The sequence below is a fragment of the Bubalus kerabau genome, chromosome 14, assembly GCF_029407905.1.
Source record: "Bubalus kerabau isolate K-KA32 ecotype Philippines breed swamp buffalo chromosome 14, PCC_UOA_SB_1v2, whole genome shotgun sequence".
Classification (NCBI taxonomy): Eukaryota; Metazoa; Chordata; class Mammalia; order Artiodactyla; family Bovidae; genus Bubalus; species Bubalus kerabau.
The window spans coordinates 25506690-25578778 of record NC_073637.1 but is presented as its reverse complement, the minus strand read 5'-3'; the positions used below and the strand labels follow the sequence as shown (position 1 = coordinate 25578778).

Below are 72089 nucleotides of genomic sequence, written 5' to 3'. Positions count from 1 at the left end.
AAATGTAACACGTCTTTGTGTTTCTAACTGAAACCACCTGCAGCTAAATTCCTGTCCACTGAGTCATTTTCCCAGGACCCTCACTCATCCATTCCTTTGAGTTCTTCCCCCCAAGATCAGAGCTTAGCCACAGAAGAGGAGCCTCTGCTCTGCAGCGCAGTGCTGTGCAAGACCGCAGGCTCCAATCCAGTGGGGCCGTCGCGCTCTGCATCCAGCCCCACTGGCTTCCCAGGACATTCCCACAGCCATGCACTATCCTCCCAGCCAGTGCAAAGGGTCACAGGTCCCTGCCACTCACCGAGCGCCCCCACCCCTGCCCACTATCTATCTCCCTCATCCTTGACAAACTAACTTCTTCCAGGCCAGCACCCGCCTCCTTCTGAGCTAGAGATGCAGATAATGTAAGTGTGTGAAGCAGACTGGGAAGGAGCTGATAAACAGCAGCAGGCCCCTGGAAATCCATGCCTGGACCAGTCAGACATGACGGGGCCAAAGCACATCAGAGATCCTGGGTCTCTATTCAGCCTGAGTCAATTTCTTCCCTGGGAACCGCCAGCCAGTATTGCCAGACTTTTCCAAAGAAATCTGAAACCTCCATCTTCACGACAACATCTCAAGTTTTTCATTTCAGCCATTGATTCCATTTAAACCCGTGTGGCCCAAATAAAACCCACCTGTAGGTCAGATTTGAGAGACATGGGGCTAGTCCTTTGAGAAATAAAGAAGTCATTTAATTCTCTCCCAGGAAGTAAGGATTGCCAAATCTGAGAAACAGAAATCCGGCCTACACCCAAGGATAAGAGTAGCATGCCTCTTCCCTTCCTGATAATAACCTAATTATTATGTTACAATAAAGCAATATGTGTACATAGGTATCTCACCCAAGATGTTTGAGAAAATGTAATCAAATGGATAGACTTTTTTCAAACCAGCCACCATTCTTTATGAGGAGCCCTTTTATTTCTGCTTGGGGTAGCTGTGTAGTCAGAGCTCAAACATTCAAAGTGGTTAACAAACCAATGCCTGGCCTCTGCTTCACCATTTAGTGTCTCTGCCAAGGGCCCAGTAATAGTGTAGCCAGCTCTTGTATTTGCTCACCCCTTACACCTTTTGGTGAATTGAGGACCTAGAGGGCACGCCACAAACATTTAGCGGGGAAGGAACTGAGGCAAGAGAAGAGAAAGGAAAGATCATGGGACGAGATGACTCCTTCCCTTTAGGTGAACATGGGGCCACCAGCTCCTCTCAGAACATCACAGAAAGCAAGAAACCCACCCAGGCTGACCTTAACCAGTGAACAAGGGCGACTATACACAAAATGGGACTCATGTGCCCCGGGGGCTCCTATGTCCCCAGATACCCCTGTGCTGTCCTACCAGGCTGAGCTTCTGTCATCAGAATTTTGCAGCTTTATCTCTTAAAAGTTTGAATTTTCAAGACTCCTATTTAAATGTGCTGGGGTGCTTGCCTGAGACCCCTGGGATGCTCTTTTAAAACAAATCACTGTGTCCTGGCCATGGCACTCAGCACAGGTGCTCTAGGTCCCGTAACCTCAACCTAGGGTGAGGACAAGCCCAGACAAGGACTTAGGGTTGATGGGCTAGAGTCCAGGGCAAGATGAGCTCAAACTCGCGGCTCACTGAGAGTCTCTGGGAAAACTCTGTGCCTCTGAGAATGACCCCCACGTACTGCAGAGGGTGCTGCTGCTCCACCCCGTCCCTGTCCTGGCCCTGTTTTCCCCCTTTACCTCCCTTCCCTTCCCCAGTTCCACCTCCAAGCCTGAGTCCTGATCTGGGTTCCTCCTGGGTTTCCCAAGTGGCCCAGGTGGTAAAGAATCCACCTGCCAATGCAGGAGACACGAGAGAGGCAGGTTCAATCCCTGGGTCGGGAAGATCCCCTGGAGAAGGGAATGGAAACCCATTCCAGTATTCTTGCCTGGAGAATTCCATGGACAGAGGAGCCTGGTGGGCTACATACAGTCCAAGGGGTCACAGAGAGTCGGACACAACTGAGTGACTAAGCATGCACGCCACTGGGTTCCTCCTAGGAGGTGATAAACTGTGACTTCTGGGGCCAGGCTGCCTGCGTAGAAATCCCAGCTAGCGGTGTGATGGGAAGCTCTCCTGCCACACTATCCTCGTCCGAGCCTCATTAAGTGGTGGGAACAGGTTAACATAAGATGTTTCAGCCTCGCCAGCACAGAGGCAGCCCAGACAGGATCAGCTACTGCCTTCTAAACCCCCTCAGCTCTTACTAGTGGGTCTTGGGCTTTTCTCTACCTCTCTCTGCCTCACTTAGTCCTCTCAGGGACAAGGTATGCCTCACCTCATCCTCTCAGGAACCAGGTATCCCTCACATGGGCCTCTCAGGGACTTAGACTGCAAACATCACATCAGTAAAGGGAGCGATGCAATAGCTTAGACATACCATGCCATGTGGGCTTCCCAGGTGGCACTAGTGGTAAAGAAACTGCCTGCCAATGCAGGAGACTAAGATGTAGGTTCAATCCCTGGATGGGGAAGATCCCCTGGAGGAGGGCACGACAACTCATTCCCGCATTCTTGCCTGGAGAATCCCATGGACTGAGGAGCCTGGCGGGCTACAGTCTATGGGGTGGAAGAATCAGACATGACTGAACAAGCATGCTCACCTCTGCTCCCCAAGGATAGACACTCTCCTGACTTGTATAACCACAGATTAATCTGCATACTTTTAAACTTTCCATCTATGTGGCTAGAGTTATATTTATGGAATTCAGTCGTCCTGTTGCATAGAGCCATTGTTGGTACATTATTTTATTGCCATATGGTATTCCATTGCCTGAAAATACCACCAGACCCATTGTATTATTAAGGGGGGTTCATTTTGGTTCCAGTTTGGGGTTATTGTAAATACTGCTGTGACTGTGTTGCTCATCACAGTGAGATAGCTCTCTTGGGAATATAATCAAGACTGGATTTGCCAGATATTAGGATGTGCATATGTTCAAAGGTAGCTTGTCACACCAGTTTTTAAAGAGTTTGTATAATTTGGAATCCTAACTCCAGTACTCTTGCCTGGAAAATCCCATGGATGGAGGAGCCTGGTGGGCTGCAGTCCATGGAGTCGCTAAGAGTCAAGACATGACTGAGCGACTTCACTTTCACTTTTCGCTTTCATGCATTGGAGAAGGAAATGGCAACCCACTCCAGTGTTCTTGCCTGGACAGTCCCAGGGACAGGGGAGCCTGGTGGGCTGTCGTCTATGGGGTCGCACGGAGTCGGACACGACTGAAGTGACTTAGAAGCAACAGCAGTGTAAGTGAAAGTGAAGTCACTCAGTCATGTCCGACTCTTTGTGATCCCATGGATTGTAGTCTACAGGCTTCTCTGTCCATGGGATTTTCCAGGCAAGAGTACTGGAGTGGGTTGCCATTTCCTTCTCCAACTGCAGTGTATGTCCCACCAATTCTTCATATTATCTTTTTGTAAATTTTGTTTTAATTTACATTTTCCTAATTCCTAATGAGATCAAACATCATTTTATGTGCCTATTGACCACTCGGGTATTCTAAGTTACACTTTTGCTTTTCAAATGTATTTATTTTTCAAGTGAAGCATCCTAACTATTTTCTGCTCTGTGGTGAGTGGCCTTACACCACGAAATAAATGCAGGAATTTTTTTAAAACTATAAAATGCTTTTAGGAGACTTCCCTGGTGGTCCAGTGGCTTCCAATGCAGGGGGCTTGAGTTCGATCCCTGGTCTGGGAACTGGATCCCACATGTCACAATTAAGACCAGGAACAGCCAAATAAATAAATAAATTTTTTTAACATAAAGGACTCCTCAGGGGACAGTTTTTATCTCCCTGTTTCAATCTCCACTGTATGCCCATAACCCCGCCTGTAGACAGACTCCAGGGCATCACTGGCAGTTTACGTGATGTCTCAAGCTGTACCCGATGTGTTCTTCCCCGTTTGGAACACAAGGTGGAGTGTCTGCTACAGCAGTGCCCTCCCCACTGGGTGCCTGTCGGTCTCTGCTGTTTCCCCACAGGCTCCCTGCCATTAGTAGAAGGTCCTCAGCCAGATGAGGAGGACAGACCACTTTGTAGGGGACTCAGCGGTTTTGATGGGAGAGCTGTTTCAAGGAGCCCCTTCACTGAAGGGACAGGCACACCCTCTTCCAACAACACAAGAGAGGGCTCTATACACGGACATCACCCAATAGTCAGTCAGTACCAAAATGAGATTGGTTTTATTCTCTGCAGCTGAACATGGAGAAACTCTATGTAGTCAGCAAAAACTAGACTGGGAGCTGACTGTGGCTCAGCTTATGGACCTCCTTATTGCAAGATTCAGACTTAAATGGAAGAAAGTAGGGAAAACCACTAGGCAATTCAGGTATGGCCTAAATCAAATCTCTTATGATTATACAGTAGAGGTGACCGATTACAGAGACATCCTCTCCCATTGTCACTGGGTGCTTGCCTCGCACCCAGGCTGAGTGACAGGAGACTCCACTGCTGTCTTCCCTGGAGAACCCCAGACAATTCAAGGGTCTCTGTCTCCCCATGTCGGGGGACTGATCTACAAAAGAAATCGGAACGGGGGGTTGAGGACAGGAACCAAAGAGCCAACCTTCTGCAAATCCCCTTTCAATTTCTCATTCTTGTAAAATGCTAGATCTTCTATGGACAGAAAAAGTGCTAAGACTAGGGGAGAGGCCATGAAGAGATTCACACTTTGAAATCAGCATTAAAGGACTTACTCAGTGGTCCACTAGTTAGGACTGCATGCAGGGGACATAGGTTCGATACTTGGTTGAGGAAGTAGGGTCCCACATACCTGTGTGGACACAGCCAAAAAAAAAAAAAAAGAAGAAGAAAAAAATCAGCATTAAGATGATAGAGATTCAACTCTGGCTAAAGAATTGCTGGATGGCAGGAGCTTAGGTGAATTTGGGTGGGAAATAGAGAATTTACCCAGCAAGACATTTCTTTTTTTTCCTTTTCATTGCTCAAGTTATTCATTCATCAAGCATTTATGGAGCATATTCTACAGTGTATACAGTATTCTAGGCCCAGGAGCTATAGAAAGTAAGAAGTCATCTACTTCTCTGCTTTCTCAAAACTTATATTTTAATGTGGAGAGTGAGACAATCAACCACAAAAAAAGAAGAGGGGAAATTTCAGGTAGTTCTAAGTGTGACTCGTCCTTTGTAAGAAAATTCAAGCAAATGCAGAACTGTACAATATTAAAAGTGAAATTTTTCTTTCACCTCCTATAACTTGCATAACTTTTAACTATTATTAAAAGTCCTATGTTTACCCTAAGTTAACATTTTTTTCATTAATGAGTATACACACACACATGCATGGACATACACAGTTGTGGTTTTTTTTTAACTGTTAGTATTAACAAAATAATTCTTTATGTATTCCACCACCTTTTCTTCACTTACTATATTTGGCAGTATTTCTACATCAACATGTAAATCTTTCTTTACTATATAATATTATATAACATGTACATTTTGCTCTCTTTTAACAATTCTACTAAAAATTTAATTTTTCACATTGGAAAAAATGCTTCAGTTAACACTCTTATATTCATGCACTGTCTGTTCTATACTATATAAAAAAACATGTATACATGTGTGCATGTAGTAGTAACTGTCTAATATAGCACTCTACTGCTCCAGGGCAAGGTTTGAAACTTCTGCCTGCTCTGTCTTGAATCCACCTGCAGTGCAAGAGACATGGGTTCGACCCCTATGTTGTTTCATTTTATAACTATATGTTAATTTGTGTGGTTGATTTTTGTCTCAACAAGTAGACAGTTATCCAGGCAAGAATACTGGAGTGGGTTGCTGTGCTCTCCTGCAGGAGATCTTCCCGACCTAGGGATCAAACCCATGTCTCTTGTCTCCTGGGTTGGCAGGTGAGTTTTTTACCATTAGCGCCACCCAGGAAGCCCAAATTCATTGCAAAGATATGTAAATCATTTTAATTTAAATACATAATTATGCTCAGAAAATTATGAGCCTGTATGTAACTTAGAACCATATTAGAGACACTGCATGAAGTGGGAGCTGCAAACTGAGCTCCCAGGCTCTGAGTCTGGAGTCTAGTGGAGGCAGCCTCCTCTTTATCTCATGATAACTGGGGCTAGGAGGGGAGTGTGAGAGCCGGGTCCATTGCAAGGACCCCAATAGGGGCAGGTCTCGCCCATCTATTGAAGATGGCCAAAAAAAAAAAAAAAAAGCCAAGACTGCTGAGCAGGACTGCTGGATAGTTGAGGTGGGAAGAGCAAGTAGATGCAATGGAAGAACCAGTATCTGGGCAAAGCCACCTATTTATTGAAATAAGATTGACTTTATGGTGGAGAAGTGGTTCAAACCTCCAATGTAAATTCTCTTTCTGAACCAAAACTGGTAAACAAATAAGAATAAGGAAAGAGAGTGAAACAAATACTTTGGTTTGACATGAGTAGCACTACAAAATTCTACAATATATAAAGAAAATAACATTAAGAAAGCCAACATGCAATACCAAGAGCTGATTCATGTTGGTATATAGCAGAAACCAACACAATATTGTAAAGCAATTATCCTCCAATTAAAAATAAATATTTTTAAAAAAGAAAAAGAAAGCCAACAAATGCAATTACTATCACTTCACTCTCAAGCAAATATTAAGACCACCTAAAAAGGAATTTTACAAGCATTTCAAGATTTTCGAGGAGATAAAGACAGGAAGGTCTTCCATAAAAAAAGAGGAAGAAATTTTGAAATTAAAATATGTTAGCAATAAATGAGGCATATTGTTATTAGGAAAAAACTAATTAAACAGGATAGATACTAGACCAGATACAATTAAAAATTGCTTTATGTAACAGAAAGTTAACAATAAGGAATTCATCTGCAACAAAACACAGAAATTTTTTTTAAAAAATTGAAAATGAAATTAACTGACAAGAATCAAATAAATGCATATAGCTGATTCACTTTATTATACAGTAGAAACCAACACAACATTGTAAAGTAACTATACTCCAAAAAAATTAATTTAAAAATAAAGATGATACTGCAAAGAATGACAGAGAAGAAATAGTAGTCTTTCATTCTCACTGGAATGGCTATAATAATTTTTTTTATAATAATTAAAAAAAAAAAAGATGATCAATAACAAGTGTTCTTAAGGATAAGGAAAAGTTGGAACCCTCACACATTGATGGAAAGCAGTTGGGAAATTCCTCAAAAAGTGAAACATAGAATTACCATCAACTCAGTTCAGTTCAGTCGCTCAGTCATGTCTGACTCTTTGTGACCCCATGAACTGCAGCACGCCAGGCCTCGCTCTCCATCACCAACTCCTAGAGTCCACCCAAACCCATGTCCACTGAGTCGGAGATGCCATCCAACCATCTCATCCTATGTCATCCCCTTCTCCTCTTGCCCTCAATCTTTCCCAGAATCAGGGACTTTTTCACATCAGGAGGCCAAAGTATTGGAGTTTCAGCTTCAACATCAGTCCTACCAATGAACACCCAGGACTGATCTCCTTTAGGATGGACTGGTTGGATCTCCTTGCAGTCCAAAGGACTCTCAAGAGTCTTCTCCAACATCACAGCCCAAAAGCATCAATTCTTCTGTGCTCAGCTTTCTTTATAGTCCAACTCTCACATCCATACATGACCACTGGAAAAACCATAGCCTTGACTAGATGGACCTTTGTTGACAAAGTAATGTCTCTGCTTTTCAATATGATGTCTAGCATAACTTTCCTTCCAAGGTCATAACTTTCCTTCCAAGGAGTAAGTGTCTTTTAATTTCATGGCTGCAATCACCATCTGCAGTGATTTTGAAGCCCCAAAAATAAAGTCAGCCACTGTTTCCACTGTTTCCCCATCTATTTGCCATGAAGTGATAGGACTGTTGTAGCCACACGTTCTGGAAAACAAACTCACTCAGAAGGACAATGCAGATAGTGGAGTGCAGTTTTTTTCACTGGTGGGCCCAAGGCAGAGTCTCCTCTTAGCCAAGGACCCCGACCAGTTTTTGTGAAAACCTTATATACCCTAAGTGTACACGCCCAAACCCACCTCTCCAAATTCCGTGAAACTAGTCTGAACAAAGGAAAAGAAAGATATGGTCAAAGATAACCCGTGATTCATATGTCTTAGGCCTAAGACAATTATCAATAGGCCTGTGGTCATACCCCAATAAGCATAATAGAATTTACAATTCTATTTGGTTACACAGATAATTAGGGTATTCTTTTAGGAGTCTAGGTATGAGCCTTGGGGCTCTTCCATCCGGGGGTCTGGTTTTCCAGTTGGTATGTCATTTCCATAGATACTGGGCATATAAAGTCCATAGTCCAGCCCAAGATGGAGTCCTGCTTTCAAGACGGAGCCTGTTCTGTCTGTTTCCTCCTTCAGGATCGGATGCCATGATCTTAGTTTTCTGAATGCTGAGCTTTAAGCCAACTTTTTCACTCTCCTCTTTCACTTTCATCAAGAGGCTCTTTAGTTCCTCTTCACTTTCTTCCATAAGGGTGGTGTCATCTGCATATCTGAGGTTAATGATATTTCTCCCGGCAATCTTGATTCCAGCTTGTGCTTCATCCAGCCCAGCATTTCTCATGATGTACTCTGCATATAAATTAAATAAGCAGGGTGACAATATACAGCCTTGACATACTCCTTTTCCTATTTGGAACCAGTCTGTTGTTCCATGTCCAGTTCTAACTGTTGCTTCCTAACCTGCATACAGGTTTTTCTCAAGAGGCAGGTCAAGTGGTCTGGTATTCCCATCTCTTGAAGAATTTTCCACAGTTTATTGTGATCCACACAGTCAAAGGCTTTGGCATAGTCAATAAAGCAGAAACAGATGTTTTTCCTGGAACTCTCTTGCTTTTTTGATGATCCAAAGGATGTTGGCAATTTGATCTCTGGTTCCTCTGCTTTTTCTAAAACCAGCTTGAACATTTAGAAGTTCATGGTTCATGTACTGTTGAAGCCTGGCTTGGAGAATTTTAAGCATTACTTTACTAACATGTGAGATGAGTGCAATTGTGCGGTAGTTTGAGCATTCTTTGGCATTGCCTTTCTTTGGGATTAAAATGAAAATTGACCTTTTCCAGTCCTGTGGCCACTGCTGAGTATTCCAAATTTGCTGGCATATTGATGATCCAACATTTCATCTCATAGGTACATGCACAAGAGAACTGAAAACATATGACTGCACAAAAAACAGGAACACAAATGTTTATACCAACATAATCCATAATATCAAAAAAAATGAAAACAACCCAAATACCATCAGCTGATGAATAGATTAAATAAAATGTGGTCTCTATACAATGGAATATTATTCAGCCCTAAAAATTAATGACACACAGATGCATACTACAACATGGCTGAAGCTTGAAAACATTAGGTGAAGTGACAGAAGCAGAACACAAAAGGTCCCATACCAGGGTCCAGCCCCGGCAGGATCCAGGGAATCCCTCAGGATGACTGCATCTGCGATAAGGAAAGTAAAAGGGGAGAGAAAGAGGCTTGATCTTCCTTGGTTTACACAGAAAGCCAATAAAGCTCCTGACACAGAACTTGCTCTGTTCATGGAGGCCGCAGGTGCCCTCTCGGTGGGGTGAGGACGCAGGATGCCCTCTCCCCTGTGAAGATGCAGGGCGCCTTCCCGATCGGGTCTTAGAAGCCCAGGCAAAAAAGTGAACTCAGAGAGCCCCTGTGCCCCAAGGAATCATCCTGAAAGAAGAAGAGAGAGAGAAAGAAAGAAAAGGAAAGAAAGAAAGAATGACATGGGGAGACCAAGCTCTGATGAAGCCGGGTCTGCAGCTTTATTTTTGAAAGGAGCTTTTATACCCTGAGTTACACATTTCCAGAAGTGAAAGATACAGAGTCATGCAGAGTCAGCTCAACATTACATCAGTTTGACCTTCATCGGGACCAGGATGTTTTTTCTGCATACCTTTCCATTTACAAGGGTCTTTGTGTTATGCACATTATCTTCTGGCCCAGAGGCCTATTGACATTTTATGACCTTTTTCTGATAAAGGTTGGTCAACCAGAAAACTTGTTTTCCCTTAAAGTGTTTCTTCTTTATTTTTTCAATCTGTGTCTCCCTCAGAAAGTATTAAATAAAGTTACATTCTTATGGAGCAAAGGTGCAGTGGGTTATAACAAAGAAAGAACTTATTAACTCAAGGGTTTTATGTTGCTAATGTCAAGGCTACTGCTTGTTTTTCTTGCATACCAACTATACTAGCTAATGCACCCCCAGGCCCACATTGGGTAAGGGATAAGGAAACTTGGTAGCAAACATTGGCTCAACAATGCTATATTATTCTAATAAAGCTTTTTTATCACTCGAAGGTTATACTTGGGGTGTTGTGAACAATCATGTGCGTTAGTTGCAAGAGGACAGATAAACCTGCCAAGCAAGCTAAAATGCTAACAGAGGGGTTAGAACTGAAATACTCCTTTCAAGCCCAGGAGAGTTATTAATTAGAGCCCTACGTTGATTTTCTTCAGAGGAAGGTGATCGGGGACAGCCCCCTGTTAATGTCAGAAGAGTTGGTAAAAGGCATAATATAGTAAACAGTAGACAGACAGACTTTGGTTTCGGGGTCAATGTTCGAGCAGGTCCAGGGAGTCCCTCGAGTCCTGATCTGCCTTGCCTGTCAGGTCTCTTCTGCATGACCTTGTCATGGGTGGGATCTCCTGTGCTCGCTCCCAGCAGTCCCATATTGTATAATTCCATTTGTATTAAATATCCAGAAGAGATGAGTTTGCTAAGGTCTGAGGTTCATTTTCCAGTTGATGAAAGTGTCCCAGAATTAAATAGTAAGGTGGCTGCACAACTTGGTGACATACAGAAAATGACTGAACTATACACATAAAAAATGAATTTTAGGGCTTGTCAATTATATCTCAATAAAGATGTTATTTAAAAATACAATGGCTGCAGATTTCATGGGATTGAAGAAAGATTTTAATCCAAAAATAGAAAGCATGAAGGTGGTGCCAACAAGGTTACATAAAAGTAAATCCATATCTAACTACACCATGGTGAAACATATGACACCATCAGTAAAAAGAAATCTTAAAAAACTACCACAGGAAAAGGAAAATTATCTACAAAGGAATAACAGGCAGATTGAAGGTTCTATATAAGACATAATGTATGTTAGGAGACATCAGAAAATAACTTTTAAAAACTACCGGCAGTGTTGGGGAAGGATTGAAGAAATTCAAACCAACAGCCTATATTTAATTAAATTAATATTAAGCGTATGAAGCGGAGACATTTTGACTAACAGAAATATTAATAAAAATAGTGAAAGCTTTTTTGGCATATAATTGATAACAATAAACTGAACACATTTAAGGAGTTTTAAAGATATCACTTCACAGTGCTCAGGACACATGTTATTACAGGAAAGATGCTGCTGCTGCTGCTCAGTCATGTCCGATCTGGGATGAGGACTGAGAGTGGTACCAGGGAAGGTTTGGAGCCCGTAGATGATGCTATTAGCATTGAAAATGAAAGTGTTAGTTGCTCAGTTGTGGCTGGCTCTGTGACCCCATGGACTGTAGCCTACCAGGCTCCTCTGTCCATGGATTTCTCCAGGCAAGAATACTGGAGTGAGTTGCCATTCCCTTCCCCAAGATATCTTTCCCACCCATGGATCCAACCCAGGATTCAAACCCTGTTCTCCTGCATTGTAGGTGGATTCTTTACCATCTGAGCCACCAGAGAAGCCAAGACACTGTGTAATGTTTCAGGAAGAACAGGACAGAGGCTTGGAAAGCATGCTTATGCATTATGGTCACACTTCCCTTCCAAGGTATGTTGGAAGAGAAACATATCCAAGGCAAAGAAGAGAAGCAGGGAGCAGCTGATTTCCACATCTATACTAGATGTGGTCTGTGTTCTATTTTGCTATGAATAAAAGAAATCACAAGCCTTGGAAGTGGACCACCTAGGTTAGAGTGATCATATTCCAATGACTAAATCTGTGTCATCTTGACAAGTTACCTACCATTAAGTGCTGTAAAAGGGGTGATAATATTGCCTAACTTGAATGCCTGTTATGAGAGAAAGCAAAATAATATAGGTTCAGTGCCTAACAGAGATAAAATCCCGAAAAAAACCCAGTGAACTATGGGACAACTTCAAGAGGACAGATGTATGTTTGTTTGGAGTTTCCAAAGGAAGATGGGTGGCAGGGGTAGGGGGCAGTCATAATAAAATATTTGAAGATACATTGGCCAAAAATGATCCTGCTCTGGTGAAAACTATAAACCCATAGTGTCACTGAATGCAACAAATGCCAATCACAAGAAAAATGAAGAAAAACACTAAAATACATGGAGGTCATATGAAAGGCAGGCAGAGGAAAAAAGACATATTCAGAAGAAAGATAAGAGTGCCAGCATACTTACTGTATGGAGGAAGAAATGGCAACCCACTGCAGTATCCTTGCCTGGAGTATCCTGTGGACAGAGGAGCCTGGTGGGCCACCAGGAAGAGCTGAAAGAAGAGCAGAAGTGTGGCTCAGCCCATGACCTCCCCACCACCAAGTCAACTCTAGACTTTTCCTCCAGTTCATTACCATGAACAAACTAAATCCTGTATCAGAAAATGTGAGGATTCCGTGTTACAATCCATATCTGCCTCCTTCTTTCTTAAGACATATTTCGATATTTGTCCCACTTTAAAAGTTCAGAAAGGAGATTCTGTCTGGAACAAGAAAGTATGTATGAAAAAAAGGCCTCAAAATGTACAGGAAAAAGTTCAATATCAGCCGCAGCAGCATCTTCCATACCAAGATATTAACATAATTGCTGCACTGAAAATGGGCTTCCAAAAGTGGGAATCTGGGGAAGTAGGCAAAAAATCTTAAAAGAATAGAGAAAAAAAAAAAAAGAGTAGAAAAGCCAATGTTTCTAGGACTTTGGTCTTCTCAAGTGCATCCTGCCCAGAGTGATCACTTGCCACCCAATCAAGATAGGGACAGAATAAAAACATAGAACCCAAAGAAAGCAGCAAGGACCATCAACAACGAAGGAAGAAACTGAGTTACAAGAACCAAGAGTGCTGATCTTAGTTACAGGCTGAGCAGAGAATTAGTCAAAACAAGACTAAGCTGATTATGCCCACTCATTTCTTTAACAAATGCTTATTAGGTACTCTTCTAAGTTGTGCCTACTTGGAGAGGAATTCAAAGCAATAGCACAAGGGTGCAAAATTAAAACTATGCTTGCTCAACAGATATGGGGGTGGTAGGGCAAAGGCAGATTCAGAAGCTGGAACCAAGGCAGAGCAAAGTGTCTCAGAGTTCAGAAGCCATTCTGTTGAAACATCAACCTTTGCCCAATCTGATGGCCACAACTTGCATCTCTTCAAATTGCCAGGTTTTGCTGCGGGTATGTGGCTGACTGTGTTACTAAGTCACTGAACGAGAGATGAGGCATTGAGGCAAGGAATACGACTGTATTCAGGGAGCCTGCACATCAAGAAGATGGAAGACTAACATCTCAAAACAGCCATCTTCTGGGGTCTGGTTGCCTGGTTCTTTTAGTGATCAGAGATGCGGTGCGGGGTGGAGGGGGGTGGTTGGTGAGGAAACAAAGTAAAAAGGCCATTTAATCTTGCAAGTGTCTCCTAGAATGGCAAGCCTCAGGCAGGGGGATGTGTTAATTTCTTCTTTCCTGCCATATACAGGTGGACAGGGTTCTGAACAATGGCACTTTAGTTCAACAGTCAGAGTTCTCTGAAATAGGCCATTATATGTAATTATAATAACAAAACCAACAGAAAGCAAGTCAAAGGAACAGTTCCAGCAGAGTCAGAATTGACTTCTCCCTGCAACAACTGTCTGATAAACATCCTCCATGCTAGCTATTTCCCCTTCCCCTCCACCTTCTCCACTCTGGAGGCCAGCTGAATGGATTCCTTCCTTCCCTCGGAGGCATTGCTCCCTGGCTTCCTGCTGGGCTTCACCAGCAGAAGCACCTGGTGATGAGAGTAAGAGGTGGATGATTCACACCTCCAGCTTCCTCCCTTCCTCAGGCTAAAGGTCTCAGATGGCAAAACTCAGCCCTCTCCCAGGGTCTCTGCCTCCTACCCTGGTAACCTCCCTCCCTTGCTCCTTCAGATCTCAGGGTACAAAGTGCCTGCTGCTTGCAACCACTGAACTCTGCACTCTGCCACATGGTTTTCTCAAACCCTGCCCATATCTCTGTAAACAGGCTTTTTATTCAACTCCCCTTGAAGTATCCTAATTTTGAGCATTTCCTGGTGGGACTTTAACCATGCAGATGCTGGTACCCAGGCTGCAAGGGTGTGAAAATAGAAAGCCCTGATATACAAAAATAAATGTGACAAAAAAGAAAAATGAAGTAATTTTTTTTTTTTTAAAGAAGGAAGAAGTGGGGAAAGGAAAGACTGGAGGATGTGGGGGAGGGAAGGGGAGGAAGGAAGAAATCCAGAGACTGCAGAGAAAAGACAACACAGAAGCAGCTCTCATGACAGGGCTGGCACTGCAGTAAAAACAAAGCAATCTATATGACTCTATGGTTCTCCATCTCCATAACTGTGCTAATCAGGAACTTGGGGAAAACGTGACTGTGAGATGACTGTGGGGTCAGAGGAGATTTTAAATTCATCTGACACTCAGATCTGGTGGCTCAGCAGTAAAGAATCCACCTGCCAATGTAGGAGACAAGGGTTCAATCCCTGGGTGGAAAAGATTCCCGGAAGAAGGAAATGGTAACCCACTCCAGTATTCTTGCCTGGGAAATTCCATGGGCAGAGAAGCCTGGTAGGCTTTAGTCCATGGGGCTGCAAAGAGTCGGACATGACTGAGTGACTCAGAAACCCACTCTGAGTCGGTTCTCAGGTTCTTAGAAGGCATCAAAATAAACAACAGGGAGGAAAACTCAACTCCAGGAAAAAGATCCTATTTTCTGAATAAAAACACACATGTGGTCATTTTAGTAGATTATTTTAATGAAACAACTCTCGAATGCCCTAAAGCTCCAGGTTTCTTATGGCCCATTAGGGATGGATGGCAGCAGTCAGACTCATTTTGAACATTCTTACACTAACGTCTTCATTTTAGTTCCACTCACTCCTCCTCGTATTCTGCATAAAATGGGATTCTGTGTAAATGCAAAACCTAGTATTCTGGTAAGGGAGGATTCCTTTGTAAATTGTTTAAAGTGGATTAGATGTATATTTCTATTGTCAGCTAAAAAATGCTTCTTGAAAATGAGTTGATGAAACTGTCAGTTTAACTTGAGAAAAATACATTTGTTATAACTAACTTTGGACCTATTAGTCGTAAGAATTTCAGAAATGACTTGTGCAGTCATGAAAATACACAGCTTCCTCAAATGCTGAGTGTTCTGCCAAGACTTCTATGTTCTTCTTCGTGTGACTATTGAACTTTATCTGACTTATCTTTTCTTATCTGACTATTGAACTTTAACCTGATTTTTCAAATTTGTGGAAAAAATTCAGATTATCTTCAAAAGACCAATCTCTGTCCTATAATTCCAGTTAGAATCACAGGACATATTTCAGTAAATTCCTGAAGGCAAAAGCAAATCACACACCCATATATACTAAACTTTCAAGTATAAGAAATTCTCAAAGTGTTTATCTTCAAATCTATCATCATTTTTTTCACTATTTATCAACCAGAATTAGGTTTTCCATGCTTTATGGATGATACAAACTCTGATTCACTCATTAATCAATTTATAAACAGCTATTAATACTATCATGTGAAAGATGCTACAGAATAGCAAAGTATATAAATATTACCAGGGAAGATCTGTTTTAGAGTTTCTGAATACCATGCCTCTTTCCTCTGTTGCATTTAATTATTTTTGCTCAATTCACATTGTTTTCTGTTTGACTTCCACTCAACTGCCAAGAAAATACAATGCTTGGTGCTTTGATATAACTGTATCTGAGAGCCTAAACACAGGTCTCAAACAAACAGGTGTTTGAAAATACTTGTTGAATAAATGAGTGACTTACAAATTAGTTGGGAGGATGTTGACCACTTATATTTAGAGTTAATTATCAATACAAAGGGGGAAATGATGGGCTCAGACAACAATTCAGAAAAAGAGGCATCACCCATGGGCTGAATGAGGGAGATGGAACCTGAGTTGTGATTGGACAGAGGACCTACCCATCCTGGGATGTGGGTTGGGGGGCTGGCAGAGTGGGTGCTGGTGAGAGAATCTGGCCTGGATCTCATGTAACTAAGTCTTAAGTATTTTCAGTCATAGAGGTCCATCCTAACTTCTGGAAGTAGATTATGCTTATTACAGGACACATCACCCAAACAGCACCAAGAATTGGTATTTTTTTTAATAAGTTCAGTATTTGTGTCATTATCAAAACTGTACTTCAGTGTGTCTTCTGGGTTATAAAGATGACCCTTTAAGTGCAATTTTGAAGCCACAGCTTGCGTTTAAGTGTGGGATGGCACATAGATGTCAGCCCAGGCGTCAAGTGTGACTAATATCTAATGAGGGTTGGGACCTCACCTTCCAGTACAGGGGCTGTGGATTTGATCCTTGGTCAAGGAACTATAATATGATCCCACAAAAGCCTCTCATCAAAAAACCAAAGCATATTGTAACAAACTCAATAAAGACTTTTTTTTTAAAAATGGTCTACATCAAAAAAAAAAAAAAGCAACTAGTAAGCGTTGAAAAGATCTAGGCCATACCAGGGTTCAGTAGCTGCTGGATAGTGATACATGTCACGCGTGTGGGTTGGGGGAATGGCTACCAGGCACCCCTTATTTATTTATTTCAAATCTCAGATTTCTTTTATTTATTTTTTAGTTGTGGCATGTGGGATCTAGTTCCTGAACAGAGATTGAACCTGAGCCCCCTGCATTGGGAGTATGGAATCTTAGGCAATGGACCCCCAGGAGGTCCTAGGACCCCTAATTTAGATCAGAGACAAGCTTGCACAGGTGAGGGATGTTGGCAAATCACCCAGTGGATGGGAAGGCACAGACAGCAAGAACAAGACAAGAATGCCCACTAGTGCCACCACCATTTACCATTGTCCTGGCGGCGGCAGTCAGTGCATTTGACAAGAGAAATCACAAGTGTGAGGACTGAAAAGAAAGAGATGAAACTACGCCTATCTACAGATGATAGAAATGCAAGGGACTTTCCTGGTGGTCCAGTGGTTGGAAATTCACCTTGCAATGCAAGGGACACGGGTCTGATCCCTGATCAGGGAACTAATATCCCACATTCATTGGGTTAACTAAGAGAGAAGCTCATGTGCCTCCATGAAGATCCTGCGTGTCAAAATCAAGACCTGACATAGCTAAATAAATATTTAAAAAAAGAAAAAGAAAAGCACGAACGTCAACTGAAAAGCGACAGGAAAAACACTAAGAAAAAAGGATATAAGGTTAATGTAGAGAAATTTATACTATAATATAAAATCTGTTAGAAGATATCACTAAGAGAATACAGGCCTCACACAGGAAAACTAGACATCCCAGCTGTTCCACGGGGTAGGCAAGGCCAGGGGACTAATTCTAGTGCATGACTAATTCCGTGCATGACTTTTTTGATGGTACACCATTGCAAAGAATCAGCCTGGCCTGCTGAGTTGCCTGACCCACCTACGTCTTTGCAAGAGTGATAGACAGGTCTTGACTCTATTTTTGTGACTAAGCTGTAGGGCTTACTTTTTTTCATAGTACAGCCTAACATTTTATATTTGCGGTAAGTTCAGTTCAGTCACTCAGTCATGTCTGACTCTTTGCGATCCTGTGGACTACGTACAGCACACCGGGCTTCCCTGTCCATCACCAACTCCTAGAGCTTGCTCAAACTCATGTCCGTTGAGTTGGTGATGCTATCCAACCATCTCATCCTCTGTTGCTCCCTTCTCCTCCCGCCCTCAATCTTCCCTAGCATCAGGGTCTTTTCAAAAGAGTTGTTCTTTGCATCAGGTAGCCAAGGTATTGGAGCTTCAGGTTCAGCATCAGTCTTTCCAGTGAATATTTAGGGTTTCAATCAATATTCAGGATTTCAACTGAATATTCAATCATTCATTCAGGATTTCCTTTAGGATTGACTGGTTTGATCTCCTGAAGTCCAAGGGACTTTCAAGAGTCTTCTCTAACACCACAGTTCAAAAGCATCAATTCTTCAGTGCTCAGCTATCTTTATGATTCAACTCTCACATCCATACAGGACTACTGGGGAAACCATAGCTTTGACTAGATGGACCTTTGTTGGCAAAGTAATATCTCTGCTTTTTAATATGCTGTCTAGGTTGGTCATAACTTTTTTTTCCAAGGAGCAAGCATCTTTTAATTTCATGGCTGCAGTCACCATCTGCAGTGATTTGGGAGGCCCCCGCCCCCCACCAAATAAAGTCTGTCACTGTTTCCATTGTTTTCCCATCTATTTGCCATGAAGTGATGGGACCGGATACCATAATCTTCATTCTTTGAATGTTGAGTTTTAAGCCAGCTTTTTCACTCTCCTCTTTCACTTTCATCAAGAGGCTCTTTGGTTCTTCTTCACTTTCTGCCATAAGGGTGGTGTCATCTACGTATCTGAGGTTATTGATATTTCTCCCACTAATCTTGATTACAACTTGTGTTTCATCCAGCCCGGCATTTCACATGATGTACTTTGCATAGAATTTAAATAAATAGGGTGACAATATACAGCCTTGACATACACTTTCCCAATTTGGAACTAGTCTGTTGTTTCATGCCTGGTTCTAACTGTTGCTTCTTGACCTTCATACAGATTTCTCAGGAGGCAGGTAAGGTGGTCTGGTATTCCCATCTCTTGAAGAATTTTCCAGTTTGTTGTGATCCACACAGTCAAAGGCTTTGGCATAGTCAATAAAGCAGTATATGTTTTTCTGGAATTCTCTTGCTTTTTCTATGATCCAACGGATTTTGGCAATTTGATCTCTGGTTCCTCTGCCTTTTCTAAATCCAGCTTGAACATCTGAAAGTCCTCGATTCACACAATGTTGAAGCTTTATTTGGAGAATTTTGAGCATTACTTTTTTAGTGTGTGAAATTAGCTCAATTGTGTGGTAGTTTGAACATTCTTAGGCATTGCCTTTCTTAAGAATTGGAACAAAAACAGACCTTTTCCAGTCCTGTGGCCACTGCTTAGTTTTCCAAATTTGCTAGCATGTTGAGTGCAACACTTTAACAGCATCATATTTTAGGATTTGAAATGGCTCGACTGGAATTCCATCACTTCCACTATCTGTTTGTAGTGATGCTTCCTAAGGCCCACTTGACTTTACATTCCAGGATGTCTGGCTCTAGGTGAGTGATCACAGCATCATGGTTATCTGGATCATTAAGATCTTTTTTGTATAGTTCTTCTGTGTATTCTAGGCACCTCTTCTTAATATCTTCTGCTTCAGTTAGGTCCATACCATTTCTGTCCTTTATTGTGCTCATCTTTGCATGAAATATTCCCTTGGGATCTCTAATTTTCTTGAAGAGATCGCTAGTCTTTCCCATGCTATTGTTTTCCTATATTTGTTTGCACTAATCACTGAGGAAGGTTTTCTTATCTTTCCTTGCTATTCTTTGAACTCCGCATTCAAATGGGTATATCTTTCTTTTTCTCCTTTGCCTTTTGCTTCTCTTCTTTTCTCAGCTGTTTGTAAGGCCTCCTCAGACAACCATTTTGTTTTTCTTTTTATTGGGGATGGTTTTGATCATGGTCTTCTGTACAATGTCACAAACCTCCATCCATAATTCTTCAGGCACTCTGTCGATCAGATCTAATCCCTTGAATCTACTTGTCACTTCCACTGTAAAATCATAAGGGATTTGATTTAAGTCATACTTGAATGGTCTAGTGATTTTTCCCTACTTTCTTCAATTTAAAGTCTGAATTTTGCAATAAGGAATTCATGATCTGAGCCACAGTCAGCTTCTGGTCTTGTTTTTGCTGACTGCATAGAGCTTCTCCATCTTTGGAGACATCCTTCAGAAGGACATATGCCAGCACTGTTGTCTTCTTGGAGGGCACAAACAAATCCTTGTGCACACCAGGACCCAGGAGAAAGGAACAGTGACCCCACAAGAAGAGACTGAGCCAGACTTGCCTGTTCCAACAGTCTAGGAGTGTCTAGGAGTTGTTGGTGGAGATGTGGGGCGACAGTGGCCTGCAGTGGGGTCAGGGGCACTGAATAAAACAGTGCTGGCATAAAGCAAGTATACTCTTATAAAAAAAAAAAAAAAAAGGAAAAAATAGTGACGGAGAGGTGTGCCCACCATGTAAGGTATAGTTCGGGCCGAGGCAGAAAAAGGAAAGACGACCTCAACAGAAGTAGGTTACCTTTATTCAGGCAAGGAGGGGCTACAGTCGGCCTAACGACCAGGCTGAGCTCGGAGAGGGATCAGGGAGACTCCATACTTATAGGGAGGTTTGTGGAAGCGATAAGGGAAATGTTAAGCAGGTGGGATGTTTTGTGTATTCTTTAGTTGAGATGGCATTTGTAGTTGGGCAGGGGGTGATAAGTCTTCTGGACAGGTGTAGGGGGTGGAAGGTTTCTGGACAGGGGGTGATAAGTCTCAGATAGATGCAACTGGTCTGGAGCATCAAGGTGGGACCTAAAGTTCTGTTTTGTTTTCTCCGAAGTTAGATGATTCAGCAAGGGCCTTTGAGACTGTTGTTTTCTTTCCCAGGCCCAAAAGACTCCTTCACTCCAGACACTGAAATCATAAAAAATGGGGAAAAGAGTGCCGTATCTCTCTGGCTATTTCCTGCTGGATGGGGCGACGGTTTTGGGTCTGGAATGGAGGATAATCCTAGGGCCCAGGGTCTCCTTTTTCTGAGCTTGGGATGAGGCTCTCGAGAAGAAGAATGGTCTTGACCTAATCTCGAGAGATGGCCTGAATCCGTTCTTGGAGAAACCTTTGAAAGAGATTGAAGAGACAGTGTCCAAATAAGAGGAACAGAATGATAAGTACCAATGGTCCCAGGAAAGGCAGCAACCAAGGGAGGGCCTGCTGGAACAGGTTTGGGGGACTGTAAAGGTTTTGTAACTCTTTTCAGCGGCATTCAATTCTGTCTCTAAGTTCTTTGACTCTGCCCTGGACTATGCCCATTTCATTAACAAAATAGCAGCAGTCCTCTCCTAGGAAAAGGCAGGTCCCTCCCTTTTCTGTGGTGAAAAGGTCCAGGGCTCGCCTATTTTGTAGGGCCACAGAAGCTAATGAGTTAATTTGTCTTTGGATTGAAACGAAGGACTCCACTACCTGCTCCATGTCTTCATTAGGTTCTTGGGACAGCTTGTAGTAGAAATGGGCAGAGGTCGAGACGCCTCCAATCCCAGTGCCTAGGGCTACTGCTATGCCAGTCCCAATCAGGAGGGGGGCTATGACAGCGCGTCTTTTCCTGTGGGAAAGTTCCCCTTGGGGGTAGACTATTTGTTCTACCTCTTCTTCTTTGAGGAATGTTAGGCCCGGGGTCACGAAGACCAAGATGCAAGGTCCAGGGGGATCCAAGGGGAGACATGAATATGCATAGGTCCCGCAGAGAATGAAGATTCCCGGATTGGTGCAATTATTTGTGCTGTTCCAGAGAACCCAAGTGGAACAGAAGGAGGAAGCGGAGTTTGTAAGACCAGTGTAGTTGGGACTAGAGTAGTTGATACAGGTTAGGTTTGAAGAGGCTGAGAGTAGGACATTGTCAGAGACTGGCCCAATGAGTTGTGCAGTTTTTTGTTGGGAAGGGGAGGTATAGTTGCCCTGTGACAGCCAGGTTGAAGGTAAAGGAGTTGCTGTTTGTGGTGAGGGAGACAGTGACATGCATGTCCAACACTGGGATGTGTGTTGTGTGCACTGGAAAAATTGGAAGGAAGAGTTGAGAAGGCGGGTAAGGTGTTGGTTGCCAGAGGGAGGTTTTAGGAGAGGCTGTAATTGGGAAAGGAGGTCTAGGCGTTTATAAGGCTCAGGGGTCGCCTATAACTGGGAAATTATGTTCTTTATGACTTGTTCTTGTTTCTTTTCCCGATTTTGATCTAGTACCCCACCCCATCTGGGTACCCCCAGTAGGTAATGGGATAGAAATATATGTTTCTTCCATTTGGCTTATGGCAGGTACTCATGAAACTCCCTCTCTTTTGTACTTTAACAGTGTGTAGGGATTTGGACTTCCTGCCCCCGAGGTTCATGGTGCATGGTTTTGGAGCTGTATTATAACATGAGGAATGTACATAGGAATAAATGTCTGAGCGGGGGCAGGGAGTAGCCAGAAGGCTGGGGAGTGCAGCAAGGATGAGGAACAGGGGAGTCATGGGCTGTTAGTTAGGCAGTGCAGAGGAAATAGCACCCTAGGAGTAGAATACAGCTAGCAACGTAGGCGATACCCATGGAAAGACAAAGGATAGGTGGCCAGTCCTGAGGGGAGACAGTTACTAGGCCTGTAGCAAGGATTAAGATTAAGATTGCTGTTATAGTTAGAGAGACAGGGAGAGGCCAGTCAGAGCGAGGGGCAAAAGGCCCCAAGTTGGTGGTTGTTTGAATCTGAGGAGGAACAGTGTTCATTAGGATGTAGAATGATGTAGAGAATGAGAGTAAAGAAATCAATTTTGTCTGCAGTCAGGTTGTAGAAGGTTCCCTGGAGCCACAGTTGAGACACCAGCGTAGTCAGATTTTGAAGGAGGTTCCTGTCGGGGCGCTGGTCCAGAGGTCTGGTAGTAGTTCAGTCGGGAACAGTTGTAGGTTAAGGAGTGTCCAGATAATTCAGTGTCCTCCTGGATGGCTGACAGAGGTTGTCACTGGGTGAATTTTAAGGAGGTAGGTCCTGTGAGGGAGACCTGTCATTTATGAAGGGCAGCACAGGATTGGAGGTGACCCGTTTTAGACAAGAGAGGTGTACCCAGGAGGTGACCTTCTTGAGTTTAGCTGCAGTTAGGGTAAGGAGGATGATTTTGAATGGTCCCTGCCACTTTGGGGTTAGGTCACCCTGGGGATTATCAGACAGATAGACCATGTCCCCAATTTGTAAAGGGGGCAGGGAGGCTTGGGGGTCAGGGGCAGGCAAGTTGTGGTTGATGTATTTCCAGAGGACATTGTGGAGTTCCACCAGCAGAGGGGAGCATAGGAAGCTTGGTATGGGAGGAGGTTTGGGGGGGAGTCCAGGAGGGAGCATGGGCCTTCCATACATCACCTCAAAGGGGCTCAGCCCCAGGGGCTTTCTGGGCAAAACCCATATTCTGAGGAGAACAATTGGCAAAAGTTTAGTCCAATCCAGATGTACTTCGAGGGTTAGTTTGGTAAGGGTTTCTTTGATTATTCTGTTCATCCTTTCTACCTTTCCTGAGGACTGGGGACGGTATGGAATGTGAAATTTCCAGGGTATCTGTAAGAATTGGAAAAGTTGGGTGACCTTGGACGTAAATTCCAGGCCATTATCAGACTGTAGGGATGAAGGCAGGCCAAACCTGGGGATAATTTCTGTGAGGAGGATTTGGGCCACAGTGTGGGCTTTTTTGTTTGTAGTAAGAAATGCTTCTACCCATCCCAAAAAGGTGTCCACAAGGACCACGAGGTATCTGAATCTCCAGATCGGGGGCATATGAGTAAAGTCTATCTAAAGCCAGTCCTGTGCTGGGAAGCTGCCTCACATTTGATGGGTTGGAAAGGATGTCAGTTTAAAGTTGGAACTGGGGTTAGTACATTGACATGTTTGACAGGGGCGAGTACGGTTATCTAAATATTGTTGGTCAGCATCGGATATGGGGAAGTGGTTACGGAGGAACTGTTGGAGTGTCTTGGACGAGGGATGAAAAAGTGAGTGTAGATAAGAGAAAATTTCTCTGGTGGTGGGAGGGTCGAGTGGAGTCAGAGCTAAGATGACAGGGAACTGGAGGGAAGGATGGGACAGTGCTATCTCCTTTGCCTTCTGGTCTGCAGCATTGTTGTAGGCTGATATGAGACTTCCGTTTTGATGTCCCCTACAGTGGAGGATGGCAGCTTTGTTTGGTAAGAGTGCTGCCTCTAGAAGTTTGTGGATCAGGTCTGAATTAATAATGGGGGATCCTTTTTGGGTTAGGAAACCTCTTTCTCTCCATATTAGGATGTTTGAGTGAAGTATGTTATAGGCATATTTGGAGTCTGTGTGGATGTTAACCCTTAGATTGTTAGCCAGTGTTAAAGCTCTGGTGAGAGCTATTAGTTCTGCCTGTTGGGAGGTGGTGTGAGGTGGCAGAGGTGAACCTTCAGTTGTCTGGGTTCCGTGATTGTGACGAAGGTCCCCTGGATGATGGCATATCCTGCTGCAAAGGGTGGGGATTTTTGAGAGCTGCCATCAACGAACCAGTGTGGGGTGTCTGGGTCTAGGATGGGCTGATCTGTTAAATGTTGGAAGGGGTTTTGGGTAAGATCTACTGTTAGGCTGCAGCTATATAGGAGGGAGTCTGTTGTAGAGGACATGGGTAATAAGCTGGCAGGGTTAAGGGGAGAGCAGAGGGAGAATGAGAGCTGAGGGTCAAGGAGAAAGGCATGTAGGACCTATACCCTGGAAGAGGGAAGGGAGAGGAAAGCCTGATGTGATAGTAAGTCTTGGAAGGTGTGTGGAGAACAGACTGTTCAAGGGGCTTCCTAGAGAGTTTATTTGCTTCGGGTACGAGGGCTGCGATAGCAGCCATGGCCTGTATGCAGGGAGGCCACCCCTTGGTCACCATGTCAAGCTGTTTTGATAGCTAGGCTATGGGAGCCCAGGTGTCTCCAGCCCACTGACATAGAAGTCCCAGGGCCTGTCCTTGGTTGGAATGTGCAAAGAGAAAGAATGGTCTGGTGTGATCTGGCAGGTGGAGAGTTGGTAGTCGGAGGAGGCTCTGGGTGAGCTGGCGAAGAGGATTGGCCAGCGAGGAGGGATTAAAGAGGGGCTCATCCAGACATTCTTTAGTTACCTCATAGAGTGGCTTTGCAATGAGGGAGAAATTAGGGATCCAGATACGGAAAAATTTTGGGAGGCCGAGGATAGACAGGAGTTCCCTTTTCGTTTTTGGAAGTGGACAGTTAATCAAGGCCTGGATTCTATCTGGGGGAATAGTTATTTGTTGGTGGGATATGGAGAGCCCCAGGTAGGTGACGTTTGTCTGGGCTATTTGGGTCTTAGATTGGGACACCCGATAACCCCAGGATCCCAGGGCCCCAAGGAGTTTGGCAGTATGTTGGAGGCAGAGTTTTCGGGTTGGGCTACAAAGGAGAAGGTCATCTACGTTTTGGAGATGACTCGGGGCTAGGTCGAGTGTCTGTAGGTCCTTTTGTAAAGTCTGTCCAAAAAAGTGGGGACTGTCTCTGAACCCCTGGGGGAGAACTGTCCATGTTAGTTGTTGGGAAACATGAGTCTTGGGGTCTTGCCAGGTGAAGGCAAAAAGGGGTTGGGAGAGGGGGTGGAGGGAGATGGTGAAAAAGGCGTCTTTGAGATCTAATACCGTGAAGTGGGTTGCAGTCGGTGGTATGGTAGACAGAGGGGTGTAAGGGTTAGGGATGACTGGGAATGTCGATGTGATGGACTCACTGACTTTTCGCAGATCCTGGACCAGTCTCCAAGAGTTTGGTCCCTTCCTTACTGCCAGAATAGGGGTGTTGTGTGGTGAATGGTTAGGAATTAGGATAGAGGCTTGAAGAAGATGATCTATGATAGGCTTAAGTCCCTTGTGGGCCTTCGGGGTGAGCGAGTACTGTTAGGAGATTATAGTCGAGGGGTCTGTTAGGGTAATGTGGACTGGGGGATGATGTTTGGCTATGGATGGGTGATCAGTGTCCCTGACTTGGGGGTCTAAGGCGGGTAGATTCAAGGGATGGTCAGGGATGAGGGATAGGGATCATCCAGGTGCCATCTGCATGCAGAATATAGAGACTGTATCGAGGAGGGGGATATGGTAATAAAGACCCCCAATTTGGATAACAAATCTCTCCCTAGGTGTGCCATCGGGCACTGAGACATTATGAGGAATGAGTGTATAAGGGTCGATTTTACAAATTGACAGAGTAATGGAGGGCTGATTTTTGGCCTTAGGGGAACTCCAGAGACCCCCTTGATTGTGAGTTCTGAGTCTTAAGTTGGGCCAGAGTAGGAGAAGGTGACAGCACCCCACTCCAGTACTCCTGCCTGGAAACTCCCATGGACAGAGGAGCCTGGTAGGCTGCAGTCCATGGGGTCACTAGGAGTCAGATACGACTGAGCGACTTCACTTTCACTTTTCCCTTTCATGCATTGGAGAAGGAAATGGCAACCCTCTCCAGTGTTCTTGCCTGGAGAATCCCAGGGACGGGGGAGCCTGGTGGGCTGCCGTCTATGGGGTCACACAGAGGCGGACATGACTGAAGTGACTTAGCAGCAGCAGCAGGAAGTTAAGAGAGAGAAAGTGGTTCCAGTGTCTACTATAAAAGGTCTTTTTTCCGGCCACTACCCCGTCTACCCTAAGTTCCAAGCTCATGTTCGGGACACAGGCCGGGGGGCTGGAAACTGGGCCCCGTCATTGGAACAACTCTCGTAGGGTTGGGCTGGGGTTCTGGGGAGAAGTGGGAATCTCCCCAGAGGTGCCAGGGCGTCCCTGGGGACAGTCCACCTACCAGTGTCCCCATTGGCCACAGGTTGGGCATGCTTTTGTTGGGGGGCCCTGGGTCTGGGCATGCCTTTGCCCAGTGTCCTGACTGGTTGCATCAAAAGCAGGGTCCTGGGTGGGGGGCGGGGGCGGGGCGGGTCTTAAGCCCCGTTCTGGGATGACTTGGGCCAGGCTGATCTCTTCCCTTAATTGCTGCCGCCAAAAAAGCATATTTAGCTTTTCTCTCACGTTCTTTTTCTCTCTTAGCCTCCTCCTCTCTATTATTGAACACCTTGAAGGCTACTTCTAGAAGGTCTCTTTGGGGGGTCTCAGGGCCCTTTTCTAATTGTCAAAGCTTGCATCTGATGTCAGGGGTGGACTGGCTGATGAATTGAACGTGAAGGTAGAGTAACCCAGCAGGGGTGGTGATATACTTCTGGACTGCCTCTGTAAGGCATGCTAAGAATAAGGCCGGATTTTCATCTGCCCCTTGGATGATTTCTCTGACTTTATCATAATTGACATGGATATGAGTATTTTTCTGCATTCCTTCTAGAATGCAGGTAATCATATGATTGAGTCTCCTGTTACCTGGGTCCGGGGCTGGTAAGTCCAGTGGGGATCTAACTGAAGCACGGCCTCATCAGCAACTGGGCTATCCTGGTCTTGGTTATGTAAGTGATCGACATGGGCTTTTGCCGCTTGCCAGATATAGTCTTTTTCATCTGGGGTGAGAGTGGCATTTAGGATATAATATACATCTCTCCATGTGAGGTTATAGGCCTGGGAGAGTCTCAGGAATTCTTTTCTGTATCTGGTAGGATTTTCAGAAAATGACCCTAACTTTTCTTCTATCTGGCTCATATCTGACAATGAAAATGGCAAATGGACACGGGTGGGGCCCTCTGGTCCTGCCACCTCTCTCAGGGGAACATGTGTTGGGTATGTGACCATGCTGGGGGCGGGGCGGGGTGGGGGGGAGAGGGAGAGTCGGGGAGATGGGGTAGCGGGGTCTAGGGGGATTCAGGAGAGGTTTCTGGGCCAGTAGGTGAGTTGGATGAAGGGGAAGGAGAGGGTTGGTGGGGTGGCGGGTAGGGAGGGGGCTTGTCCGCGGGGTCGAACTCCGGGGGTGCGGAAGGTCACGGTCTGCGGCTAGTTAAGGAAGAAGAGCCCTTTTGCTTGGGAGGCAAGGCACATAGAAGGACCTCGTGTGTGGAGCAGGCCTTGCATAGGGAGGGCCTGCTCCGAAGGACCCAAAAGCCTTGGGAATATGGGACCTCCAACCACTTGCCATTCCATTTAAGGAAATCGGTGAGATTTTGAAGAATGTTAAAGTCAAATGTGCCGACTTCAGGCCAGTGGTCTTGATTGTCTAATTGGTATTGAGGCCAAATCTGTGTACAGAGTTGTTTTAAACGGTTAGCTTTGAGTTCAGTGAGTGAGAGTGCTTTGAGATTTTTGAGAACACAGGTCAGAGGGGAATCTTTTGGGACAGATTGTCCAGAACCCATAATTGAAAGGCAAGCAGAGGCTCCTATTGGGAGATTGAGTTGTCATCCGTAGTCGCAATAGGAGTTATGAGAAGAGAGCTCTGTGTCGAGGCGGAACATCCCCCAACTTCACCTACAGAGTGGCCCTGGGCCAGGGGTCCCCAAAACCTGGAGAGGACTGAGTTCTAGGGCGCCTCTAGAACACCGTCCAGATCTTACCTTAATCTAGGGACCAGCTTGAGTGAAGTGTTGCATGTAGAGCAGTCGAATGGCAAGAGTTCCCTGTTCCGGAGATCGTCAGAGAGAGAGAGAGAGAGGGAAAGGGGGTAGAGCCGAGGCCTGGGGGTACGCAAAGCACCAATAAAGCCTTAGCTCAAGGCTTGCACCGCTCACGAAGTCACTAGGCATCCCCGAGGGGAACCTGAGCCCTGGCAGAAAAGTGAGCTCGGTGGATGTTCCCCCTCCCAGACTCTAGGAAAAGGGAAAACAACGAGAGAGAGGGAGAGTGAAAGAGAGTGAGGGAGAGTGAGATGAGTGCCTCGCCCCTTCCTGGGTTTCGGCACCAAGAATGTAAGGTATAGTTCAGGCTGAGGCAGAAAGAGGAAGATGACCTCAACAGAAGTAAGTTACCTTTATTCAGGCAAGGAGGAGCGACAGTTGGGCTAACGACAAGGCTGAGCGCACAGAGGGATCAGGGAGGCTCCATATTTATAGGGAGGTTTGTGGAAGCGATAAGGGAAACGTTAATCAGGCAGGATGTTTTGGGTATTCTTTAGTTGAGATGACATTTGTAGTTGGGCAGAGGGTGATAAGTCTTCTGGGCAGGTGTAGGGGGTGGAAGGTTTCTGGACAGGGGGTGATAAGTTCCAGATAGATGCAACCGGCCTGGAGCATCAGGGCGGGACCTAAAATTCTGTTTTGTGTTCTCCAAAGTTAGATGATTCAGCAAGGGCCTTTGAGACTGTTTTCTTTTCTAGGCCCAAAAGACTCCTTCACACCAGACATGGAACGGGGTGTGTGCTGGGTAAGTGGAGTCTGTACTATGGCCAGCAGAGGCTAGGGCAGGCCACACACACACACACACACCCCAATACTAGTTGCAGAACCAATATGAGGGCAGATGTTGGGAGGTCTCGGAGAACCCTGCCTGGCCTAGCCCTGCTCCCTAGCTCCCTCCCCACAGCCTACAGGGTCACAGCTAAGCTTCCTGGCTCAGAGCCCTGTCCTCCCGAGTAAAAAAGACAGAGAAAGAGAACTAGGTACAGCATAGGAGCTTTCTGTCTATGCCTCAGCTGTGGCAAGATTTTAACCTGCTGCCTGAAAGAATCCCTGAAAACCACCCTTGTGAGAATCAAGGAAGGGATGAATACTGGTTTATACAACCACCGTTGCATATATCCTGAAAATAATGCTTTTCATTAAGAAAAAGAAAAAACAAGAAGAGCTTAAACACTTTCTCTGCTCCAGGAGCTCAAATTTACCTGCCAAAAATAAAAAGTAAACTCTCAGTTGGGGGGAGGGGAAAGGAAAGGAAAGAAAACAGTGGAAAAGGAGAGTGAATACTGAAGAGTGGCCTTTATGCTGTTGTTCAGTTGCCAAGTCGTGTCCAACTCTGTGCAACCCCATGGCCTTACCAGACAGTAAATCAGAGATAAAAAGTATCAAGGCCCATAAGCAAACAAGCAAACCAAGAAACAAAGTAAAAAGTTAGAAACACACAAATATACTTGAGAATTTAGAATATGATAAGGCAAAATTTCAACTGAGTCCATTAAAATGGATTTCAGAAAGAAATTCTATGGGTGTGACAAGTGTGTGCGTTAGTTGCTCAGTCATGTCCGACTCTTTGTGACCACATGGACTGTAGCCCGCCAGTCTCCTCTGTCCCTGGAATTCTCCAGGCAAGAATACTGGAGTGGATTGTCATTTCCTTCTCCAGTGGGTTTGGTAATCATTTAAAAAGGTAAAACTGAACCCACACTGTGCACCATGAATATAAACTGGAGATTGTGGAGCTGAAGCGACTTTTCGAGTGGCGCTAGTGGTAAAGAACCTGTCTGCCTGGTAAAGAACCTGCAGGAAATGTAAAAGATATGGGTTCAATCCCTGGGTGGGGAAGATCTCCTGGAGGAGGGCACAGCAACCCACTCCAGTATTCTTGCCTGGAGAATCCCATAGACAGAGGAGCCTGGCAGGCTACAGTCCATGGAGTCACATAGAGTCAGACACGACTGAAGCGACAAGCACGCTGCATGCACGCATGCTAAGCATGGTTAGAAACTGCTGAGTTCTAAGCTGGAGGGGTCCTATCACTTGATCCAAATAATCAAAGATCTAAAAATAAACAATAAAACTATACATCATCAGAAGAAAACACGTGTGAATTCCTTCACTTTTTTTTTAATTTTATTTTATTTTTAAACTTTACATAATTGTATTAGTTTTGCCAAATAACAAAATGAATCCACCACAGGTATACATGTGTTCCCCATCCTGAACCCTCCTCCTTCTTCCCTCCCCATACCCTCCCTCTGGGTCGTCCCAGTGCACCAGCCCCAAGCATCCAGTATCGTTCATCGAACCTGGACTGGCGACTCGTTTCATACATGATATTTTACATGTTTCAATGCCATTCTCCCAAATCTTCCTACCCTCTCCCTCTCCCACAGAGTCCATAAGACTGTTCTATACATCAGTGTTTCTTTTGCTGTCTCGTACACAGGGTTATTGTTACCATCTTTCTAAATTCCATATATATGCGTTAGTATACTGTATTGGTGTTTTTCTTTCTGGCTTACTTCACTCTGTATAATAGGCTCCAGTTTCATCCACCTCATTAGAACTGATTCAAATGTATTCTTTTTAATGGCTGAGTAATACTCCATTGTGTATATGTACCATAGCTTTCTTATCCATTCATCTGCTGATGGACATCTAGGTTGCTTCCATGTCCTGGCTATTATAAACAGTGCTGCGATGAACACTGGGGTACATGTGTCTCTTTCCCTTCTGGTTTCCTCAGTGTGTATGCCCAGCAGTGGGATAGCTGGATCATAAGGCAGTTCTATTTCCAGTTTTTTAAGGAATCTCCACATTCTTCTCCATAGTGGCTGTACTAGTTTGCATTCCCAGCAACAGTGGAAGAGGGTTCCCTTTTCTCCACACCCTCTCCAGCATTTATTATTTGTATGACAGGCTTTTCTAACTATAACACAAATTCAGAAACCATGAAAGGAAACATGGATAAATTCAACTATTTTTTAAAAAGTATGTATGACCAAAAAATATCACAATCATAAAGCAAAAAGAGAACTGAGAGAAAATATTGAGTACACTTGTCACATTTAAAGGGTGAATCTGACTAGTATCTATATGCATACATATATATGCATATATGCTAGTAGAAATCAGGAAGAAAAATCAATATCCTAGAAAAATAGGCAAAAAGCATAAATTACAATTCACAAAAAAGAATTATAAATGATGCTTGAACAAATGATAAAATTCCCAATTGATTATTAGAAAAAGGAAAATTAAAACTACTCCCGAAACCTGGTGTTCATTCATCATATTTTTAAAATCCCTAAAGTTAACAACAGAGAGTGTTGGCCACCCCAAGAGCTGCACCTTTATACACAGAACAGAAAGAGAGCAAATGTAATGGCAGGAGCTTGGCATTAGCTCAAGTCATGCAATTTCTTCTTTGACCCAATAAACCCATATCTAGTCATCTGTCCTCCAGGTAGCCCACAAGGGTATACACTGAAATTCATTGCATTCATTCCATCACTGTTTGGAATAACAAAAGGCTGCAAACCATCCACACCACTGAACACTATGAAGCATGAAAAACAAAGAAGAGCAAGGTCTCTATGTGCTAATATAAAAGTATCATCAGGATATATTTCTAAAGGAAAAAAAAATCAAAGCATCAAACATTACATCCAGTGCTATTTCTGTGTGTGGAACAAGTGAGAATTCAGAATATGAATATATAGAAACACAGCCATATACAAATATTAGTATTTATAAAAATGAACATCAGTTCAGTTCAGTCACTCAGTCGTGTCCGACTCTTTGAGACCCCATGAATCACAGCACGCCAGGCCTCCCTGTCCATCACCAACTCCCGGAGTTCACCCAAACCCATGTCTGTTGAGTCGGTGATGCCATCCAACCATCTCATCCTCTGTCGTCCCCTTCTCCTCCTGCCCTCAATCTTTCCCAGCATCAGGGTCTTTTCAAATGAGTCAGCTCTTTGCATCAGGTGGCCAAAGTATTGGAATTTCAGCTTCAACATCTTTCCTTCCAATGAACACCCAGGACTGATCTCTTTGAGGATGGACTGGTTGGATCTCCTTGCAGTCCAAGGGACTCTCAAGAGCATCAGATAGAGATAAAAGAAAATACTAAAAAATTATATTTATAGGTATATGTGTGTGTGTGTACAACATATGTATATGTGTGTGTGTAAAGAGAAAGCAGAAAAAATGGGGGAGAAGTAGGCAGAGCTTCAGTGGACAGGGGACACAAAGAGGATTTTGGAGGACTGGTAATTTCTTTTTCCTGACCTTAACTTTGAATCCTTTGGAAGACCCATTGAATTATGATGTGCACTTTTTGGTAATAACAGCTTGTGTATGTGTGTGTGCTCAGTCACTCAGTCATGCCCAACTCTTTGCAAATCTATGGACTGTAGACTGCCAGGCTCCTCTGTCCATGGGATTTCCCAGGCAAGAATACTGGAGTGGGTTGCCATTTGTTCCTCCAGGGGATCTTCCCAACCCAGGGATAGAACTCATGTCTCCTGCATTGAAGGTAGATTTTTTACCACTGAGCTATCGGGGAAGCCCCAATAACAACGTACTTTAATAAATAAATTTATTGTTTAAAATGATGGGGCCATAGAAAAAGTTTTTAGGCATCAGTTGGAAGGTGACCCCACACATCAAAGTTGTGACAATGTCAGCCTAAAAATTTTTAATGGATTTAATTGATTCAAGCGTATTTAATCAATGAAAATTTAAGACTTAATAATAATAATTCCCCCAAAATAAGAGAATGTGAACTATTGATGCATGCTACAAGTTGGATGAATTATGCTAAGTGAAAAAAAAACAGTCCCCAAATGTTACCTACTGTATGACTTTCTTGATAAGATGTGTTTGAAATGCTAGCATTCTAGAAATGGAGACCAGAGGAGTGGTTGTCATGAGTGGGTGAGCAGGAGGAGGGGATGAGGTGTGGGACTGTGGAGGGTGTGGTTACAAAAAGGCAATCTCAAGGGATCCTGGACTGTGGTGTAAATATATGTGAGGAAACTATAAAACAAAACAACACAGCAACTTCCCTGGTGGTCCAGTGGCCAAAACTCTGTGCTCCCAAAGCAGGAGGCCTGGGTTCAGTCCCTGGTCAGAGTTCTAGATCCCACATGCTACAACTAAAATCCAGCACAGCCGAAATTAATTAATTAATTTTAAAAAATAGATACACACACACTCACAACTGAATACAAGCAAAATTCACAGAATCTAATAGGAGGTTGACTGTATTAATGTCAATATCTCAACTACAATATTGTACTGTAGGTTTTATGGTTGTAAACTCAGTAAAGGATACTCAGGATTCTCTCTGTATTATTTACTATAACTGAACATGAACCTACCACTGTCTCAATCAAAAATCAATTTCAGGGGGAGGAGCCAAGATGGCGGAGGAGTAGGACGGGGAGAACACTTTCTCCCCCACAAATTCATCAAAAGAGCATCTAAACGTCGAGTAAATTCCACAAAACAACTTCTGAATGCCGGCAGAGGACATCAGGCACCCAGAAAAGCAGCCCAACTCTTCAAAAGGAGGTAGGAAAAAATATAAAAGACAAAAAAAGAGACAAAAGAGGGAGGGACGGAGTTCCGTCCTGGGAAGGGAGTCTTAAAAAGAGAGAAGTTTCCAAACACCAGGAAACCTTCTCACTGCCGAATCTGTGCCGAGCTTTGGAAGCACAGAGGGCAACATAAAAGGGAGGAAAAAAAAAATAAACAATTAAAAATCGCAGATTGTGAGCCCTACAGTAACTCCCCCAGCGGAGAAGCAGCGCAGACGCCTGCACACGGCATTAGTAAGCGGGGGCTGGGCAGGGAAGTGCGGCGCGGGCTGTGTCCCTTAGAGTAAGAATCGGGCCGAATGTCCTGAGCGCTATCTGAGCGAAATAATTTGGGCTAGCAAACCAGACTGTGGGATATCTACCACGCGAAAAGCCAGCCCTAGCCTAAGACGCCACCAGGCCCGCGCACAGAACAAAGGACTGAACAGAGATAGCCGGCTGCAGACCTTCCCCCTCTGGTGACAGGCAGCCAGAGCCGGAAGGGGGCAATCGCAGCCCCAGAGAGACACTGTCTATAAAACTGTAAGCAGGCTTCTTTGCTAACTAAAACTTCTTGGGGGTCTGGACGGTCAACATCTGCCTGAGAAGGTGCGCCGGTTTTACACCCAGATAACCGAGTGGCGGGGAGGCGATAAGTCGCAGCATTGGCGCCCGCCAAACACATCACCTGAGCTGCTCGGATCTGGGAAGAACACAAAACGCAGGCCCAACCGAGTCTGCACCTCTGAGGACTACCCAAGTGCCTGAACCTGAGCGGCTTGGACCTGGGAGCTCAGCCCAGGGCCGGCCTCTGATTGTTCCTGGCGGAACAACCTAGAGCCCGAGCAGTGTGGGCAGGGAGGCTACACGCGCCTTGAGCGGGGGCAGACCCAGTGTGGCTGAGGCACTGCGAGCGCACGCCAGTGTTATCTGTTTGCAGCATCCCTCCCTCCCTCCCCACAGCGCGGCTGAACAAGTGAGCCTAAAAAAAAAAAAAATAGTGTCCTCCACCGTTCCCTTTGTGCCAGGGCGGGAACCAGACACTGAAGAGACCAGCAAACAGAAGAAGCTATAACAGAGGGAAATGCCGTGGAAGCTACAGGCCATAGATTAAAACCCTGTGGTTACTACAGATTACATAGGAAGGGGCCTATAGATCTTGAGAAATATAAGTCGGACTAAGGAACTAGCCAAAAATGAAATGAACCCACAATACTCACAACAAAACCAGAGAAAGACCTAGATATATTTTTACTATTTTTACGGTCAATCTTTCTTTCTTTTTCCTTTTTTTATTTTTAATTTTTTTTTAAAAAAATTTTAAGTCCTCTATTGTCCTTTAATTTTCACTTTTATAACTATTACTTTGCAAAAAAAAAAAAAGACCCTATTTTTTTTTCTTCTTCAGCAAACTTCATATATATATTTTATAATTTTTTGACCGTGTTTTGTTTTTTTTTTTTTTTCTTTCTTTTTCTTCTTTTCTTTAACATTGTATTTTTGAAATTCCAAACTCTACTCTAGATTTTTAATTTTAGCCTTTTGGTATATGTTATCAATTTTGTACCTATAGTTTTTTTCATAATTTCTGTGACTTTTTTTTTCCTGTTTCTTTCTCTTCTTCTTTTATATAACATCGTATATCTGCAATTCCAAACTCTACTCAAGATTTTTAATTTATGCTTTTTGGTATTTGATATCAATTTTGTACCTGTATTTTCTTTATAATTTTTGCGACATTGTTTTTGTTGGTTTGTTTGTTTTCTCTCTTTATTTTTCTTCTTCTTTTTTTTTAACGTTGTATTTTTGAAATTCCAAGCTCTACTCTAGATTTTTAATTTTTGCTTTTTGGTATTAGTTATAAATTTTGTACCTGTAGTTTCTTTATAATTTTCACGACCTTGTTTGTTTTTCTTTGTTTGTTTTTTCTCTCTTTCTTTTCCTTCTTCTTTTCATTAACATCGCATTTTTGAAATTCCAAACTCTACTCTAGGTTTTTAATTTTTGCTTTTATGTATTTCTTACCAATTTTGTACCTTTAAGAACCCAATCTTCAGGACCCATTTTTCACTAGGGTACGAGATTACTGGCTTGACTGCTCTCTCTCCCTTTGGACTCTCCATTTTCTCCACCAGGTCACCTGTATCTCCTCCCTAACCCCTCTCTACTCTACCCAACTCTGTGAATTTCTGTGTGATCCAGACAGTGGAGAACACTTAGGGAACTGATTACTGGCTGGATCTGTCTCCCTCCTTTTCATTTCCCCCTTTTATCCTTCTGGCCACCTCTGTCTCCTGCCTCCTTCTTCTCTTCTCTGTATAACTCCGTGAACATCTCTGAGCGGTCCAGTTGTGGAGTGCACATAAGGAAGTGACTACTGGCTAGCCCACTCACTCCACTATTGATTCCACCTCATCTCATTTGGGTCACCTGTAACTCCCTCCTCCCTCTTCTCTTCTCCATGTAACGCTGTGAACCTCTCTGAGTGACCCTCACAGTAGAGAAACTTTTCATCTTTAACATAGATGTTTTATCAGTGGTGCTGTATAGAAGGAGAAGTTTTGAAACTACTGTAAAAATAAGACCGATAACTGGAAGTAGGAGGCTTAAGTCCAAACCCTGACTCCAGGGAACTCCTGACTCCAAGGAACATTAATTGACAGGAGCTCATCAAACGCCTCCATACCGACACTGAAACCAAGCACCACACAAGGGCCAACAAGTTCCAGGGAAAGACATACCAAGCAAATTCTCCAGCAACAAAGGAACACAGCCCTGAGCTTCAAGATACAGGCTGCCCAAAGTCACCCCAAAACCATAGACATCTCATAACTCATTACTCGACATTTCATTACACTCCAGAGAAGAAATACAGCTCCATCCACCAGAATATCAACACAAGCTTCCCTAACCAGGAAACCTTGACAAGCCACCTGTACAAACCCACACACAGTGAGGAAACGCCACAATAAAGAGAACTCCACAAACTGCCAGAATACAGAAAGGACACCCCAAACTCAGCAATTTAAACAAGATGAAGAGACAGAGGAATACCCAGCAGATAAAGGATAAATGCCCACCAAACCAACCAAAAGAGGAAGAGATAGGGAATCTACCTGATAAAGAATTCCGAATAATGATAGTGAAATTGATCCAAAATCTTGAAATTAAAATGGAATCACAGATAAATAGCCTGGAGGCAAGGATTGAGAAGATGCAAGAAAGGTTTAACAAGGACTTAGAAGAAATAAAAAAGAGTCAATATATAATGAATAATGCAATAAGTGAAATTAAAAACACTCTGGAGGCAACAAATAGTAGAATAACAGAGGCAGAAGATAGGATTAGTGAATTAGAAGATAGAATGGTAGAAATAAATGAATCAGAGAGGACAAAAGAAAAATGAATTAAAAGAAATGGGGACAATCTCAGAGACCTCCAGGACAATATTAAACGCTACAACATTCGAATCATAGGGGTCCAAGAAGAAGAAGACAAAAAGAAAGACCATGAGAAAATACTTGAGGAGATAATAGTTGAAAACTTCCCTAAAATGGGGAAGGAAATAATCACCCAAGTCCAAGAAACCCAGAGAGTCCCAAACAGGATAAACCCAAGGCGAAACACCCCAAGACACATATTAATCAAATTAACAAAGATCAAACACAAAGAACAAATATTAAAAGCAGCAAGGGAAAAACAACAAATAACACACAAGGGAATACCCATAAGGATAACAGCTGATCTTTCAATAGAAACTCTTCAAGCCAGGAGGGAATGGCAAGACATACTTAAAATGATGAAAGGAAATAACCTACAGCCCAGACTATTGTACCCAGCAAGGATCTCATTCAAGTATGAAGGAGAAATCAAAAGTTTTTCAGACAAGCAAAAGCTGAGAGAATTCTGCACCACCAAACCAGCTCTCCAACAAATACTAAAGGATATTCTCTAGACAGGAAACACAAAAATGGTGTATAAATTCGAACCCAAAACAATAAAGTAAATGGCAACGGGGTCATACTTATCAGTAATTACCTTAAACGTAAATGGGTTGAATGCCCCAACCAAAAGACAAAGACTGGCTGAATGGATACAAAAACAAGACCCCTACATATGTTGTCTACAAGAGACCCACCTCAAAACAGGGGACACATACAGACTGAAAGTGAAGGGCTGGAAAAAGATTTTCCATGCAAATAGGGACCAAAAGAAAGCAGGAGTAGCAATACTCATATCAGATAAAATAGACTTTAAAACAAAGACTGTGAAAAGAGACAAAGATGGTCACTACATAATGATCAAAGGATCAATCCAAGAAGAAGATATAACAATTATAAATATATATGCACCCAACACAGGAGCACCGCAGTATGTAAGACAAATGCTAACAAGTATGAAAGAAGAAATTAACAATAACACAATAATAGTGGGAGACTTTAATACCCCACTCACACCTATGGATAGATCAACTAAACAGAAAATTAACAAGGAAACACAAACTTTAAACGATACAATAGACCAGTTAGACCTAATTGATATCTATAGGACATTTCATCCCAAAACAATGAATTTCACCTTCTTCTCAAGCGCACATGGAACCTTCTCCAGGATAGATCACATCCTGGGCCATAAAGCTAGCCTTGGTAAATTCAAAAAAATAGAAATCATTCCAAGCATCTTTTCTGACCACAATGCAGTAAGATTAGATCGCAATTACAGGAGAAAAACTATTAAAAAATCCAACATATGGAGGCTGAACAACACGCTGCTGAATAACCAACAAATCACAGAAGAAATCAAAAAAGAAATCAAAATTTGCATAGAAACAAATGAAAATGAAAACACAACAACCCAAAACCTGTGGGACACGGTAAAAGCAGTCCTAAGGGGAAAGTTCATAGCAATACAGGCACACCTCAAGAAACAAGAAAAAAGTCAAATAAATAACCTAACTCTACACCTAAAGCAACTAGAAAAGGAAGAAATGAAGAACCCCAGGGTTAGTAGAAGGAAAGAAATCTTAAAAATTAGAGCAGAAATAAATGCAAAAGAAACAAAAGAGACCATAGCAAAAACCAACAAAACCAAAAGCTGGTTCTTTGAAAGGATAAATAAAATTGACAAGCCATTAGCCAGACTCATCAAGAAACAAAGGGAGAAAAATCAAATCAATAAAATTAGAAATGAAAATGGAGAGATCACAACAGACAACACAGAAATAAAAAGGATCATAAGAGACTACTATCAACAATTATATGCCAATAAAATGGACAACGAGGAAGAAATGGACAAATTCTTAGAAAAGTACAACTTTCCAAAACTCGACCAGGAAGAAATAGAAAATCTTAACAGACCCATCACAAGCACGGAAATTGAAACTGTAATCAAAAATCTTCCAGCAAACAAAAGCCCAGGTCCAGACGGCTTCACAGCTGAATTCTACCTAAAATTTAGAGAAGAGCTAACACCTATCCTGCTCAAACTCTTCCAGAAAATTGCAGAGGATGGTAAACTTCCAAACTCATTCTATGAGGCCACCATCACCCTAATACCAAAACCTGACAAAGATCCCACAAAAAAAGAAAACTACAGGCCAATATCACTGATGAACATAGATGCAAAAATCCTTAACAAAATTCTAGCAATCAGAATCCAACAACACATTAAAAAGATCATACACCATGACCAAGTGGGCTTTATCCCAGGGATGCAAGGATTCTTCAATATCCGCAAATCAATCAATGTAATACACCACATTAACAAATTGAAAAATAAAAACCATATGATTATCTCAATAGATGCAGAGAAAGCCTTTGACAAAATTCAACATCCATTTATGATCAAAACTCTCCAGAAAGCAGGAATAGAAGGAACATACCTCAACATAATAAAAGCTATATATGACAAACCCACAGCAAACATTATCCTCAATGGTGAAAAATTGAAAGTGTTTCCTCTAAAGTTAGGAACAAGACAAGGGTGCCCTCTTTCACCATTACTATTCAACATAGTTTTGGAAGTTTTGGCCACAACAATCAGAACAGAAAAAGAAATAAAAGGAATCCAAATTGGAAAAGAAGAAGTAAAGTTCTCACTGTTTGCAGATGACATGATCCTCTACATAGAAAACCCTAAAGACTCCACCAGAAAATTACTAGAACTAATCAATGACTATAGTAAAGTTGCAGGATATAAAATCAACACACAGAAATCCCTTGCATTCCTATACACTAATAATGAGAAAACAGAAAGAGAAATTAAGGAAACAATTCCATTCACCATTGCAACGGAAAGAATAAAATACTTAGGAATATATCTACCTAAAGAAACTAAAGACCTATATATAGAAAACTATAAAACACTGGTGAAAGAAATCAAAGAGGACACTAACAGATGGAGAAATATACCATGTTCATGGATTGGAAGAATCAATATAGTGAAAATGAGTATACTACCCAAAGCAATCTATAGATTCAATGCAATCCCTATCAAGCTACCAACAGCATTCTTCACAGAGCTAGAACAAATAATTTCACAATTTGTATGGAAATACAAAAAATCTCAAATAGCCAAAGCGATCTTGAGAAAGAAGAATGGAACTGGAGGAATCAACCTACCTGACTTCAGGCTCTACTACAAAGCCACAGTCATCAAGACAGTATGGTACTGGCACAAAGACAGAAATATAGATCAATGGAACAAAATAGAAAGCCCAGAGATAAATCCACGCACATATGGACATCTTATCTTTGACAAAGGAGGCAAGAATATACAATGGATTAAAGACAATCTCTTTAACAAGTGGTGCTGGGAAATCTGGTCAACCACGTGTAAAAGAATGAAACTAGAACACTTTCTAACACCATACACAAAAATAAACTCAAAATGGATTAAAGATCTAAATGTAAGACCAGAAACTATAAAACTCCTAGAGGAGAACATAGGCAAAACACTCTCTGACATACATCACAGCAGGATCCTCTATGACCCACCTCCCAGAATACTAGAAATAAAAGCAAAAATAAACAAATGGGACCTAATTAAACTTAAAAGCTTCTGCACAACAAAGGACACTATTAGCAAGGTGAAAAGACAGCCTTCAGAATGGGAGAAGATAATAGCAAATGAAGCAACTGACAAACAACTAATCTCGAGAATATACAAGCAACTCCTACAGCTCAACTCCAGAAAAATAAATGACCCAATCAAAAAATGGGCCAAAGAACTAAATAGACATTTCTCCAAAGAAGACATACAGATGGCTAACAAACACATGAAAAGATGCTCAACATCACTCATTATCAGAGAATTGCAAATCAAAACCACTATGAGGTACCATTTCACACCAGTCAGAATGGCTACGATCCAAAAGTCTACAAGTAATAAATGCTGGAGAGGGTGTGGAGAAAAGGGAACCCTCTTCCACTGTTGGTGGGAATGCAAACTAGTACAGCCACTATGGAGAACAGTGTGGAGATTCCTTAAAAAACTGGAAATAGACCTGCCTTATGATCCAGCAATCCCACTGCTGGGCATACACACTGAGGAAACCAGAAGGGAAAGAGACACGTGTACCCCAATGTTCATTGCAGCACTGTTTATAATAGCCAGGACATGGAAGCAACCTAGATGTCCATCAGCAGATGAATGGATAAGAAAGCTATGGTACATATACACAATGGAGTATTATTCAGCCATTAAAAAGAATACATTTGAATCAGTTCTAATGAGGTGGATGAAACTGGAGCCTATTATACTGAGTGAAGTAAGCCAGAAAGAAAAACACCAATACAGTATACTAATGCATATATATGGAATTTAGAAAGATGGTAACAATAACCCTGTGTACGAGACAGCAAAAGAGACACTGATGTATAGAACAGTCTTATGGACTCTGTGAGAGAGGGAGAGGGTGGGAAGATTTGGGAGAATGGCATTGAAACATGTAAAATATCATGTATGAAACGAGTTGCCAGTCCAGGTTCGATGCACGATACTGGATGCTTGGGGCTGGTGCACTGGGAGGACCCAGAGGGATGGAATGGGGAGGGAGGAGGGAGGAGGGTTCAGGATGGGGAACACATGTATACCTGTGGCGGATTCATTTTGATATTTGGCAAAACTAATACAGTTATGTAAAGCTTAAAAATAAAATAAAATAAAATAAAATAAATCAATTTCAAAAAATTGGTAACTAAAGAGAAATAATTCTCTTTAATGCTTCATTTTTTAAGCATTTCCAACAGGCTCTGTATTTCAGGGAAAACAAATGAAGACTGATCTTTGCAGGAAAAGGTAGCTAACAATTAAAAGGAATGATCAAATTAGAAAATCATCATTTGGTAACACCTAACAAGAATACTGACTCATACCAAAATGATGCCAATATTAAACGTATTAGGTGTGTTTTAACTACTCATAAGTGGGAAAATGTAACCATCTAAAGAAGTAACCAGAGGTTTATTTCACCAAGGAGCAGACCATCACAGATATTTACATTTCCTGATGTGATACAATACAAATTGCACACTTCTGATCATTTGTCTAGATAAAAACGTTTTTGCATATGTCCTGTGAGATAATAGAAAACATATATTGGTCGCTGCCCCCAGTGCTTGGCACAGAGCCCCTGAAACTCTTGTAATTTCCCAAACGATAAGAGCAGGAAGTGCACCTTTGGTTCTGTGGTGGTGGTTCTGGGTAGGCTCCTGGATGAGAGTTGATCACCAGAAAGACAGAGCCAGGATTAGAAGGGTAGGATTTTCAGCCCCACCCCCATTCTCTAGAGAGGGGAGAGGGGCTGGAAATGGGGTTATTAATAATCATTGTTTATACCTATGTCAGGAAGCCTCCATAAAATCCCAAAATATCAGGTTCAGGGAAGTTCCAGGTGGATTAACACATCCCAGGTGGGTACTTAGTCATGTCCCAGGTAAGTACTTTCTAAGTCCCAGTCTCAGTCATGTCCTACTCTTTGCCACCCCAAGAACTGTAGCCTGCCAGGCTCCTCTGTCCATGGGATTCTCCAGGCAAGAATACTGGAGTGGGTCGTCATTCCCTTTTCCAGGGAGAGTGATACACCACAGTACCTGCCCTCAGGACCCTCCCAGACCTCACTCTATCTCTTCATCTTCTGCATCCTTTTTATCATATCCTTTCTCTTAAGAACATCATAGTCTAGTGGAAGACAGAAACGTGTTAATCAGAAATTATGGCATGATAAATAGTTTGAAAGATATGACAAATGCTGAGCTTCTATAGTTATCAGATCTCAAAATATATCTCTTCTGCCATAATACCTTTCTTTCATGTCATTTTCTATTTTCCAAGACCTTGACAATACACTGAGAGCTTATTGACTACAGTCATAATAACATTTGAAGCACACTATTCAATTCAATTCAACAAACAATTACTGAGTACTTGTTCTATGCCAGGCATTGGTCTAGGTTTTATGGGGAAAGCAAAAAAATGAAGGGATAACAATTAATCTTCATGCAGCTTTCTGAGTCCCAAAAGGGCACAAAGCATGCTAAAGTTAGATGAGCAAGAGAGTCATTCTTTTCTTTAGATTCCCCACTGTGAAAGAGAGATTTTGGGTTTTTTTAATAGCAAAACTTTTCCTGTTACAGAAAAAGACTATTTAATAAATGTGGTAAGGATGCTAAATTAGGAATTTACCATTTTTCAAGCTCCAGAATAATCACTGATTCAGGCAAGGGTTATGGGTGGATGTTAAAATTACTGAAAGCACCCACACCTACTTGAGTGGCTAAGATGCAGACACTGACAACACTCAGTACTGACAAAGACGAGGCACAACAGGAATTCTCATTCATTGCTGATGGGGATGCAAAATGGTATAGTCCTGCAGTTTCTCACAAAACTGAATATACTTTTACCATACAATCCAGCCATCACACTGCTTGGCATTTACCCACAGGAGCTGAAAGTTTTTGTCCACAGAAAAACTTTCACACAGATGTTTTTAGCAGCATCACTTGTATTTGCCAGCTAAGGTACAACTCAGGTGTCCTTCAATGGGTAAATGGATAAATAAACTGTGGTATACCCAGACAGTGGAATATTATTCTGCAATAAAAAGAAATGGGAAAAGAATTTGAAAAAGAATAGATACATGTCTATGTATAACTGAGTCACTTTGCTGTACACCTGAAACTGACATGATATCATTAATCAACTATGCTCCAATATAAAATTTAAAACTTTAAATAAAATAATCATAAAAAAGAAAAGAGCTCTCAAGCCACACACACAGACACACAAAGAGAAAACTCAAATGCAAACTACTAAGTAAAAGAAATTAATCTGAAAAGACTACAGACTGTATGATTCCAACTATATGACATTTAGGAAAAGGCAAAACTATGAATACAATGAAAAGAACAGGGGTTGGAGAAGGGAGTGATGAATACAGAGAATTTTTAGGACAGTAAAACTACTCTGAATGGTACTGTAATAGTGGATACATGTCATTATACATCTGTCAAAACCTAAGAATAGAAGGAAGCCTAAGGTAAATTATGGACTTGAGGTGATGACGTGTCAATGTAGGCTCATCAATTGTAACCAACGCCCTACCTAGTGCAGGTGTTGATAGTGAAAAGGAAAGGAGTATATGGAAACTTCCTGTGTTTTCTGCTCAATTTTTCTATTTTCAAGTTTCAAAAACTGCTCTAAAAATATAAAATCTACATATTTTTAAAATCATTAAGTGAAAGATTGTTGGGAGCAATATAGTCCTGGGGTGACCAGGTGCCCCACCTACACCACTAGGAATTGTCAAGGGGAAAAGTGCCTTTTCCGTGGAGAAAGCTTGTGGGTCCACCTTCTCCAAGGGACCAAATTTAGCATCTCTGGTGGTGAAACAGTCTGACACTAGACATTATGCCAGTTGCTGTAGGATGTGCTCAACAGTAGGTATGATATTTCCTTACCAAAAATACTTAAACTGTATATAACCAAGGCTCTAAATCTAACTGGATGGCATCACATACATGAGATTAAGTAAGCTCCGGGAGTTGATGATGGACAGGGAAGCCTGGTGTGCTGCAGTCCATGGGGTCACAAAGAGTCAGACATGACTGAGTGACTGAACTGAACTGAAATCTAACTTAAAATCTGCAAAGGGACATCCCTGGCAGTCTAGTGGTTAAGACTTCAGCTTTCAACACAGGGGATGTGGGTTCAATCCCCGGTCAGGGAGCTCAGATCCCACATGACTCACAGCCAAATAAACCAAAACATAAAGCAGAAGCAATATTGTAATGAATTCAATAAAGACTTTGAAATGGTCCACATCAAAAATCTTTTTTAAAAAATAAAATTTGCAAAAAAAAAAAAAAAACAGGGAATGGAAGTCAAATGACACCAAGAGAAAAGACAGATAAATAAGGAATTATAGGACATTCTAGAAAACATGACAATGCATGACATTTAATTGGATCTCTGGGAGGAGGAAACGTCAACCCACTCCAGCATTCTTGCCTGGAGAATTCCATGGACAGAGGAGCTTGGTGGGCTACGGGGTTGCGAAGATTCAGACATGACTGAGCAACTAAGCACTGGGACAAGTGGGGAAATTTAAATACAGATCACTGCTAGATAATGTTTGGAATTAACATTAATCTCATGCGGTGTGATCATTTTACTGTGGTTTCGCATGATAACTTCCTCTTCAAGAGATGAGTGTAAGATACTTGTAGTGAAGGCTCACGCCTACAATGTACCTTGAAAGAGCTCACCTACAGAGTGAAAGAAATAAAAAGTAAATACAGTAAAATGTTTACATTGTTTACATATGTTTTTTTAATATTAATTTATTTATTTTAATTGGAGGCTAATTACTTTACAATATTGTATTGGTTTTGCCATACATCAACATGAATCCGCCACAGGTATACACGTGTTTCCCATCCCTAACCCCCCTCCCTCCTCACTCCCTGTACCTCTCAAAAATATACAAGCAACTCCTGAAGCTCAATTCCAGAAAAATAAACTACCCAATCACAAAATGGGCCAAAGAACTAAATAGACATTTCTCCAAAGAAGACATAACTGATGGCTAACAACCACATGAAAAGATGCTCAACATCACTCATTATCAGAGAAATGCAAATCAAAACCACGATGAGGTACCATTTCACGCCAGTCAGAATGGCTACGATCCAAAAGTCTACAAGTAATAAATGCTGGAGAGGGTGTGGAGAAAAGGGAACCCTCTTCCACTGTTGGTGGGAATGCAAACTAGTACAGCCACTATGGAGAAGAATGTGGAGATTCCTTAAAAAACCAGAAATAGAACTGCCTTATGACCCAGCAATCCCTCTGCTGGGCGTACACACTGAGGAAACCAAAATTGAAAGAGACACATGTACCCCAATGTTCATTGCAGCACTGTTTATAATAGCCAGGACATGGAAGCAACCTAGATGCCCATCAGCAGATGAATAGATAAGCAAGCTGTGGTACATATACACAATGGAGTATTACTCAGCCATTCAAAAGAATACATTTGAATCAGTTCTAATGAGGTGGATGAAACTGGAGCCTATTATACAGAGTGAAGTAAGCCAGAAAGAAAAACACCAATACAGTATACTAATGCATATATATGGAATTTAGAAAGATAGTAACGATAACCCTGTATGCGAGACAGCAAAAGAGATACATATAAGTTCTTGGAACACTTATGTACTATTCAAGTTTTATGTGTGTTGAAAAACTGTTCATTATAAAAATTGAGGGAAGACTTCCTTGGTAGTCCAGAGGTTGGGAATTTGCCTGCCAGTGCAGGGGGCACGGGTTCAATTCCTGATCCGAGAAGACCCCATGTGCTGCAGGTCAACTAAGCCTCTTTACCACAACTACTGAGCCCTTGAGCCCTAAAGCCTGTTTTCCACAAGAGAAGCCACTACAATGAGAAACCCAGACACCACAACGAACAGTAGTCCCTGCTCACCACAACTAGAGAAAGCCTAAGCATAGCAACAAAGATCCAGCGAAACCAAAAATGCATAAATTTGCATCTGTGACTGATTTGTGTAGATGTATGGAAAAAACCACTACAATATTGTAAAGCAATTAGCCTCCAATTAAACAAATTAATTTTTTTTAAAAAGAAACAAATAAAATTGGGGGAAATGATGTATCCTGATCATCAACATGCTGAGATGAGTCAACCACTGTTTCCTAGTTTTTCCTAACTGACCTAGAAGTAAAATTTCAGGACACCCTCATAAGGGCTTATGCCTGCAAGTCAGCTTAAACGTGTGCCTTCACAGCACTTACACCTTGACTCCAGCCCACTGTGGGATTTGAAAGTTTAGGATGCAGGTTGCCCACTGTTGGTAATGTACACACAGGTAAAGCACAGGCTCCATTATCTGACACTCATAGGGACCACAGAAGGTGTGGGAAGACTTGAAAACACAAAGAACAGCTTGTAGCTGTTGATCTGAGTTCTGTTGCTTCATCCTGTGTAAGGAGGATTCCACTGGAATGTAGTATTTCTGCAGAAATGACCCGGGAGCATATGTTCATACCTGTTGCTCAGAGCCAGCTTCTCTGGGCGTAATTTATTCTGCCCCCCACCTAGGGGGTGGAGGTTGTGTCATCTCTAGGGTCTGTTTGATCTTTTCTGGTTTTGCTTATTTTGGGTGGCGTAAGGGAACAGGTGGTGAAAGGACATGGGAGAAAGCCAAGAAGGAGCCTAAGAAAGATGCTTGGGGCACTGCTGTGCACACCTGTGAGTACACGGATTTAACCTTATGACAGGGCGCCTCATTTAGCAACAGCTGACACCAAGATTGCAATTTAGCTTAATCCCTGCGCAAACCTGGCTCCCACACCCGCCTCAGCAGTGTCACAGTTGAGGCACAGTCTCAACAGCACAGAAAATCTTTCCATTCTGCCTCAGTGGGCCTCCTTATGGATGCCCAGCTGCAGACTTACTGTCATTACCCAAGAGTTGAGGGTGCAAGTGATAAAAATCAATCTTTGCATGACACATTTACAGAATGCCTTGTTATATGCGCTTCTTCAATATTTTTAACATTTTGAGAGTCAGCTATTTCTACAAATACGTCTTCCATGCTCTCAGCCAACACTCCAATGTGAAGGGCTCAGGAGGGTCTGAAAAATGAAAGAAGATCCTTGTGATTCCAAGTCCAGTTTACTGAACGAGAAACTATATGCATGTAGTCAAAAGAGCACACATCCTGCACTCAAATCCCACTTCAACTCATACACTGTGTGCCCCCGACTGCTGTCACTACCTGAGTCGCTTACTCACTCCACAGGACCATTTTGGGACTTACAAAAAACAAGGTAATCGAAAGATGTGATGTGGTTTAAACTTGATAAGTGTTTGCTCATTATAACACTTCATGAGTTTTTTCTAACTACCTGGTTGCCATGACTCCCCAAGCACCACCTGGGAGTAATCATTTTTCTCACCAGTACTTCCTACATCCAGAAGGAAGAATATACTTTACTTGTACTTATTCCCTTTGTTGCATATCTGAATGCTTTCTGCAGCCGGAGAGTGCAGTCTGTTAGTCAGTTCAAGGAACGTTTAAACAATGAATGATTGGAGAAATGTCAAAACTCCTGTCCTCAGAATGGTCCTCAAGCGTAACAATCTGTGGATGATTTTTAATAATTTTCAGAGAAAGCTACTTGAACTTCAAGATAAATCATCTACTTTGAGGATAAACTTCCTTCCACAGAAAAAGGATGAGAAAAGTTGAATTTTTGTTCTCCATGCAAGAATTATGTGATGCAGAATCCCAGCTCTGCTCCATTTGTGTTTATTCATAATAGATGATAAGATAAAGGTTGCCGCTCATGATTGTAACATACTACATGTTGCCAGGATTGCACCTGAGCCAAAAAGTCTATATAAGTTTGGCCAGGCAAGAATTTTCCATAGCTGAAACTCTTTCCTGAATGAACACTTGAAATCTGCATGAACTCTTGGTGAACGTTAAGGTAAGTAGAAGTCTCTAAATTTTTCCAAGGATGATACCTTTTGGGATATAATTAGTATTCTTAATAAATCCAAATTGTTAACAGGAAAGACCTAGAATGCCCTTTCTCTTCCTCTGTCTGAAAGGCAGACTTCAAATTTGCACTTGAGCAATGGCACCCCACTCCAGTATTCTTGCCTGGAAAATCCCACGGACGGAGGAGCTTGGTGGGCTGCAGTCCATGGGATCGTGAAGAGTCAGACACAACTGAGCAACTTCACTTTCACTTTTCACTCTCATGCATTGGAGAAGGAAATGGCAACCCACTCCAGCGTTCTTGCCTGAAGAATCCCAGGGACAGAACAGCCTGGTAGGCTGCCATCTCTGGGGTCGCACAGAGTCGGACACGACTGAAGCAACTTAGCAGCAGCAGAGCTCAAATGCCAATGCTTCTGCCCATTTTCTTATCTTCTACTGAAAACCACATTCCCTGTCCCCAACCCTGGGACCAAGCTTTATCTGCAGCAATTTCACTCTGCAACCCTGTGTTTCTTTGTCATCTCCCAGAACTGGACTCCCTGCTTCTCAGGTCCAGGGATCATAACTTAGCATCTTTAAAACTCAATGCCTAGAGCCTGTGATATAGAGTGAAGTGAGTCAGAAAGAGGAAAACAGATATCATAGAATAATGCACGTGTATGGAATCTAGAAAAATGATGAACCTATTTGCAGGGCAGGAATAGAGACGCAAACAAGAACAGACTTGGGGACACAGCAGGGGAAGGAGAGGGTGAGAGAAACTGAGAGAGGAGCATTGAAACATATATATCACCATATGTAAAGTAGATAGCCAGTGGGAATTTGCTGTTTGGTTCAGGGAGCTCAACCCAATGCTTTGTGACAACCTAGAGGGGTGGGATGGGGTAGAGGGTGGGAGGGAGGTTCAAGAGGGAGGGGACATATGCATACTTACGGTTGATTCACGTGTGTATGACAGAAACCAACACAACATCATAAAGCAATTACCCTTCAATTAAAAAAAAAGACTCAGGTTCAGTACATACTCATTGAATTTAACAAAGGCCCTGATGCTTTCCTGGGGATTTTTTTGGTCCCGTTGGAAAACACACACAAATATTTATAACAGTGTTCTGGCAATAATGCTCTTTTCTAACTTTTCTCAGGAGAAGGCAATGGCACCCCACTCCAGTACTCTTGCCTGGCAAATCCCATGGACAGAGGAGCCTGGTAGGCTGCAGTCCATGGGGTCGCTAAGAGTCGGACATGACTTCACTTTCACTTTTCACTTTCATGCATTGGAGAAGGAAATGGCAACCCACTCCAGTGTTCTTGCCTGGAGAATCCCAGGGACGGGGGAGCCTGGTGGGCTGCCATCTATGGGGTCACAAAGGGCTGACAGCAAGAACTTTGATGAAGCAAGAACAGATGAAGGAAGCCTGGGTCCCCGACTCTAGCATCCTCACTTGGGTCCTAGAAAAATCCCAAAATTAATTCCCCAATGACTTGAAGTAGATGTAACACAAAGATAATTCTTTCCACCAGACTCATTTTTTTTTTTCTTTACTATATCTCTTAGTGCTTGGAGCTTGGCTGTAAGGTCACTATGTGGGTTCAGATTCCATCTTCGTCATTTTTAACTGTGACCATGGACTAGTTGGCTTAGCCTCTCACTAACACTGTTCTCTCAACTGTAAGACAGGGTGGCCCTTGGAAGAGCTAATTGAATCAATGCATTCAGAGACTTAGAACTTGCCTGGTGTGTTGGAAGATTCCAAATCTATTGCTGCTGTTTTTATGATGATGATGCTACTTCTTGTTCTTTCTTCAAGAAGCTCTGGTCTGGTGTTTTGTTTTGTTTTTTTATCAAAGTAGTATAGTTGACTTACAATTGTATAGAAGTACAGCACAACTTACTATGTTGTGCTAGTCTCTGCTGTACAGCAAAGTGACTCAGTTTTACACATTCTTTTTTAAATATTCTTTTATGGCTTATCCCAGAAGATTGGATATAGTTTCCTGTGCTATTACAGTATGACCTTGCTGTGTAGTATCCATTCTAAATATAATAGCTTGCATGTCTAGCCACAGATTCCAAGTCTATCTCTGTGCCTCCCTTGTGCCCCTTGGCAACCATAAGTCTGTTCTGTATGTATGTAAGTCTGTTTCTGTTTCATAGATACACTCATTTGTGCCGTATTTTAGATTCCACACATAAGGGATATCATATGATATTTGTCTTTCTCTGTTTGACTTACTTCACTTAGTATGATAATCTCTAGTTGCATCCAGGTTGCTGTAACAGGCATTATTTTGTTCTTTTTTATAGCTGAGTAGTATTCCATTGTGGGAGAAGGCAATGGCACCCCACTCCAGTACTCTTGCCTGGCAAATCCCATGGACGGAGGAGCCTGGTAGGCTGCAGTCCATGGGGTCACTAGGAGTCGGACACGACTGAGTGACCTCACTTTCACTTTTCACTTTCATGCATTGGAGAAGGAAATGGCAACCCACTCCAGTGTTCTTGCCTGGAGAATCCCAGGGACGGGGGAGCCTGGTGGGCTGCCATCTATGGGGTCACACAGAGTTGGACATGACTGAAGTGACTCAGCAGTAGCAGTATTCCATTGTATATATGTACCACGTTTTCTTTATCCATTCATCTGTCAACACACATTTAGGTTGTTTCTATTTACTCCAGTTCAGTTCAGTCACTCAGTCGTGTCCGACTCTTTGCTACCCCATGAATCACAGCACGCACCAGGCCTCCCTGTCCATCACCAACTCCCAGAGTTCACTCAAACTTATGTCCATCAAGTTGGTGATGCCATCCAGCCATCTCATCCTCTGTCGTTCCCTTCTCCTCCTGCCCCCAATCCCTCCCAGCATCAGGGTCTTTTCCAATGAGTCAACTCTTTGCGTGAGGTGGCCGAAGTATTGGGGTTTTAGCTTTAGCATAAGTCCTTCCAAAGAACACCCGGGGCTGATCTCCTTTAGAATGGACTGGTTGAATCTCCTTGCAGTCCAAGGGACTCTCAAGAGTCTTCTCCAACACCACAGTTCAAAAATATCAATTCTTCGGTGCTCAGCTTTCTTCACAGTCCAACTCTCACATCCATACATGACCAATGGAAAAACCATAGCCTTGACTAGACGGACCTTAGTTGGCAAAGTAATGTCTCTGCTTTTGAATATGCTATCTAGGTTGGTCATAACTTTCCTTCCAAGGAGTAAGCATCTTTTAATTTCACGGCTGCAATCAGCATCTGCAGTGATTTTGGAGCCCCAAAAATAAAATCTGACACTGTTTCCACTGTTTCTCCATCTATTTCCCATGAAGTGATGGGACCAGATGCCATGATCTTCGTTTTCTGAATGTTTAGCTTTAAGCCAACTTTTTCACTCTCCTCTTTCACTTTCATCAAGAGGCTTTTTAGTTCCTCTTCACTTTCTGCCATAAGGGTGATGTCATCTGCATATCTGAGGTTATTGATGTTTCTATTTATTAGCTATTGTGAATACTGCTGCTATGAATATAGGGTTGCATGTATCTTTATGAATTATAGTTTTGTCTGGGAATATGCTGAGGAGCGGGATTTCTGGATCACATGATAATTCTGTTTAGCTTTCTGAGGAACTTCCAGTCTGTTTTCCATAGTGACTGCACCAACTTATATTTCCACCAACAGTGTAGGAGCTGTGGTCTGTTTTAATGTGGGTTTTAAGGATGACCACATTAAACTCCTACATGAAATAATTGTGTAAGAATGTTCAAGTATAACAGAAGATGATTATCAAAAATCAAGGACACATCATCAAAAAGAAAAAAAATGCTCCATTATTTTATTTTTTAAAAGGCAGGTCTGGGAAAAGGGCACACTAGCTCCAGAAAAAGCCCATTCGAATGTTAAAAGTCTAGACTTCATTCAGGAGACCTCTGTCCTCAGCTATTTTATTAGCTGGCTATATGACATTCAATAAGTCTGGGTGCATGTGTGCTAAGTAGCTTCAGTCATGTCTGACTCTTTGCAACCTCATGAACTGTAGTTTGCCAAGCTCCGCTGTCTGTGGGGATTCTCCAGGAAAGAATACTGGAGTGGGTTGCCATGCCCTCCTCCAGGGGATCTCCTGACCCAGGAATTGAACCTGTGTCTCTTAGGTCTCCTGCATTGGCAGGCAGGTTCTTCACCTTTAGCTCCACCTGGGAAGCCCTTGAACAAGTCTACTCATTCTTTTTTGTCTCAGACCCCCTCACTATAAACCAGTAGTAACTGTACCTGGTTTGACTCTGTCAGAGGGATATTATAAGGATTATGTGAAAATATAGAGCTTCCCAAGTGGTGCCAGTGGTAAAGGACCCAACTGCCAATAAAGAAGACTGAAACATGGGTTCAGTCCCTGGGTCAGGAAGATCCCTTCAAGGAGGGCATGGCAGCCCACTCCAGTATTCTTACTTGGAGAATCCCATGAACAGGGGAGCCTTGCGGGCTACAGTCCATAGGCCAGAGTTGGACATGACTGAACAGACTTGGCACCCACACATGCATGTGAAAATATAAAAAGATTTGTATTGCAAGAAATATTACTTCTATATTAATTTCTATTAGATATAAGATCATGAATTGAGTTCATATAACAGAAAAACGACCATGTGAGAGTCCAGAGTCTTAGTTTAGGAGTCATGCAATGTATGTCTTTCACTATGAAGCTCTCCTAGTAAATTGAGATCTACCTGTAAATCAAATTAGATTACCTGTAAGGAAGTACCCTGCAAGTTGGAAAGATTCTTGTCAACATAAAATGTTTTCATGCTCATTACTTATATAATTCAAACATTCAACGATGGTAGCAGTTGTTGCCAAAATATGTATTTTGAAGAACTGATGTCTCAAAGGTAAATTCCCTTGGACTAAGTGTTTTATGTGTGTTGCAATTGTGATAATGTCATGAATTTATCAGTTACTTTTTTCCTAATTAGGACGTTACTTTCTTCAGTGAATCAATATGAATGTGCTTCTCGACACCTCCACATTTTTGGGGAAATTTCTATATTATTTTTTAGAATCTTTATATTACAAGATAATTCCCAAGAAGAAAAAGGATGTTACGGGAGAGATCGTCCTTATAACAGGAGCTGCAAGTGGACTCGGGAGGTTATTGGCTATCAACTTTGCCAGTCTTGGAGCCATTTTAGTTCTATGGGACATTAACGAAGAAGGCAACATGGAAACGTGTAGAATGATCAAAGAAAAGAGGGATGCAAAAGTATTTGCCTATACGTGTGACTGTAGTAATAGACAAGATGTCTACAGAGTTGCTGATCAGGTAAGCTGACTGGTGTTCTTAGTTCTTTGCCCAAGAAAAGGACTGCATCTAATATGTGCTTTTCCAAAAAGAAGAGGAGAAATTTTGTCATATACTTCTTTTCCTATGCCTCTCGCTTGAGTCTGCATGTCAGAAACCTGACTTTGTAGAGACTTCCCTGGCAGTCTAGTGGTTAGGTTCTAGTGCAGGGGTCGTGAGTTCAATCCCTAGTCGGGGATTGAAGCCAAAAAAAAAAAAAGAACCTGAATTTGTGGTCTCCAGAAAAGGAAACAAGAAAACAATGCAACTGTAAATTTGATGAGCCTTTTGAGTTGTTGCCAGCTGCTTTTCTGGTGACTCATTGCCACCAGAAGTCTGTAGAAACTAGAACTAGCCCTGTCTAGCTACCTGTCCTCTCCAGGTCCTTGTTCCTTTATCAGTAAAATGAAAAGATTGGACCAGATGATCTTCAAGGGGACACAGTATTAGGTCTCTGTATTGTATGATTCCAGTGTACACCCACTGTCACCTAGTTCTGAGGGTAGAAAGTCAGGAGGATGGGGAAGAAGCATATTTCTAGACTACATTTCCTCTTAGATTTAACTTATGGATATTCGTTCTAACTTCACACTTGTCGTTGTTCAGTTGCTAAGTCATGTCCAACTCTGCTACCCCATGGACTGCAGCATGCCAGTCACTAAGTACTGATAAATGCTTTAATTATAATAGGTATTTATTGTGTAATTATATATAGATCCCAGGGATATTGTAGAACAGAACAAGTGGGCTCAAAATCAGGTCTTATTTTGCCAAAGCAATGTGGCAAGAAAGGTTCATAGATGGAGGTCTTTGGGGCTAGCTCAGGGAAGGAGCCTGCGGGGGAGTGGCGGTCCCAGGACCACCACTAAGTCACAGATCAGGACTCCGAAATTTGCAGCATCAACATATATAATCTTTTGTTTTTCAATTAATTTATTTTGATTGGGGGATAATTTACAATATTGTGATGATTTTTGCCATACATCAGCATGAATCAGCCACAGGTATACATGTGTCCCCTCCATCCTAAACCTCCTTCTCCACTCCCTCCCAACCCCATCCCTCTTGGGTTGTCCCAGAGCACCAGCTTTGGGTGCCCTGCTTCATCCATCAAACTCACACTGGTCATCTACTTTCTATATGGTAATGTATATGTTTCAGTGCTATTATCTCAAATCATCCCACCCTCATCTTCTCCTGCTGAGTCCAAAAGTCTGTTCTTTACATCTGTGTCTCCTTTGCTGCCCTGCGTATAGGATTGCCAGTACCATCTTTTTAAATTCCATATATAGGCATTAATATACAGTATTTGTCTTTCTGACTTACTTCACTCTGTATAACAGGCTCTGGATTCATATATAATCTTTATAGTAAAGTGGGCACAATTACATTGTCTCCTCTACTGATGACAGGAAGCCAAGGCATAGAGCAAATTAGTGACAGAGTAGAACCGGGTTCCATCTGCCTGGAATCAAGACCCCTGCCACATCCCCAGCAGTGACCCACCAATGTGTCAGCAATAAAGACCCCCTCACAGTCCTCTTCCTTCTATCAAAAGCACTGTAATTTCCATCACCCCCAATGAATCTTTCCCTCTTGTTTAAAATTTCCTTGCTGTATAGTAGAAAATGAGGCCAAAAACTTTAATCAAAAATTGTCTTTTCACCATTTGAATGTATCTTGGACTTTTCTTTTCTCACAGTCCTATAAATAGAATTCTTCTAAGTCAACCATTTTATTAATATTGACTGTTCTGCATAATTTCAATTACTTATCAACTTCCAAGAAACCCAAATATTAATACTACTGTTAGACTTTATCTACCAGAATGTCAATAAGCCATGGACATTATCCAGACCCCTGAAATTCATAGGAAACTTCAATAACAGCATTCTAAAGGGCAAAGTAATGGGACTTTCCTAGAGGTCAGAGGTTAAGACTCCAGGCTTCTACTGTAGGGGCCTTGGGTTTGATCCCTGGTCAGGGAGCCAAGATCCCATATGCCATGGGGCATAGCCAAAAAAACAATGATAATATTTAAAAAATTTTTTAAATAAAGGGCTCAGTAATTTCCCAAAATTTGACTAAGGTAACTTTCTCATCTCCACCACAGAGACCCAGTATACGAATGAATTTTTTGTTAGAATAACCAGCGTCATGCTTTATTCCCAAATGTCCAGGTCCAATCACTTATTTATATTTGTTAGTGTATCTGTGTGCATGTTCACACATGTGAGATTTGTTAGTTACAGAAGAAATCATTTTGACCACAGATAAGTAAATCTAAGTAAAAGAGAGCTTTTATTTTCTTGTATGTGTGTCGAAAACTCAGTGAGAACCACTGTGATTCTTCTCAAAAGCCAAAAGCTATCCTTTGGCAAAATCTTAACTTCTGAGAACCTCTGTTTCCTCATCTATAAACTGAGATTGGAATGCTTTCCTAAACTCGCAGTGAAAATTAAATCCTATTGCCTAGATAAAGTTCCTCTTAGCTCTGGGTCCCTAAGACTGAGGGATCTTCTTGGACAGGATGATGGGGACCATTCAGTTCAGTTCAGTTCAGTTGCTCAGTCATGTCCAACTCTTTGCGACCCCATAAATCGCAGCACGCCAGGCCTCCCTGTCCATCACCAACTCCCGGAGTTCACCCAGACTCACGTCCATCGAGTCAGTGATGCCATCCAGCCATCTCATCCTCTGTCGTTCCCTTCTCCTCCTGCCCCCAATCTCTCCCAGCATCAGAGTCTTTTCCAATGAGTCAACTCTTCGCATGAGGTGGCCAAAGTACTGGAGTTTCAGCTTTAGCATCATTCCTTCCAAAGAAATCCCAGGGCTGATCTCCTTCACAATGGACTGGTTGGATCTCCTTGCAGTCCAAGGGACTCTCAAGAGTCTTCTCCAACACCGCAGTTCAAAAGCATCAATTCTTCAGTGCTCAGCCTTCTTCACAGTCCAACTCTCACATCCATACATGACCACAGGAAAAACCATAGCCTTGACTAGACAGACCTTTGTTGGCAAAGTAATGTCTCTGCTTTTGAATATGCCATCTAGGTTGGTCATAACTTTCCTTCCAAGGAGTAAGCGTCTTTTAATTTCATGGCTGCAGTCACCATCTGCAGTGATTTTGGAGCCCAAAAAATAAAGTCTGACACTGTTTCCATGTTTCCCCATCTATTTCCCATGAAGTGATGGGACCGGATGCCATGATCTTCGTTTTCTGAATGTTGAGCTTTAAGCCAACTTGTTCACTCTCCACTTTCACTTTCATCATGAGGTTTTTTTAGTTCCTCTTCACTTTCTGCCATAAGGGTGGTGTCATCTGCATATCTGAGGTTATTGATATTTCTCCTGGCAATCTTGATTCCAGCTTGTGCTTCTTCCAGTCCAGCGTTTCTCATGATGTATTCTGCATATAAGTTAAATAAGCAGGGTGACAATATACAGCCTTGACGTACTCCTTTTCCTATTTGGAACCAGTCTGTTGCTCCATGTCCAGTTCTAACTGTTGCTTCCTGACCTGCATACAGATTTCTCAAGAGGCAGATCAGGTGGTCTGGTATTCCCATCTCTTGAAGAATTTTCCCCAGTTTATTGTGATCCACACAGTCAAAGGCTTTGGAATAGTCAATAAAGCAGAAATAGATGTTTTTCTGGAACTCTCTTACTTTTTCCATGATCCAGCGGATGCTGGCAATTTGATCTCTGGTTCTTCTGCCTTTTCTAAAACCAGCTTGAACATCAGGAAGTTCACGGTTCACATATTGCTGAAGCCTGGCTTGGAGAATTTTGAGCATGACTTTACCAGCGTGTGAGATGAATGCAATTGTGCGGTAGTTTGAGCATTCTTTGGCGTTGCCTTTCTTTGGGATTGGAATGAAAACTGACCTTTTCCAGTCCTGTGGCCACTGCTGAGTTTTCCAAATTTGCTGGCATATTGAGGGCAGCACTTTCACAGCATCATCTTTCAGGATTTGAAATAGCTCAACTGGAATTCCATCACCTCCACTAGCTTTGTTCATAGTGATGCTTTCTAAGGCCCACTTGACTTCACATTCCAGGATGTCTGGCTCTAGGTCAGTGATCACACCATCGTGATTATCTGGGTTGTGAAGATCTTTTTTGTACAGTTCTTCTGTGTATTCTTGCCACCTCTTCTTAATATCTTCTGCTTCTGTTAGGCCCATCCCATTTCTGTCCTTTATCGAGCCCATCTTTGCATGAAATGTTCCCTTGGTATCTCTGATTTTCTTGAAGAGATCTCTAGTCTTTCCCATTCTGTTGTTTTCCTCTATTTCTTTGCATTGATCGCTGAGGAAGGCTTTCTTATCTCTTCTTGCTATTCTTTGGAACTCTGCATTCAGATGCTTATATCTTTCCTTTTCTCCCTTGCTTTTCGCTTCTCTTCTTTTCACAGCTATTTGTAAGGCCTCCCCAGAAAGCCATTTTGCATTTCTTTTTTTGCATTTCTTTTCCATGGGGATGGTCTTGATCCCTGTCTCCTGTACAATGTCACGAACCTCATTCCATAGCTCATCAGGCACTCTATCTATCAGATCTAGGCCCTTAAATCTATTTCTCACTTCCACTGTATAATCATAAGGGATTTGATTTAGGTCATACCTGAATGGTCTAGTGGTTTTCCCTACTTTCTTCAATTTAAGTCTGAATTTGGCAATAAGGAGTTCATGATCTGAGCCACAGTCAGCTCCTGGTCTTGTTTTTGCTGACTGTATAGAGCTTCTCCATCTTTGGCTGCAAAGAGTTTTTATTAAATATTTAAGAATGCCTTACACCAAAGATTTCCCATCCTCCAGAGGCCCAAGTTCCTCCCCAAGTCGGTCTAAGATCAAGCACTTGCTCACACTGGCTCCCTCATCAAGCCAAAAGCTCACATCTCTTGGGTGTTTGTCCCTGTACTGCCCCTCTCCAAAGCAGAGGGGCTTAATCCCTCTGCCCAACATTGGTGCAGCAACAGTAACCCTTCGTTTCAGAACCTGTTCAATTTGATGACATCAGGAGCAGTTTTTCCCTAATATCTCCCACCATGTGATCTGGAAGCCTCAACACAGAGCAGTAGGTGGGACCAGGACAACCAAGTCAAGTTTTTTCTGAACTTTCTGTTTGGAAAAAAGAATAGATTGTCATGACAGCACCAAAGATACAGTTCAGGGCAAAAACATCTTCAAATCATCGTTTGAATATACATCATGCTTTACATCATGTTTTACCCCAGGCCAGCTTTATCAAGGTCACTGCAGTGTTTCCTGGAGCCTAGCTTCCTCCGAGCAGGGCTGGTGGTAGTAGGTTCCGTAAGCAGATGAGGTAAGCAATTCAGAAGGAAGGGTGAAGGAAGACCCTCAGGACACAGCAGTGGTAGCACAGCTGGAAACTCAGGGAAGTAATTGGGCATAGACAATTATCAGACCTGGGGAGGTCTTTTTGACAGAGGTCACAGGCCCACAGACACCTGTGATCCCACAGGTGGGATCCAACATACCTGTGTTTGGGATGTCTTTGTGCTCAGGACTGGCCATGCCCTACAGGGATGGGATGCGCTCCTGCACCCGGTCACAGAGGAGTCAGGAAGAGGGCACCTACAGAAGTAACTGCCCCACACACCAGGTTGAAGAAAGACACAAGCTTTCATCCCTGTGTGAAAGCCACACAGGGAAATAGAGACAGCACTCTGCAGTACCGCTGGCATTCACCTCTGGCAAAAAGGGATGGTAACATGACAAAAATAGAGGCAGCGAAAATACACTGCAACACCCGGTCCTCTCTGCACACACACAAAGATAAGCAAAACTGGCAAATCAATGTGTTTTTTTACACAATCAATCATAAAGCTACTTTAAACTTGCTGAATTTCTATGAGCGAGATAAAATAGCTATGTTTAAAGAAACTACCTGAATAAAGTAAAAAATAATAATAATAATAATGGCATGGAAAAATAAGTAACCTAACGTAAATGAATTATTTGCCTCGCTTCTGCACAGGTTAAGAAGGAAGTGGGCAATGTGACCATCCTCATTAACAATGCAGGGGTCGTGACGGGAAGAGAGTTCCTCAAAACTCCAGACCACATGGTGGAAAGATCATTTCATGTCAACGCCATGTCTCACTTCTGGGTAAGTCTTCTTTCTTTTTCATTTTGTTTTGTTGGTGAATATGAGAATTTCATGTAGCTCTATAAGTGAGAGTCACTCAGTCGTGTCCAACTCTTTCTGACCCCATGGACTATAGTCCATGTGAATTCTGGCCTACTGGAGTTGGTAGCCTTTCCCTTCTCCACGGGATCTTCCCAACCCAAGGATCAAACCCAGATCTCCCTCATTGAAGGCAGCTTGTTTACCAGCTAAGCCACAAAGGAAGCCCGAATTCTATAAACAACTAGTCAATCATTTATCTGTTGATAGACCATTTGTGAGTTCCCACTGATAGACTAAGCAGAACTCTTGGCCTATCCAGAGTTGGAGGCAGAGGTGGTTATGGGCTTGACGGCCAAAACATCTTTTGTTTACTGGTATTATTGTTCAATTGCTGAGTCATGTATGACTCTCTGCCATCCCATGGACTGCAGCATGCCAGGCTTTCCTGTACCTCACCATCTCCCGCAGCTTGCTCAAACTCATGTCCACTGAGTTGGTGACGCCATCCAACCATCTCATCCTCTGTCGCCTTCTCCTCCTCCTCCTCCTGCCTTAAATCTTTCCCAGCAATGAAGTCTTTTCCAATGAGTCCATTCTTTGCATCAGGTGGTCAAAGTGTTGGAGCTTGAGCTGCAACATCAATCCTTCCAATGAATATTTAGGTTCGATTTCCTTTCAGATTGACTGGCTTGATCTCCTCAATGTCCAAGGGTGGCAGGCAACATTCCTTGTCCACACCACAGTCTGCTAGGTGCCTCCATGTTTTTGCTGTATGACTTTGAATTTCTTTTAAAATTTTATGGGGAGCCAAATATTTCTTGTAAATTGACCCAAATGAATATTCTTCTAAAGTCTTGAAGTTTTTTAAGTTGACACTACAGAGTAACACAGTTACTGTTGATATTAAAAGGTTGTCCAAAAGGTAATTTTTTAAAATTGCAAAAGGCAGTGCAGGTAGAGAAACAAAGTCCAAGTAATTGGAAACCTGTCCAAAGTTCAAAAATACTAGTTCTTTTTTTTTTTAACAATAAAGTCATCATTTGTTGCAATTCAACTGAACACATATTTGCCATCTTCATAAACTGAGCTATTTTATGGAAATAGTGATAACTGATCTAATCTATAACCAGGGGGAAAACATTTAGGAAATTCGGTCATTGAACTTTTGCATAAGAAAAATGGAATCTTACAACAAATACAATAAAATAAAGACAAGCAAATCTGACACTTGTTTGTATTACACCCCTCATGTGATCAAATCAGGGAAAACAGATATACCTATTTATCAAACACATGTCATTATTTCAGAGCTACCTTGATTGTACATATATGTAAACCTGGATTCGTATGTATGTCTCTGGTTAAAATGATATTCCCAAAGTTTCATTGATATGTTTTTGAGGACTAAATGCTTCCTCAACACATACTTGCATTCCTTTCTCTTCCCTTTAATGCTGGGAATCTGTACATCCAGAACAAATAATGTCTTTATAATATAAATTTATCTTCTAGAATGTCTTTAAAAAGCCCTCCACTGACACATACGGCTAGAAATACAAACAGACCCTTGAAATATCCAGTCACCTTTTCCCTGTGAGGAAAACATTATTTTCAACTGGAAACAGAAAAATGTTAGCAACATAAGAGATGCCAGTTGGATCCCTGGGTCAGGAAGATCCCCTGGAGAAAGGAAATGGCAACCCATTCCACTATTTTTGCCTGGGAAATCCCATGGACAGATGAGCCTGGCAGGCTGCAGTCCATGGGGCTGCAAAGAGTCAAACATGCAAACATCAGGTGTTAAATAAATATTTATTAAGTAAGCTTATAAGTTAATCACATACTTGAGCAGAAAGAATAATAAATGAGTAATGAATATTGACACAGTGTGTTTATATCTTCCAGACTTGTAAGGCCTTCCTTCCTGCCATGCTTGAAGCTAACCATGGTCACTTAGTCTGCATTTCAAGTTTAGCAGGAATTGTTGGGATCAACGGACTGTCAGGTGAGTGCTCCACCCTTGACTTTGTATCTCCAGCTCACAGCACCCAGAAGTCAGGACTCTGCTAAGGCATGGAAAACTCTTCTGCACCAAGGGGAAGTCTCTAGTACATCTGGCTCTGTTTGTAACGCCAGGATTCCTTCCCATTTCCCAAATTTGAATTCCACACATAAGTGATATCATATGGTATTAGTCTTTCTCTGTCTGGCTTACTTCACTTAGTATGCCCATCTCTAGGTCCATTCATATTGCTGCTCCCCTCCTCTATATAAAATAACAGTGGTGGGACTTCCCTGGTGGTGCAGTGGTTAAGAATCTGCCTTGCAATTCAGGCGATGTGGGTTGGATCCCTGGTCAGGGAACTAAGATCCCACATGCCATGAAGCAACTAAGCCCATGCACCACAATTAGAGAGTCCACAAGGAAAGATCCTGCATGATGTAACTGCAACCTTAGGCAGCCAAATACATTTATTTTAAAATAATAAAATCACTCTCTTCTTAATAAAAAATAACACAAAGAGAAAAAAAGAACCAATTGGCTTTGTAGTCTTCTTGGGTTAAGAGAAATTGAAATCATTTTCATTTTGTTGTTGGTATGCTGTATAGAGCTATAGAAGTGGAGTGGCCACAGAAAATGACTTTAAGTGATGCTTTCCCTGGTAGCTTAGATGGTAAAGAATCCGCCTGCGAATGCAGGAGACTCAGGTTTGATACCTGGGTCAGAAAGATCCCCTGGAGGAGGGCATGGCAACCCACTCCAGTATTCTTGCATGGAGAATCACGCACTTAGGACATAACTGAGTGACTGACACTTTCACTTTGCCCCCAGAATAAGCCAAAGAAAGGGAAGGGAGTTTCCATTTTCAAAACAATTCCATGAATTAACTTGTCAAAGTCTGTTGCTAACAGCTCCTCCCTCTGTTTCAGATTACTGTGCCAGCAAGTTTGCAGCTTATGGCTTTGCGGAGTCTCTCCACTTTGAATTAAGGCTACTACAAAAAAGTAAAATTAACACCACCATTGTTTGCCCATATTTTATCAAAACTGGAATGTTTGAGGGCTGTTCAACCAAGTAAGTGAAATCTTACAGTAATCTTCACTCTTATGATATTCTTCCATATAGGTAATTATCATCTTTCATTTTGAAGTTTTGAAATATGAAAAGTAAAACAAAAGACACCAGTTGAATGCCTGAGTTAGTCAACGAAAACATTCAACCTGCATTAAATTAATGAGTTTACACCATAATAATGGTGTATAATATGGTTAATATGGATAATAATATGGTTATGAGCATATGGTATTGTGAAAACATAAACTTAAATTGCTAATCAGAATATTACAATATAACAGAAAAGTTGGTAGTGAGAAGTTGTTAAAATCTTTAGCATTGTTGTGTTGAGAAGATAATTTCTTTTCTAAAAAGAATAGTGAAGTAAAAATCATCCAAAAGATAAAATATTTTGAAAGACTGACTAATATATGTGGGGAAGTATTGGAGGATGATATAAGTTTATATTTGGTAGAATAGACCAAGGAAGAAACAAGTGAAATACGAAGACTTTTATACAAAGGAGCCAATCAGCAGAGTATACTGAGAACTATAGACATGGTGTATGTAGTCATTACAATTGCTAAAAAGGGGACTGACAGGAACCAAATGCTATGATCAGCTATATCTGTAGGAAAGAGAGACAGCCAACAAAAAGCCTGTCTAAAAAGCAATGAGGCTATTTAGAGTCTAGGGAAATCATAAAATTAAAAAGTGTCAAAACAGGTGATGGAGTTGACAGTACTGCAGGGGAAAAACTCTCACAAAGAAACATCTACCATGCAAGTCAACATTAGCAAAGACAATCATTTAAAGTATTTGGAGATTGACCAAAGAGCATGCAATCCACTGAGAAGTATTTATTTAACAAAACCTACAGAAATTCGGTAAGAACTCTGAGAGGCCTTGGCATTGGAACCAGGAACTACACTCATCCTCCACACAACGGCTCTGCCTTGCAGAACAGCTGTTTCAGGGGCTTGGCAAACCAGTGGTAATTCCCATGTCCCCCAGTCTCTGGAGGGGCTTACCAGGTGGCTCGGTGGTAGAGAAACCGCCTGCCAATGCAAGAGCCACAAGAAACTCGAGTTCGATCCCTGGGTAGGGAAGATCCTCTGGAGGAGGAAGTGCAACCCACTCCAGTATTCTTGCCTGCATAATCCCATGGACAAAGGAACCTGGCGGGCGATAGTCTGCAGGGTCACAAAAAGCCACCGAGCATGCAGCATGCACACACACACACTAGTCCCCAGAGAGGGAGAACTCTGCTGGGCAGTTTGGCAGCAGGTGAATACTGAAAGATCCCGATTTCTGTGGAAGGCCTATAATGAATGGATAGACTCAGTCAGACAGTGTTTGCTCCTCCACCTCCAAGGTAGGAAAGACCTGGGGAGAGGCTATTGTTGAAGAAAGCAATTCCTCTTTCCACAGCTCTTTGTTGTTGGAGCAGCAGTCATGTGGCAAAAAACCTATGTGTGGTAGACTTACCCAACAGTAAAAATTAGCAGACCCCAAGCCCCAGGTTCTGGGTGCTGGAAGATCCATACAGGCTAGTAACAGCAGCTGAGTGGCAGCATTACTTCCTACCATTCCCCCAGACTCTGTTTGATAACTAGGGTGAGAAACCCAGTGAAGAGTCATTTTCTCATCACCCAACTCCTGCTTCATAACAGAGGTTCTGACAGACAAGGTCACAGTCAGCAGCAAAGACTGGCATCTTTCTCCCTCTGCCATTGGATAAAACCATAAATCAGAGCATCTTCAAAAAAAAATAGCACCACCAGCTAGCAAACTACAGCATAAGAGGTAGATACGATACAAATAGAGGCAGACCAACTAGAGGCTTAAGAGAAAGAGGCAGTCAAAGATTGCCCAGTTAAAACCACAGTTTCCCTGGATGGAGTCCTTCAAGGAATGACATCAGAAGCCACACCTTGGAGGAGAGATAGAGCTCATGGAACTAGTTTCAGCCAAGTGACTGAGGAAATAAACAAGCAAACAATTGCAGAGGACAATTATCCAGAGTTGCTACCATATATCATCTAAAATGTTCAGTTTTTAATAAAAAAGTATGATAGGCAAATACACAGAAAAGTGTGACCCATACATGAGAAAAACCCATAGGCAATGGAAATTGCTTTGAAAAGGACCCAGGTGTTGGACTTAGCAGACAAACTTCAAAGTAAGCTATTTTAAATCCATTCAAAGAGCTAAAGAAATCCATATTTTTAGAATGGAGATGTTTCATCAAATATTAATAAATAAATACAGATTTTTTTAAGCAAATGTAACTTTGGGATTGGAAAAGAAGAGTAAATGAAAAGGAAGATGCACTAGAGCAGCTCAACAGTAGATTTGGGCTGGCAGAAAAAAAAAAAAGTGAACCTCAAGACAAATGAACAGAGAATATGCAACCAGAAGGAAGAGAAAACATAAATGGAAAAAAAGGAACAGATCCTCAGAGAATGCTGGGACACCTTTAATCACATCAACATATACACAAGGAGAGTAACAAAGAAATAAGAGAAATGATCAAAAAAACCATTTAAAGAAATGATGGCTGAAAACCTCCCAAATTTAATGAAAAACATTATTTACATATAAATGACTACCCACTCCAGTATTCTTGCCTGGAAAATCCCATGGACAGAGGAGCCTGCCAGGCTACAGCCAATGGAGTTGCAAAGAGCTAGACACAACTAAGTGATTGAGCCCACACACAAAAATAGAATTTTTGACGAGGTGTGGTTCAAGAAACACAGAAGCATAATATAAAAGTATAAAATGTCAAAATAATGTCTAATGGGAGCTTCATTACATGCTCATCCCATTTCAACTCCAATTGATTTTGCAAACATCTGAGTTTGCTTACTGTAGTAACAATAGTGTGCCTAAAATAAAGCCACATTATACATGCTCAGGAGCGCTTTCCTTTGGGTAAAATAATTTTTCAGTTTCACTTCTTAATAGTATACAGCTATCTGATGTTTGGGCTGAAAGAGAGAAAAGAAAAATATGGAGAAAAATCTCAAAGCACTTCCTTCCATAGATCTAGACCATCACAGAGGAGAAAATCAATAAAGGCCAGGAGTTCACTCCAGGAAATGAAATACGTTAGCTTTTGTTTACTCGCTAAGTCATGTCTGACTCTTGTGACCCCACAGACTGTAGGCCACCAGGCTGCTCCATCCATTACATCTCCCAGGGAAGAATACTGGAATGAGTACCCATTTCCTTATCCAGGTGATCTTTGCGACCCAGGGATTGAACATGCATCTCCCGGGGCTCCTACATTGCCAGCGGATTCTTTGCCACTGAGCCACTGGGGAAGCTGGAAACGTGTTAGCACTGGTCCCAATATGATCACGAGAGAAAACACAAGGCTTTTTCTAATATTTACACATGATTTGCATATTTATAGACATATGTTGATGACTTGATATCTAAAATTTAATAATTAGTGCTCACCATATTGAAAAGCAGAGACGTTACTTTGCCAACAAAGGTCCGTCTAGTCAAGGCTATGGTTTTTCCAGTGGTCATGTACGGATGTGAGAGTTGGACTGTGAAGAAAGCTGAGCACTGAAGAATTGATGCTTTTGAACTGTGGTGTTGGAGAAGACTCTTGAGAGTCCCTTGGACTGCAAGGAGATCCAACCAGTCCATTGTGAAGGAGATCAGCCCTGGGATTTCTTTGGAAGAAATGATGCTAAAGCTGAAACTCCAGTCCTTTGGCCACCTCATGCAAAGAGTTGACTCATTGGAAAAGACTCTGATGCTGGGAGGGATTGGGAGCATGAGGAGAAGGGGACAACAGAGGGTGAGATGGCTGGATGGCATCACCGACTCGATGGACATGAGTCTGAGTGAACTCTGGGAGATGGTGACGGACAGGGAGGCCTGGCGTGCTGCAATTCATGGGGTTGCAAAGAGTCGGACACGACTAAGCGACTGAACTGAACTGACTGATGGGAGCAAAAAAATACCACTTTAACAATATAACTTTTTGTGATTTTCTTATTCCAGGTATCCACTTTTGTTGCCCATGCTGAATCAGGAGTATGCTGTCCAAAGTATTTTAAATGCTATTTTAGAGGAGCAGTTGTACTTGATAATACCCAGATTCTCGCATATTGCATTGTTCCTGAAACAGTAAGTGAATAATGACTTCTCTATCATTTTGGTTGTTTGTGAACAAATTGCTCTCATCATTGCTACCTCTTTTACCAGAAAGCAACCTTGTATCTTTCTTAAGGTTGAAGGAAGAAGAATATCTAAACAATGCCAGGGCAACTTATTGGACTAATTCTAGCTATGCTTGGTTATTCCAGACATTGAGAAAATTCAGAAACTGTTGGTTCTTACAGAGTGCTAAGTTGCTCCAGTCGTGTCTGACTGTTTATAACCACACAGTTATAGCCTGCCAGTCTCCTCTGTCCATGGGATTTTCCAGGTAAGAATTCTGGGGTGAGTTGCCATTCCCTACTCCAGGGGAATCTTCCTGACCCAGGGACCAAACACACATCTCTTATGTCAGCAGGTGGTTCTTTACCACTAGTGCCACCTGGGAAGCCCTCTTAGAGAATAAAAGTTATTAACTTCAAGAAAAACAAATAGAACCCTGATGACGGGAAGTGAATTCTATCAGTTCAGCTGACATAAAATTCTATTTTGAAAACAAAGGACCAATAAACCCGAGTGCATTGCCAGAAAAATATTAAGGATTTTTGACAAGTTTCTCACTTCCTCTGGTGAAAGAGGACCTGTAACTTCATGCTTAAAGTTCCAGAGTCTTTGTGAGTGCATTTAGGCCAGGCCCACTATCTTCTCTGAAGAGAAGAGAGAACAACGTGTAAGATTCATTAAGTGTCTACCTGGGCCGGACTCTGCATGACAGCCTTGCGTGGTTTATCACACTTGGAGTAACTGAAGCTTAAAGACAGTTAGTCATTTTTGCAGGATTAAACTGCTAATGGGGCTTCCATGGTGGCTCAGATGGTAAAGAATCTGCCTGCAATGCAGGAGACCCGGATTTGATCCCTAGGTCAGGAAGACCCCCTGAAGAAGGGTATGCAACCCACTCCCAGTATTCTTGTTGGAGAATCCTATGGATACAGGAGCCCTCAGGCCCCAGTCGAAGAGGTCGCAAAGAGTTGGACACAACCGAACAACCAACACACACTTTGTGGCCTGAGCACTGGGACTGTTCAAAGCTCTGTAGACAGCATTCAGTCCCCATGATGCAACATTTCCACGTTTGTCCCTCTCAGCAGTGACAAGCACACAGTGTGAGCCACGAGAATTCACATGTAATCTTTACAAAGATATTTCTCTTTTGTTTATTTATTTATTTGTTTGGCCGCACTACGTGTTATGCGGGATCTTAGTTCCCCCGCCAGGGATGGAACCCACGCCTCCTGCAGTGGAAGCCCGGAGCCCTAACCATTGTGCTGCCAGGGAATTCCCTGAAGATGTCTCTTTGACTCCTTCTAAAGCATTCTGAATTTTTTTCCTCTGCTTTTATCTAGAATATCATCTCCAAACATGATGATGGCCATGGCTGAATACCTTGGAATGGACATTTCCCTGACTTCATTTCTAAAACGAGAGAAATCAGGGGAAGTTCAGACCAAAACCGAGAGGAAACAACAGTAGCTAAAGCTCCAGATGTGGTAATAAGTGTCATGAGGAGCAGCCACCGGAAGTTTTGTTCATGCTCAGAGCACTCCAGACTTCCAGCAATGACCAAGGCTTCCAGAAGTGCTCACTGGGACATAGATGACACTCTCACAATCTCCCTAGGCATTCACATTACATACTCAAGTTTCCTGTCACTTTTTAGTTTGATTTAAAAAAAAAACAACAACACTGCAGCCGTTTCAATGTCAGAGAACTCAGAGAATACAGTGTATTAATAAAAACATATTAATGCAAATTAACCTTAATTTAATTTTTAAATAGAGTAGATGACACTTTTAGAAAAAGAGTAACTATAAATAGACTTTTTAAATTGCAGTTTTAGGCTGATAATTTTTAAACACTATATGTAAAGAAAATTTTTAGTACAGCTGTTAAGAAAAATAACACTTTTCTGTGTGCTTATTAATTCCTACTGGAGCTGGATGACCATATCAAGATCCTTAGGGAAGCACTGAATCTGTTTATTCAATAAAATAAGTCCGCAACTAATCATGTTTGTTTGTATCTGAATATGCCTGTAATTCTTAGCTTCTTTATGTGTTATGATGTTTCCTGGTGCCACTAGCAGTAAAGAACCAATGCAGGAGACATAAGAGACTCAGGTTCAATCCCTGGGTCAGGAAGATCCCCTGGAGAAGGTCATGGCAACCCATTCCATGTAGCCCTGGCAGGCTACAGTCCATGGGGTCACAAAGAGTCAGACACGACTGAAGTGATTTAGCACACAGCACGCACATGTGCTCAGTCATGTCTGACTCTTGTGACCCAGTGGACTGTAACCTGCCAGGCTCCTCTGCCCATGGGATTCTCCAGGCCAGAATACTGGAGTGGGTTGCATTTCCTTCTCCAGGGAATCTTCCCAACCCAGGGAACAAACCCACATCTCCTGCACTGGCAGGTGGATTCTTTATCACTAGCTCCAGCTAGGAAGCCCTCTTCTTCCTTACTCCATAAGGAAAAAAAAGTACATATTAGACTCTGTATTGCTGGTTTGAAGAAGAGACTTATTTTTATAATTCAGTCAATAAATTAGCCTTAACTGTGATGGGTTTGCATACACGACATGAGCCACCCCTGTTAAAAATGTTACGAGTCTGGGGAACACATGTATACCTGTGGCGGATTCATTTTGATATTTGGCAAAACTAATACAATTATGTAAAGTTTAAAAAAAAATAATAATAATAAATAACCTAAGGATTGAAAAAAAAAAAAAAGTTACGAGTCGCCAGTCCAGGTTCGATGCATGATACTGGATGCTTGGGGCTGGTGCACTGGGATGACCCAGAGGGATGGTATGGGGAGGGAGAAGGGAGGAGGGTTCAGGATGGGGAACACATATATACCTGTGGCGGATTCATTTCAATATTTGGCAAAACCAATACAATATTGTAAAGTTTAAAAAAAAAAGTGAAAAAAAATAGGTGAAATTGATTTGAATAGTATATTTGACTATTTAACTATATAATAGTATATTTGACTATTTTGGATATATTTAACCCAATATATCCAAAATATTCAACACATAACCAATATAATAATTATTAAATATCTTACATTTTTAAAAAAATGTATATACTAATTCGAATGTGCACCTCACCTGACAGCCCCGGCAAACACTCCCAAGTGACTCTGTGAGTTCGGAAATGTATGTGATTGAGCTGAATCACAGGATAGTAACCTAGCTTTGTCTCTGACAGGTCAAGAGCTAGTGATAACAGCAAAACCAAAAAAAAAAAAGAAATATCAAGTATATATTTCCCTCATAGCTCAGTTGGTAAGGAATCTGCCTGCAATGCAGAAGACCCCGGTTTGATTCCTAGGCCGGGAAGATCCACTAGTGAAGGGATAGACTACTCAATCCAGTGTTCTTGGGCTTCTCTTGTGGCTCAGCTGGTAAAGAATCTACCCACAACGGGAGACCTGGGTTAAGAAGATCTCCTGGAGAAGAGAAAGGCTATCCACTCCAGTATTCTGGCCTGGAGAATTCCATGGACTGTGTAGTCCATGGGGTCACAAAGAGTCGGACATGACTGAGTGACTTTCACCCTTATTTGTTAACCAACAAGTGAGCATTCAATATATAAAATCTATCCTATTATTTGGGGCTTCCCAGGTGGCATTAGTGGTAAAGAATCCACCTGCCAATGCAGGAAACATAAGAGTTGTGGGTTTGATCCCTGAGTGGGGAAGCTTCCTGGGAGGAGGGAATGTCAACCCACTCCAGTATTCTCACCTGGAGACTCCCATGGGCAGAGGAGCCTAGCGAGTGACAGTCCAAAGGGTCGAAAAGAATCAGACACGTCTGAAGAGACTTAGCATGCATGCACATCCTATTATTTGGAACATAGTATTTCTACATTTATGCAAAGAAAGTTTAATTTGCAATAAACTAGAGGAAATTTTTGAACTAAAAGAGGAATAAAAATTCCAAAATGCAATAATTTTCAGGAAATGAGTTAATCTTTTAACAGTTATGTAGGTAAAAATCTTCATAAATTTTTGACATCTCTGACTTCTTAAACCAAGTATTCAAACAACTATATACATTTTCCTTAATTTTCATAAATTTCCATTAATTTTCCTTAATGCCTAAGGAGAATTAACATATTTCTGTCTATCTGGGTTGACCCCCAGGAGTGGCTTTTGAATGGCACTTATCTCTAAGTAAACTAGTCCCCACACCCCTGCTGGGCATCACCTTCCACTTCACTCAGCAAGGAAGGGTCCTGCTACTTCTAATCAGGCCCCTCTTATTTTCAGTTGTCAAGCTTCAGGAGGGTCTTTTATGCGTTCACTTGTTCATTTGTTCTGCCTCGTTCACTGAGTACCTACTCTGTGCGGCAGGCTTCCCC

At 42.2% G+C, this 72089-nt stretch overlaps 1 protein-coding gene across 1 annotated transcript; it reads left to right on the top strand.

The window, feature by feature from the left end:
* Positions 1 to 53987: 53987 nt before the first annotated feature.
* On the top strand, positions 53988 to 69189 carry LOC129627218 (short-chain dehydrogenase/reductase family 16C member 6). Its single transcript, XM_055546845.1, has 6 exons — positions 53988 to 54308; positions 60327 to 60458; positions 62385 to 62484; positions 63411 to 63555; positions 67561 to 67686; positions 69063 to 69189. The coding sequence occupies exons 1-6, from the start codon at positions 53988 to 53990 to the stop codon at positions 69187 to 69189; spliced, it is 951 nt and encodes a 316-aa protein (XP_055402820.1).
* The last annotated feature ends 2900 nt before the right edge of the window (positions 69190 to 72089 follow it).

Bases quoted from the DNA above. Each gene is read 5' to 3' on its own strand.
- LOC129627218 (XM_055546845.1), top strand. From the start codon at position 53,988: ATGAATGTGCTTCTCGACACCTCCACATTTTTGGGGAAATTTCTATAT. The intron at 63,556-67,560 runs GTAAGTGAAATC...TTCTTATTCCAG, and splicing joins TTTGAGGGCTGTTCAACCAA to GTATCCACTTTTGTTGCCCA. The intron at 67,687-69,062 runs GTAAGTGAATAA...GCTTTTATCTAG, and splicing joins ATTGCATTGTTCCTGAAACA to AATATCATCTCCAAACATGA.